The sequence below is a fragment of the Raphanus sativus genome, chromosome 5 (assembly GCF_000801105.2).
Source record: "Raphanus sativus cultivar WK10039 chromosome 5, ASM80110v3, whole genome shotgun sequence".
Taxonomy (NCBI): domain Eukaryota; kingdom Viridiplantae; phylum Streptophyta; class Magnoliopsida; order Brassicales; family Brassicaceae; genus Raphanus; species Raphanus sativus.
Window position 1 is genome coordinate 15354417 of NC_079515.1, and position 71734 is coordinate 15426150.

The window sequence follows — 71734 nt, forward strand, 5'->3', positions numbered from 1 at the left end:
GAGTACACCTCCAAGATCACGAATGGAGAGCTCCAGGTTCTCTACACGGGACTTGAGGACGAGATGCGCAGAGAGAACATCACCCCGATCCAGGAAGTCAAGACCAACCCAGGGTTCCATCTCATCTCCATGTTCGCTGACCGCAGAGACACCCTGATTCGGACTGACGATAAGAAGGATCGATGCGGCAGTCTGCTCACACCATTGTTCCAGCACTTCAACATCAACCTCGGCTCCTACAAGGTTGTCTCTGAGATGGAGTACATCGATACTCCTTACCTGATCGCATGTCACATCTTGCGCGACGAGACCACCTACAAATTCCAGGATAAAGAAGGGAACCCTCTGTACTGCAAGCTCCCTATGCCAGGGTTCACAGACTTCTTATCCCTGGAGAACATTGTGTTCTCACTCGATGAAGAGCACCTCTGCGATGATCCGAAGGCGCCGGTTCAGCACGATGATGAAGACATGGATGATGTGGAGCATGTGACTCCACCGGCTGATGGTGAGGTATGACTTGGAGGACTTCACCGATGTGACTGATGATCACGCCTACAGACTCTGGATGGTTGATTCCCAGAAGAAGAACAACAGCCTCATGAAGAGGATACTCAAGGCGATCACAGGCGGCTGCATTGGAGCGCATGAAGAGCGTACGCCGCAGAGAACAAGGCGCCCAGGCAAGGAACACGCGGGAACATCGACTGAGCAGAGAGACTGCCGAGGAACAGGAGGACAGCTGGTCACTCCGGTAGCGTCGATTCTGACTGAGTTCGAAAGGACTATTTCTATCCCTTGTCTTATCCATCTGAACTATTTATTTTTTATGTTATTTGCTACTGTTTGGTGTGTTTCAGCTTCCTCTGATTTATTTTCACAACCAGGGATGGTGTGAACAAGAATGAGGGCGCACCCATCGACCTCAATGATCCGATGCTCCTTGACTTCAACGTTGAGGGATGGGACAAGGAGTCGGCAGCGATATACAACAGGCTCCTCCTGGCAGAGATCCTCCCCACGCGGTTCGTGCACCAGCCAACACTAGGCGCTTTAGGCCTTGACACTGAGGTGTTCGACACGATGCAAGCTATGGGATTCATGCCTCTCTGCTACCAGGCCCAGGTTCTCTACCCAGACTTGGTCAGGCAAGTGCTCGCGACGTGCAGGATCACTTACCAGAACCCCACTGCGCCTACGTACGAGAACTGCTCCTTCTCCTTCATGGCTGATGGAAAGTTCTGCACCATCTCTCTCAACGACCTGAACGCGCTATTCGAGATTGCAGACACGCCAAAGGGGGTTTCAGTGGAAAAGAAGTTCAAGCGGCAGACACCTTTTGGGATCTCATCGCAGCCGGCAAGTTCACCTCTCGCAAGGCCTATCAGTCGCAGATCCGGAACCCTGCTATCCGGATCATTGCCAAGATCGTGTCCAATGTCCTGTTCGCGAAGGAGTACACCTCCAAGATCACGAATGGAGAGCTCCAGGTTCTCTACACGGGACTTGAGGACGAGATGCGCAGAGAGAACATCACCCCGATCCAGGAAGTCAAGACCAACCCAGGGTTCCATCTCATCTCCATGTTCGCTGACCGCAGAGACACCCTGATTCGGACTGACGATAAGAAGGATCGATGCGGCAGTCTGCTCACACCATTGTTCCAGCACTTCAACATCAACCTCGGCTCCTACAAGGTTGTCTCTGAGATGGAGTACATCGATACTCCTTACCTGATCGCATGTCACATCTTGCGCGACGAGACCACCTACAAATTCCAGGATAAAGAAGGGAACCCTCTGTACTGCAAGCTCCCTATGCCAGGGTTCACAGACTTCTTATCCCTGGAGAACATTGTGTTCTCACTCGATGAAGAGCACCTCTGCGATGATCCGAAGGCGCCGGTTCAGCACGATGATGAAGACATGGATGATGTGGAGCATGTGACTCCACCGGCTGATGGTGAGGTATGACTTGGAGGACTTCACCGATGTGACTGATGATCACGCCTACAGACTCTGGATGGTTGATTCCCAGAAGAAGAACAACAGCCTCATGAAGAGGATACTCAAGGCGATCACAGGCGGCTGCATTGGAGCGCAGGAAGAGCGTACGCCGCAGAGAACAAGGCGCCCAGGCAAGGAACACGCGGGAACATCGACTGGAGCAGAGAGACTGCCGAGGAACAGGAGGACAGCTGGTCACTCCGGTAGCGGCGATTCAGACTGAGTCCGAAAGGACTATTTCTATCCCTTGTCTTATCCATCTGAACTATTTATTTTTATGTTATTTGCTACTGTTTGGTGTGTTTCAGCTTCCTCTGATTTATTTTCACAACCAGGGATGGTGTGAACTAAGTCTGGGGGAGCGATTGTACTATATTCGCTTGTGTGCTTTTTGAGTCAGTCCTTGTGTCATTTTTATGTTTTTATCGAGTCAGTCTTTAGGATCGAGTCAGTCAAAACTATTGTGGGAATCAGGACCTTATTTTGTGATGCTCTTTAATCACCTCGTGCTTTAACCTTCTTATTCAGTGACCTTAGCAGTGATGAAAGACCCACACATGGACCTGGAACACCCTGACTTATCTCATTTGACACTCCAGAAGTTCTATACCGATCAGGTTACACTGGGCAGACTTAACTCCACTTTATCTGAACCTAATATGGACTTTAATTCTTCTTGTCATGGGCACTAGATCAGGGTAGAATGAGAACTACACTCAGGACTTCTTATCCGATTTTTATCCCTCTTGATGTTCCTGAGTGGCTAGCTCATCTTTAGCTAGTTCCCACCTTGAACCCTGACCTTTTATTCCACCCTCATGCATTTGCTTCTCTAGTACTTTATGTGCAGATATGTGCAAAAAGGTCGGAGAGGAAAGGATCGACGCAGTTCTTACTCATCAATGCTCACACAGTGGAAGCAGGCAGAACAACCGGAGTGCTTGTTCCGGTACGAAAGAGAACAACCGGAGTGCTTGTTCCGATACCATAGAGAACAACGAAGAAGTAAGTGGCTAGAACAGACCAGAATGAATCACCAGTGGCATCATGTACATCACTTGTTACCTCCTTGCTCGTCACCCCAGCATTTTGTATTTCAGTATATATATAAAAAAAAATATTATGTTTTTGCTTTGATTTACTGGTGACGAGAAGGGGAAGAATCTATGATGCATGCCACTGGGGAAGTTGAGAAGGTAATGGTGGTTTCAGTGAAGTGTTCTGAAGGGGAAGTTGAATCGTGCGGAGCAGTCCTATGATCAATCAATCGGAGAGCAGTCCGATTAGCAGAGATGAGTAAGGACTGTGGACCTCAATGGAGCCGTCCTCTCACGACCATTTTGTGCGATATCCTGCACCCGCTCTTGGTAAACCCTAAACACTCTTGAACTCCACCATAAAAGTTAGCATGTTCTATACCTAGCCCGTTCTCTCTGAGTAGAGCCTGTGACAAGAAGCTCACGCTGATCTTAATTGAACATAAGGAGTTTTGTCTCGAAAGTGTTGCCTTTTCAGGTTGAGATGTAGAGTAAGTAGCTGATCTTCGAACAGCGATCAGGGGGTTCTCAGTAAGTGTGTGTGGTCCTAATCTACAGCTTGTATGGTTCAGAGATTTGTGGTAAGAGTATGGTTGCTGAGAATAAGCGAGTTCCCACGCTTTCAAACCTTTCTCCCTGTTCTTGGTACTTGCCTTGTTCGAGGAAAAACAAGGATCTAAGTCTGGGGGAATTGATATATGGTGTTTTCACATCATTGTATATATGTTTTCATTTGTTTCAAGTCACTAATTCGTGTCAGTCTAGTCCTTTTTGACCTTTTACAGGTCTGGAGTTAGTAGAAGGAAGAAGAGAAGGTGTCTGATGAAAAGAAGTCCTTTTGGAGCATTCCCGCGGAGAACACTCAAGAGAACAGTCCCGAGACTGTTCTCTCGCAAGCGGAACAAGCAGACATAGTGATCCGGAGATTGTTCCAGACGAATATGGAAACTCCTATTTCAGGAATTAAAGCCCTGTTGCCCTAATCTCTTTTCTTCTGATTGGCGCCTCCATATAAAAACGCCATCTATCTATTTTCTATTTTTCTTACGCTAGTTTTACAAGAGAACACTGAGTATTTTGCGATCTGCAACTTGTAAGGGAGAAGAATCCATCCTCTCATAGAGAAGATCATCTGAACCCTATTGTTTCATACTCTGTTCCTATGCAATTTTATTCAGGATTTATGTCTTTGTTTATGTGCATCATGATCGAGTAGTGACCTTGCTCGCCTAGGTTTTTAGGGTGTTGAGACATGAGCTAAACATAGATAAGCGATCCATAACTGTTCTTCATTCATACTGTTCTTACTGCTTTCATTAAACTGATCACTTGATGTTAGATCACTAGTTCATCACCTAGTTAACCGCTTAGGATGATTACTTGACATGTATTGAATGAGCTTAGTATCCCTAATCAGCGAAAGTAGATATTAGGGTGGTAAGTGAACTGATCGGACCTGTTCTCTAAAGCTTGCAATCGATCCTCATCCCAACGACAGTTAGGTGGTGAGATCGATCTGCAAAGCGATCACTACAACGACAGTGGAGTGTTCCAGCTGAGTGATCCGAGTTCTAGAAAGCACTTCATCGCGCTTGAATAATTGTTTGGCTCCAATTCAACACCCAATGAAATACCCTAGGCTAGCTCTTGTTTAATTGAATCAATCTCGTGTTTATTTTGCTTGTTTACTATCGCCTATTTCAACCAAATTATATCTTCTTCTTAGCTTGATTCTGGAACTTATAGAACTAGAGTGTAGACTGGTCCTCTGGATTTGAATCTCAAGTACTACAATTGCAACTGTTAACTTGGCAGTAGCAAGGATTCATTTTTAGTGTATCATCCATCGAATGGTTAAATATCGATCGACACTCTTCCATCACTGTCGATCGATAGTAAGTGACTCTAATCGCCCGACCTCGCATGATTCCTATCGGTCGATTCTTCATTCGTGAAAATACTCCAAAAATGCCTTAAAAGTATTGCTTTCTTCAATTAAGTACATGTGCCTGAAAATACTCTAAAATACTTTGAAAACGAAGTAAATATGATTGAAAACTCTTATATACCATGATTAAAAACGGGTGAAATTCATGGCATATCAACTCCCCCAGACTTACTCCTTTGCTTGTCCTCAAGCAAAGTAATCAGTAGTCTCTCCGAAGGAGGTTTAAAAACAACATGACTCTTATTTTTGAAAACTTAAAAATTCTCACTTCCTTGTCATGAGAATCTAAACGGTCTCAACCACAAATGCACATTTATACCTTATCCTAGTCTATCAACCAAATTCATCTATCCAACAACTTAGCAGATCTTGTCTAAAATTCTCCTCTACTAACCTCATTTCTTAGCATAAAATAAAAGTGCGTGCTTTACCTTGGGGATATCGATCAAAGGACACATGGATTTAACTCAAACAAGTTTCCTGAGCAGGTAGTCTTCTCTGATCCCTTTCTCCCCTCATCTCTCTTCTCTGGATCTCTTATTAGTTTCAATTTCAATAGGTTTCGATGCCACAAAGGTCATCTAGTCTATCTCATTGACATTTGTGTTGTAACTCATACATTTTTGACAAAGTGTAGCGAATAATGGGGTCACAGGAGACACTCCTACCCCTCGTTTCCACAATGTGTGATCATCCTTTAGATTTAGAATACTGGGGTCGCAGGAGACACTCCTACCCCTCTGCCTCTCAAGAAATCATTTCAATCTTTTCTTTATAAACTTAGATCTTTGAGATGCCGAAGAGAGCGAAGGAAGGGAGCCAGAATTTCACAGACTTGTACCTTTTCAGTCTTGTAGGAGGGTTCCGATCCGATGTATACCATGCCCCAAGACAAGCTAAACTAGTCAGTATTAGGTTAGAGGCTAGCTTCGGTTCCTTTAAACAATCTGGGCAAGTGTGGTTAACTGACAGGTTGGTCCACTTTGGTATCTCTAGTGCAATCTGTGGTAAATAAGTCTAGAGTGTGGGAACCGAAATTCGCACTGTCGATTTTAGTTAAATAAATCGAAGGAAAACCAAGTAAACCTAGTTTTCCCTGAAGGCTCGGATTCTATGCGATAACCAAATGAAATTGATAGAACAAAGCAACGTAGCGGAAAAATTGCACTAAGGCGTTTTATTGGATAGATAATAAAATGGATACAATATTCTTCCGAAAAGGGAAGTGGAGAACGCTGAAGCGAAAAACGACGGAAATACAGGAGGCAAAACGTTCTAAGTCTTGCTTCGCTAGTCTAAACTCCTACGTCCTAAGCTAGCAGGAATTCTCTAAGTCCCTAGGTTTCGGATTTGCTCTCTCTCTAGGATTTTCTTGCTCTGCCCTTCTTCCTCTCCCAAAGCTCCTTTATATACTCCTTCTTATGACGGTCTATTCTTCTTCTGGGCCGCAGGGCGGGCTTTTTTCCATTTTCGTCGAAACTTGACATTTATCTTCGGGAAACTTGACATTTATCCTTCCGGAAATTTAGCATTTATCTTGTTACGTAAAGATAAACGCAAATCGTCGTATCTATCTCAGATAATGGTAAACAGACTGTCCGATCGCGTTTGGTCCCTTTCGGGCCGTCTCTAGGACTTCCGTTGTTTTCCACGATTTCTTCGGAAGTTCTTCATTCGTTCGTAGAGTTGAGATGAGTGGTGTTTTAAGATAACCATCGCTGTTTCGTACGAAGAATTTAAGATCTTCCTTCCCGTTGATATCATACGAGTTTCCGAAGTGTTTCCGACGATCTTAGTTTGGAGTAAGAACCGGAGTTTCGTACACGGAATCTCAATGATTTGTCCTGCGAGGACTTGGGAAAGACTCGAAGTACAGACTTCCGACGGACGGAGCCTGGAACTTATGTACCGGAGATTGTTATCCGAAGATCCGAGCCAGCACGGGGCTAGCCGCCCGGCGGCCACGGCCAGCACGGGCGCTAGCCGCCGGCGGCTACGGCCAGCACGGGGCTAGGCGCCCGGCGGCCACGGCCAGCACGGGCGCTAGCCGCCGGCGGCTACGGCCAGCACGGGGCTAGCCGCCCGGCGGCCCCGGCCAGCACGGGCGCTAGCCGCCGGCGGCTACGGCCAGCACGGGGGCTAGCCGCCCGGCGGCCACGGTCAGCACGGGGCTAGCAGCCCGGCGGCCACGGCCAGCACGGGCGCTAGCCGCCGGCGGCCACGGCCAGCACTGGGGCTAGCCGCCCGGCGGCTACGGCCAAGGTCGGGGTCGGCTGCTCGGTTCCTTCGGTTTACGGGTGTTCGTGTTCATTTTTCGGAGGGTTTTTCGTATGACAAATAGACTTAGCCGTTGATTTCAAGATAACCGTTTTTGACCTCAACATAGAGTAACGCCAAAGAACAGTTTAGAAAATCATAAATATATATATATTTTCCTTTTTGACTCGGAAAACGATTTTAACTTTGGAAAATATAATGCAAAATAGGTTGGTTTATATGATAAAAATAGATGATAATTGATAATTGTTAGTGACATTCTCCCCCAAACTTAAATTACACCGTCTCGGTGTAATAATAAGAGGGAAGGACAAGGATATGAAAAGTTAGAAATGGAGATAATGAGGCAAAGTGTCGTACCTTTCTGTCTTTCCTGTCGATCGATGTACCATAGACGGTATCGATCGACAGTATCAGACAGAATGTGTGATAATGTGTTAGCACGGGACTCACTCACTCATCTAGCTTGACTCTCAAGTTAGCTCTGTTGTCAGTCCAAACACAAAGAAAATTAAACAAACGAAATAGTTCAAAAGCATAAAACATAGATAAGTTTAAAAACATAAATCCTGCAAATCCGAAACATAAATATAAAAATAAAAAGTCTGAAAGATAAAGAGAGAAGGTAAGAAGGCTAGTCGGTGGCCTCCTCGTCCTCCTCCTGCTGGTACTAGTGAGATGGTCCTGGGTCTGATGCTCTGACACTCCTCCTGCTCGCACATGGTGGTCGCGTGACTCGAGCCCAGATGGCTCGTAGGGCACTCATGACCGTCCTCTGAAAGTCTGCCTCAGGCATCGGGACGTCTGGTATGTCCGGGAAGTCAGGAAGGGGAGCTGCGGAAGCTGCCTGCGATCCTCCAACACCACGCTCTATCGGTTCCTGGCGAGACTCGGTGGTGAGCTCCTGTAAGAACTCATCGTCAGGCCTGAACTTGATCCTCTCGACCTGCTGGTCAAAATCAGTGAGTGATCTGTGCGGGAGCTGAAGCAGACGGAAGCGGCGGTCCATCCTGAAAAACCAGATAAGGCTCTCCTTGAGCCAGACGCAGTGCATCAGGTGCTGCTCGTCCATGAAGAGATGGCGGCGGTCTGCGGTACTCCTGTCCAGACGGACACCACAGAACTCAAAGATCGGTGTGAGAAGACTACCCACACTCTCCTTCTTCCTGCCCGAACCCGTGAAGGGTTTCTTCTTCAGTGAGATCAGATGCTCGGCGAAGAGAGCTCCAAGGTTGGGGACCACTAGTCCTGCAGTGTCGAGGTGAGAGAGATCGACCAGTCCGTTCACTGCTGGGAAGAGCAGTGAGAGATCATGTAGGTGCACCTTGTTGGGCTCCATCTTGCACAACAGAGTGTTGGCAATAGCCCGTAGGAAGTAGCGTAGGGTCGGGTGACGAACGTCAGACTGAGTCGCTGAACCGCTCCAACTGCCAGTGCCTATGATCTTCCAGAAGTCGCTCGCACCAGGGAGAGGTGAGAACCTGCAAGATGTCGCATCCTCCTCGAAACCGTAAATGCTGCAGAGCTGGGGGATGGTGATCGAGTATCTCTTCCCTCGAGCAAAGAAAGAGAGAACGCCGTCGCCTGCTACTTTAGGACCGTCATGGCGGTAGGTGAGGCGGACAGAGGCCATGAACTGGCGGACCAACGGAACGTGGAGGTCGTAGGCGTGTGTGGCTATGGTGCCCAACCCGAGCTGGCAATCATCGCGTACAGATCATCCTGGATCCGCATCTTGTGTGTGACCTCCGGGTCAATGAAACGTGTAGGCTCGATGTCGACATCGATCCAGGCATTGTAGTGCAGGCTGTCGAAGTCGTCCCACTGCTCTATGAGTGGTCTATCGGTACACTCTCTGCTGGAGACGACTGCCCTCGGGTCCGAGAAGTCGCGACCCTCCCTGTAAGCGATGGGGGTCTTGTCCCGATGTGGCCATGGAGGCCTTTCGTCGTATCTCGGACTGCGAGGTTGCTGGCGGTTTGATGGGCCAGCGAGATCACTCCTCCTCTTCGTCCTCCTCTCTCTCTCAGTGTCTGAATCTGTACTCATCTGAAAAGAAAAGTGAAACACGGAAGTTAGCATTGATTCGGGAAAGAGAGTAATATCGACCGATGCACACTCGTGTGTGTCGATCGATAGATCAAATCGGTGTTCATCCTAGAATCGGAAATCGATCGATAGGACAAAGTTTGTGTCGATCGATGGCGACTCGCGAAACCTGCAATTTCAACAGTCCATGCGAAAACGAATTGAAAGAGAGGATTGGAGCATAACAAACTATCCTAGCAACTAGATAATCGATTCAAACATCTAAAACGCCCTAGAATTGCACCAAATCGACCCGATTTTCCCCAATTCAAAACCCAAACCCTAGGGTTCCAATCCAAAGAGAAATTCGGATTAATACCTTAGATAATGAGAGAAATGCGAAAGAAAACAGATGGAGGGCTTGAAATCGAGTGGTTTTGGGCAAAGATTGAATGGAAATCGTCAAGAATCGAGAGAGAAAAGGGAATTTTTAGAATTCGGCTAGGGTTTGCGAAATAAGGAAAGAGGAGGCGGATGTCGAGTTAAATGAGAAGTTGCCTCGACATCCCCGTGTCGATCGATACAAAATTCGTGCCATCGATCGATTTAATGCATATGTGAAAATGAATGCGATAGAGATAATCTAAATGTGACTAGCTAATAATAAAAATTTCTAACTAGATGAAATAAATGAAAATGAAATGAAGATTGAAAATAAAAGTTAAAATAGGGATAAAAATATTAAATGAAAAATAGAAAAGTCAAAAGAAAAATGGGTTGCCTCCCATTCAGCGCTTCGTTTAAAGTCTTTAGCTCTGCTTAGGGTAACTGTTTTTAGTTATCACCGAGTAGTAGCAGCGAAAGGGGCTTTATATCTGGTGGTTTTGCCCAATAATGCTTTACTCGCTGCCCGTTTACTGTAAACTCGTCGCCTTCTTCACTAACGATCGTTAGTGCTCCGGAAGGTTTTACTTCCTTAATTGTAAAAGGTCCTGACCAACGAGATTTTAGTTTTCCAGGGAAAAGGTTTAATCTGGAGTTATATAAGAGAACTTGATCATTCCGTTCAAAGTGTCTAGATAGGATCTTCTTATCGTGATAAGCTTTTGTTCGTTCCTTATATAACTTCGAATTTTCATATGCCAAATCTCGAATTTCATTGAGCTCGTTGAGCTGAATTAGTCATCTCTCGGCAGCTGGCTTAATATCAAAATTTAACAATTTGGTTGCCCAGGCTGCTTTGTGTTCCAGTTCAACTGGTAAATGGCATGATTTTCCGTACAGCAAGTGAAAGGGTGTCGTACCCAGTGGTGTTTTATAGGCGGTCCGATATGCCCATAAGGCATTGTCCAATTTGCGAGACCAATCTTTCCTATCTATTCGGACAGTCTTTTCCAAGATTTCCTTGATTTGTCGGTTCGACACTTCCACTTGTCCGCTTGTTTGTGGGTGATAGGGTGTAGCTACTCGATGGTGGACACCATGTTTCTCAAGCAATCTGTCGAAAACTTTGTTTATGAAATGTGATCCACCGTCACTAATGACTATTCTTGGAACTCCAAATCTTTGGAAAATGATGTTCTTGAAAAGTTTGATAACTACGGACGCATCATTTGTAGGAGAGGCTACTGCCTCAACCCATTTTGAGACGTAGTCTACAGCGACTAGGATATATTTGTTGCCATAAGAAGATGGGAAATGACCCATAAAATCTATTCCCCAACAGTCGAAGACCTCGACTTCCAAGATAAATTTTTGTTCCATCTCATGTCTCTTGCTTATTTTTCCTCTCCGCTGACATCTGTCACATCGTGCTATATGAGCATGAACATCGCGAAATGTTGTTGGCCACCAAAATTCTGCTTGGAGAATTTTGGAAACTGTTTTAAAAGTGGCGAAGTGTCCTGCGTAATCAGAGCTATGGCATTGGTAGATAATGTTTGGAATTTCAATTTCAGAGATGCATCTTCTATATATGCCGTCAGAACAGTGTTTGTAGAGATAGGGCTCATCCCAGTGGTATCTCTGAACTTCACGAAAAAATTTCTTACGTTCATAACCTTTTAAGTTTTCTGGTTCAAAATCAGCGGCTAAATAGTTGACTATATCAGCATACCAAGGTCGATCTGTGATTTTCCGTCCAATCGCGTTTGCTTCTTGTGGAGAGACATCCGATATATTATGATTCAAAGCATTACAAGCGACCTTAACTGGTATGTCAATAAGTTCTGTTGATGTTCTGTCGCTGATGGATATGATTGATCTCTCATCAGTAGTGTCGGTTGTCGATTCGCCATTTGATTCGTCCAGCAATCCGTCAGATATGACCGATATGTGACCAATGAATGACGTGTCCAAAAGAGCTATATTTTCTGTAGGAAAGAAATCATCTATATGAACTTTATCCTCAACTCGAATCCTGGAAAGGTGATCAGCGACACCGTTGTCTACTCCTCTTTTATCCTTAATCTCTATATCGAACTCTTGGAGTAACAAGATCCATCTTATTAGTCTTGGTTTAGCATCTTTTTCTGCATTAAGTATTTGATGGCAGCATGATCAGTGTGGACTATAACATGTGCTCCAACTAAGTATTGGCGGAATTTTTCTAAGGCATAAACCACTGCTAGCAACTCTTTTTCCGTGGTAGAGTAATTCCGTTGCGCTTCGTCGAGTGTGCGACTCGCATAGTATATAGCGTGTAGCTTCTTATCTTTTTGTTGTCCTAAAACTGCTCCAACTGCGAAATCACTCGCATCGCACATAATCTTGAAAGGGAGATTCCAATCAGGTGGTTGTACGACTGGGGCAGTTATAAGAGACTTCTTCAGCGCTTCGAAGGCTTCCTTACATTCTGGCGTAAAATCGAATTTAACTTCTTTGCACAAAAGATTGTTCAGGGGTCTAGCAATTTTACTGAAATCTTGTATGAATCGTCTGTAAAATCCAGCATGTCCAAGGAAACTTCGTATGTCTCTAACGTTTGTGGGTGCTGGTAGACCAGTCATTACTTCAATTTTGGCTCTATCTACTTCTATTCCTGCTGCGGAGACTTTGTGTCCCAGGACTATACCATCGTTCACCATGAAATGGCATTTTTCCCAATTTAGGACAAGATTCTTTTCTTCACATCTTTCCAATACCTTGCACAGGTTGTCTAAGCAATCCTTAAAACTCGATCCGTAAACTGAAAAATCATCCATGAAAACTTCCATGAAGTCTTCGATCATATCCGTGAATATTGACATTATGCATCGTTGGAAAGTGGCTGGTGCATTACATAGTCCAAATGGCATTCTGCGGTATGCAAATGTTCCGTAAGGACAAGTAAAAGTTGTATTTTCTTGATCTTCAGGATGTATCGGTATTTGGAAAAATCCCGAATATCCGTCAAGAAAACAAAAATATTTATGGTTAGCCAGTCTTTCGAGCATTTGATCGATGAAAGGTAAAGGAAAATGGTATTTTCTTGTAGCAGCATTCAGTTTCCTGTAATCAATACACATTCGATGTCCAGTGACAGTGCGTGTGGGGATGAGTTCATCTTTATCGGTTTTAACCACCGTGATCCCTCCTTTCTTTGGCACAACATGCACAGGGCTTACCCATTTAATATCTGAGATAGGATATATAACTCCTGCATCCAGAAGTTTAATTATCTCCTTTTTCACTACCTCTTTTAGGTTTGGGTTGAGTCTTCTTTTCTGTTCTATAGACGTTTTTGCATCTTCTTCGAGGTGGATGCGGTGCATGCAAAGATCAGGGGCTATTCCGGGAATATCATCAAGAGAATACCCGATCGCTCTCCGATATTTGCGCGGCTTGTTTAAAAGCAGTGCAAGCTCTCCGTTCGTGAGATTAGCGTTAACAATGACAGGGTATGATTTATCGCAAACGAGTGCATACTTCAGGCCAGCTGGAAGTGGTTTCAGTTCCACTTTGGGTGCTTTTTCTTTAGTCCACTTGGCCTTTGAAGAAAATGAACGATCAATAGTTTCCCTAAGGAATTTATCCGTAATGATTTCAGAATCATCATCTTCTTCAATTGTATCTCCGATACTTGCGTCCATAAGATTCGAATAATCTTCTGTTCTGCTATCTACATTCAGAATTTCTTGTTCATCAGGAGTGAATGTATCTTCTGACGAATTTGTAGCACATATATCCGTAAGGTATTCTTTTTCCAGCTCAGAATCTTCTTCTGTGTAAAAGGCATGATCGTCTATCAGAGGACGTTTTAATAGTTTTTCCATGTCGAAGTTCATTGATATATCTGCGACATTTAAATCAATTTTCCTCCTCGACAATCTATTATTGCTCCTGATGTAGCTAAAAAGGGTCGTCCTAATATAAGGGGGTCTTTCGGCACTTGCTTATACTTTAGTACGACAAAATCTGCTGGTATAGAGCAACCATCAATTTCTACTGGCATATCCACTAGGATTCCCTCAGGTACCCTAATAGAGCGATCAGCTAGAACTAATGTGATAGGCGTTGGAACAAATACATCATAACCTAGTGAAACTGCTACAGAGTGTGGCATGAGGTTTACACTAGAGCCAAGATCACAGAGAGAACGAGGGAAACGTGCGTTTTGTATCTTACAATCTAGGACGAAACTCCCAGGGTCAGACCTTTTAATGGAAGTCCCTCCTTGTATTATCGCACTTACTTCCTCTGATACTAGCATGACGCTTTGTTCTCCACTTGAGGATATCATATCTTTCATGTACTTTTTCACCGAAGGGGCTATCTTAAGAGCGTCACTGAGGGACGCCTCGAAATTGATTTTATCGAAAGCTTTTTTGCAGATTGCATGCTCTAACGCTTTCTTAGTTTGCGGTTTGTTTGGAGGAAAAGGGGGAGGAGCTCTATAGACTCTTTCAGTCCCGATAGATTGTGTATTGCTACTGCTGGTGCCAGACGGTCGATCGTTTTCCTTCCCAGAGGATCGATCGATATGCGGTTCGTCTAGATGGTCGATTTTGTCTTCGGCATCGGGATTCTCTTTGTCCAGATCCATAGTTTTCCCCTTATTCTTTTCATTTGAAGAATTTTTCCTTTGTTCTGATGTTTCTGAGTCGGAGTCGTTATCAAGCAGTTCTATGGGGTTGGAATTGCTTTTTTCCGCGTTATCGATGAGTTTTTTATTTCTGACGTCTTCTCTGGAATTCGTTTCAAGGTGTTTTCCACTTCGTAGCATCACAGCATATGCCTGGCGTTTTGCTCCAGGATTAGCATCGGTCCTTCCAGGAAGACGACCCGTCTCTCTTTTCAGAGTTGTTGCAAGGTTAGCAATTTTGTCTTCCATTCCCCGTAGATGTTCAATTAGAGAATCCATTTTCTGATTTAGCTCTCCGTAAACACTGTTTACTTTCCCGTTGAATTCGAATTTCATTTTACGGTTTCCTGTAAGAGCTTGCTTAAGATTGTATTTTTCTCTTCCGATACGAGACTGTATACAGATTTCATAGTCTCGTGTAAAGCTGTCGACGTTAAACACAGAATGAGGATCAGTATCATCTAATCCTTCTATAAAATCGAACTCATCATCTGATATAGGAAGAGTTTTATGGAAGTATGGGTACAGATTAGGTGGATTTTGATATGTCAGAAGAGAATGAAGCGGATTTATGGAATTTTTTATTTCAGCTAACTCAGTATTTTCTATTGAGACTATGTTTTTTTCTTTCTCCTTTTCTTCATCCATCTCTTCATAGGACCTTCCTCTCGCCATGTTTTCGATTAGACGTCTTGCTTCCATAGGATTTCTAGTAACGAAATTCCCTTCGCTTGTTGTATCAAGCGTTGTCTTATAGCTCAGAATAACACCTTTGTAAAAGATCTTAAGAAATTGTGGTTCTGGATAACCATGGTGGAGACATTCGAGTTCGTAACTCTTGAATCTTCCCCATGCATTTTTGAATGATTCCTGAGGATCTTGACGGAAAGTAGAGATTCGCCTCCTTACTTCCCAATAACGAGTATCGTCGAAGAATTGCTTAAGGAAAGCATTTCTAATCTCCTTCCAGCTAGTCAGGGATCCTCTTGGTAGACAGTTTAGCCATCTCAAGGCTCCCCCTTCTAATGAAAATGGGAAAAGTCTGCAACGAATATACTCATCTGGAATCAATTCCTCTAGACCCTCGATGTGGTCTTGTGGATGTTCTAGAGAAGATCCTTTAAAAGGGTTTCGACGCATCATATTATAATAGTCAGCATTAAACTTGGTTTTCGAGATGACGTTGTCAGGTATTCTGATAGCGGACCTATTGGAATAGGTCCTATTAGGGTTTAAGTAGTCTTGCAAGGGCAATTTAATTTCTTTACCTATGTCTAAAGTAGAGTTTGACTTAACAGGGATTTCAGTCCCCTGTTTTTCAGTAGTTTGGCTAGAAATGTTGCTTGATTGACCTATTGGTTCAGTTTGGACTACCTTCTTATTATTAGCATCGGGAAGAGGGTACTTACCTGCTTCCGGCTGGGTGGTGTCGATCGATAATGTTCCTGATGAAACGATCGATACTTCAGTATCTGCGTCGCTCGATTGACAACGTTCTGTGTCGATCGATGCTTGGCTGATATCTCTATTCTCCATCCTTTTTGTCGTAAAACAAAAGAATAGAAAAATTAGCTAAAGTAACAAAGTCTATGCTAAATCCTAAATTAAATCTAAAAGTAATAAGAAAGAGTCCCCGGCAACGGCGCTAAATTTGATATCACTCAAATTACCCTAAAAAGTGAATTACTCTCTCAAATAAGAGGTTCAAATGCAGTACTTAGGGATCGAATCCACAAGGACTCTAGGATTACTTCAAGGCTTAACTAAATAGAATTAAGAATAGACTTAAGGTTCAATATGTTTTAAAGCAGTAAATATTAAGGTGAACAAGGGAATTGTTCAGCAAATGAAGTGAAGGTTGTTTCTAGATGAGGAAGATAGCTAGATTCAGGTATTTCTCAGGTATGAATTTATGTAGTTTGAAAGTGACAATAGGGCTTTAGTCCATGAACTCAATCAATTGGTACGACCAGTAGGGTCTCCTTTACTAGATCCCGGATCTCAACTGTCGTTTGTTGATCTCGGAAAAGAGTCGATCGATACGACTATGTCTTAATCGATCGATACACCTTTCATACAATCGATCGCTACAACGATGGTTGTGTCGATCGATGGTAATTCTAGCAAGCATTATCGATTTGGTTGAACACGTTCTCTAATGATCTAGACCACCTTTCGCATGAGTCTAGTCAGTTAGATCACTATAGTTTATTTCAGGGTATTGAGAGTATACAGTTGGTTATCTCTTCAATCCTAAGATCTAGATTTAAGGGTGATCAATCCTAAATCTAGTATTAAGAACAACTAAGTGAAAGAACTAATTTAACAACCCTAATAGACATCACAATCTCATCACATGATTCACCCTTATGAGAAACCTAAATCTAACAATTAGGTTTACTCAGACATATTCATGAGAGACAAGATCATGATGGTTTGAATAAAACTTAATATGAAATAAGGAACACAAAGAGTAGTGAGTAAGATAAAAAGGGAGTTCAAGATCTTCTCTGTTTTGTAGTCTCAGATCTATCTCTCCAACTCTAACTCTTCTCCTAAGGTAGCCAAATTGCTTCTCTTCTCCAATAGGTCTCTAGGCAAGTCTGCCTCTAAAATGATACAAAACCCTAGTATATAAAGCCTAACAGGCGGCCAGGGACTAAATGTGTAAATAGCACACTTTGTGATACACGAAAATCTTCTAAGTCGTAGTCTATCGAATGGTTAAATATCGATCGACACTCTTCCATCACTGTCGATCGATAGTAAGTGACTCTAATCGCCCGACCTCGCATGATTCCTATCGGTCGATTCTTCATTCCTGAAAATACTCCAAAATGCCTTAAAATTATTGCTTTCTTCAATTAAGTACCTGTGCCTGAAAATACTCTAAAATACTTTGAAAACGAAGTAAATATGATTGAAAACTCTTATATACCATGATTAAAAATGGGTGAAATTCATGGTATATCAAGTATAAACAAATAGAAGTTATCATAAAATGTTTAATATGATAAACATTTTTTATAAGATTAAGTGAGCTTATCTTTTTTTAATAAAGATTAAATGGTATGAGTCTACTGCTACGACCACAAATAATTGGTACTGAAATTGTTAACGGTTACTAGGAAAAACTTGTGTTAATAGCTACGTGTTGGATTAAACCGTAACATTAAGTATTATAGCCCGTTTATAAATGGTATGGTGAAGGACAACCCCCATTGTATTGATAAAAGCCACGATAGCTGATATTAAATTATGTAACCGTCGTTGACAAAAAAAAAGATTATGTAACCGTTATCTATACAAATATCTATCATTCAAATATTTATATTTACAGCTATGTCTCATATTAACAACTATAAGTTTATGTTATAGTAGCCATGCAGAGTAAGTTTACGGCTGTTACCGTTAAAGTACCACTCACATAAAAAGGTTTCATATATATATTCTCTATTCTAGTTACAATTATCGTCAAAATCTCATTCAACTGCCACAGTTAAAGCCACAAATAATTGGAACAACTAAATTGTAACTGCTACTTGAGGCATCATCAGTTCAGAAAAACATATCTTATACAAACTTTCTTAATTATGCTACAAAAAAAATATAAACATATATTTGCATTAACTAACAAAATATGTATCATGTAACAAATCATTTAGCAGATAACAAAATATTTATCAGTTTTTTGCACATCATCTAACAAAATATGCATCTGATAATAAATCATTTACCAAATAGCAAACCATTTTATCAAGTAATGTATTAATTCACAAACCATATATCAAATCATTTATAAGCTAATAAACATGTGTCAAACCATGTATCAAAACATTTATCAACTAATAAAATATGTATCGATTAATGCTAAATATTTTATACATCTTACTAAACATTTATCAATTTATCAGCTAACAAAAAATGTATCAATTAACGGTAATTTCTTTTAACAGCTTACCATTCATTTATCAATTAGTAGCATCATTATTGTAACTGCTAACAAAACATGTATCTTGTATGGAATATAAAATTAAGGTTCCGCTAAATTAAATAATATCGGGTAATTGAGAAAATAGCAAATATAGTAAATGTTATCTAAAGCGAACAACAAAACTTTGTGAACATACTCATCTCTCACAGACAGTAATTATGGTGGTATATGTAAATTTTTGATGATAGAAGAGACGGTAAAGATTCAGGATAAATTGATGGAAAATTAGTAGAACTGAAATCAATGTTTTTGTGATATATAAGGATGAACAATAACAATGTGTAATAGGTAGTAAAGAGATATTTTAAAAAAGAATTAATTTGATGAAGACCATAATCACTGAAAGTAGAAAAGAAATTAAAAGAAAAACACGATAAGAAATGAGAAACAAAAGAAGAGAAGAAGAGAAAAAATAAAATTGTAAAAACAATATAAAAAGAAGAGTAATTGCACCCAGTATACATGTTAGAAAGATTATTTAGGAGATTGGTAAAGTGCTATTCGAGTACTGTTTAGCCTCGAGATATACCCATAATTACCCCTATAAGCTATATCTACAAACCTATACGACTGAACTATCTTACTATGTAGGTATTACTAGAAGCAATAATACATTTACTAGCGCGTCACTTTCACAGCTGAGGAATTGTACTTTTCGATCAACCGGTTTGCTTTAACTATACTAGTGAATTTTTGTTTACTTTTTGACCACATAAGTATTAAAAATATATTTCAAACAAATGGATCACAAATGGTCACGTGTTTGTTACGAGAAACTTCCTTTTCAACATTAAAAAATCAACACTTTACTCTTTATATTTTGCATCTCCTTATTCTTCGGAGCAAACAACAATGGCGTTAAGTGAATTTTCGTCATAGTCTATTAGTTCTATTCCCACCTCCGATGGTCCTCCGTATCACTGTTCACTACCAACTGCACTCACAATATCATGGAGAGATGACAATCCTAGAAGGAGATATTACAAGTGCGAAGAACATGGCTTTGTGGTTTGGCATGACAGGGAGATCCTGCCGTTGGGAGAAGAAAAGTTTATTGGAGGCGAGGGAGAAGATCCTAACTCAAACCGAAGAAATCAAGGTTTTGTATGCTTATTTACGTCAAGCAAACGTCCAGATTGCTGCTTTAGAGGTTTCTCGTTCCTCTTCAATTAATGAAATTTTGAGGTCCATTGATGAACATGTTACCCAACATATCACTGAGACACAGAGGATGTTACGTAAAGTTATTGGGTATTCTAGTGGAGGGTTTGCTTTAGCTACTGCTTTAATTGTCTATTTCATGAAAAAGTAGATGTGTTTGCGAAGTCTTGTGTTAACTTATGTTTGTTAAGTGTTGGTCTCAATAATAACTATGAAGTCTACTTCTTTAGATTAATAAATGTTCTAATGTATCAGCTTTGTTCGTTTCGAATATATAAATGGTGTTGATCAAAATAAATTGTTTTAACTGTACCTTATGAACAAGATATCAAGGTTTATCTTTATCAAAAAAAAAAAAGATATCAAAGTTTAAGAAGAAGTGATTAACAGTAACCGAGAAGTATAAAAACAGATGAGTACAATCATTTAACTCTACATTTTAAATAAAAAAAACTAGTTTAAGACATGACTCAAAGCAACTGAAATACAAGAGATCAGACGAGTTTAACAAAAATGGTTAACGCAGAAACCAACTGAAAATCAGCATCATCTTGTACATATTGCTATTAGTTCTTTTTTTGTCGAAGTTATTAGTTCTTTCTTATGTAACAAAAAATATGTTATAAACTTCCGTTGAACCAATTACGTAATATTGTGGATAACATTTTAAGGTAGTCAATGTTATGATAAGTAAACTGACATTTCGTCATTATTGTATTGACCGTGTTACACATGCTGTTTCAACGTTTCTTTCTTTTCATACGTAAAGAACAATAGGTGTAAATAAGAGGATAATGTTTTATTTTATTTAAATATATCACTACTACTCGAAACACTGAAGCACACGCGCCCTTCTATCGCCTTTTCTCTATCACAACAAGTGGGAGCATTTGGAGACAAAACGTCTCTTTCGTCTGACATATTTGACACATTATGTTCTGATGGATAATCTACGAAAGGGCCAAAGTGGTAAGTTCACGCACATAGCTTTATCACCATACCTAATTAAAAAAATTTGTGCATTGATACCTAAATAACTTTTTTTTCTTGTATATTCAGCGAAATAGCTTTAAAAAGAAAGAAGAATGTGTGAGTCATCTGATGCAACCAAAGACTATAAATGTAAGTTGGACAGTTACGGTAGGGGCAAAACGGGAATCAAAAAAATGTTGATCACTTCATGTTTAGTCTCCTAGTTAAGGAGTGATTTATGTGCATAGAAGCCAATTATTCCTTAAATCTACCCTTAAAACTTTCTCCTCTCACATTACAACTCTCTTTCTCTCTCTCTCTCCACTTTCCATATTTATTTATATAATATATATAAATCTATATATCAATCACACCTAGGGTCTGACTGTATGGTATCATCAGAGCAAAAGAAAGTAAGTGGAAATTTATTTCAGCCAATTTTCTCTGATTTAATCCAGTCAAGTGAAAAACTTTTCAGTTCATTTACTCTGATAAAATAAGAAAAGTAGAGGTAAATGTTCATTCAACTTTTGTTAGATGAAAATGTTACGCTCGATTTGACACTTCTCTTCCCTCCCATTTTCACCTTTTCATTTCCATTATTTTACTTCATTATTTACCAGTCACAACCCTAATATACAACACATTATCAGCACGAGCTCTATTATACCAGTCGTTTTTAAACCAAGCAAGATTATACCGGTGAGGTAAGATTTAATTTATGTATTTCAATAATTTTAATTATTTTAATTTTATTATTGTACCGGAGTGAAAGGCTAGGTTTTCTCCATTTATTTTTGGGATGATAGACGTTGCCTTTCCCGACTGATCGTTATGATAGGCTATGCATTCAGGATCAGAGAAACACGTGGTAGGTTTTGCCTCCGTGAATAAAAAGAAAATGTCAACATGGAAGACTTTATCTCCTCAGACCTTGAAATAAGAAAATATTAACATGGTAGACACTGTCTCCTCCGATCTTGAAAAATAAGAAAAAGTCAACATGGTAGGCTAGGCCTCCTCTAACTTTGAAAAGTGATCGCTATGGTAATCTATGACTCCTCGGATCATGTGGTAGGCTGAGCCTCCAATTATTTTTATGTTCTTTAAGTTTCTGCAATTTAAGTTTACGCAATTTAATTTTTTCCTTTGTTTTATGCCTTTAATTTCTACATTTAAATTATTCATTTAATTTTCCATCTATATTTATATTATTATTTTATGAATACAGCAATTATGTCAAATCTGACAAAGCTCAAATTTAATACTCTGGATATTACGAGAAATAGTTATACGACCTGGGCAGTGGGTGCAAAAATGCACCTGAGAGGAAACATGCTTTTGGAAACCATCGATGGTTCAAAAATGGTGTCAGATGATAAAAAAAGCTAAAGCCATGATATTTTTACGACACCACATACATGATGGGTTAAAAGATGAATATATTATGAAAGAGGATCATGGGGACCTCTAGCAATCTCTAAAAGAGATATTTGATCACCAAAAGTATGTGATCTTACCGAAAGCTAAACATGAGTGGATCCATCTCCAGTTCCAGGACTACAAAGTGTTAGTGAATTTAATTCCGCAATGTTCGGAATTACATATAGGATGATGTTATATGGAGAGAAAATCAGTGATTATGACATGATCGAAAAAACATCTCCACATTCCATCCTGGAAATGTAATCCTGCAGCAGCAGTACCGAACGAATGAATATACCGTTACTCGGAGTTGATGCAAGTCCTCCTTGTAGTGGAGCAGAATAACCAACATGTGACGTTAAACCATCAGGCTCGTCCCACTGGATCTGCTCAATTCCAGGAAGTGAATGTCGCATCATCCAGTTATGATAATTGGAGAGGACGAGGACGTGAACGTGATTGAGATCATGGTCATGGAAGAGGACGAGGAAGAAGATTCCGTCTGTATGATAAAAGAAATAATAAGAACTTCCACGAGAATGAAAGGGGTCGGGATGATAAAAGGCAAACAGAAAAGGTTTGCTACAGATGCAGTGTGAAAGGTCATTGGATACGTAGTTATCGTACTCCAAAACATTTAGCCGATCTGTGTAGAGAATCCCGAAAGGAAAAAGAGAAAGGAGGTGAAACAAACTTCATCTCTGATGAACCCGGACCATTCTTTCATGGTTTAAATGATGATACTCATCTCCACGTATCAGATTTTCTGGTTGAGCCAGAAAATATTGATGAGTGATATAGATCGATGTGATATAATTTTATTGTATTATATTATCTATATCTTTTATATATGTTTTTATTTCATGTTTGATAATACATGTTTTATAAATATTTTAAGTTCAGAAAAAATGCCAGACTTTGAGATTTTGGATGGAGATATGTGCTTGGCAGATAGTGCGTTAACGCACACGATAATTAAAAATAATAAATATTTCACCAGTCTCAAAATAAAAGATTACGCTGGAAGTGTAAGTATAATATCTGGTAATGCAAAGATTATTATGGGCCCTGGAAGAGCAAAATTTTCAATGCGAGGGGGAACGATATTTGAAATAAGTGATGCATTGTATTCCTCTGAGTCTCATAGAAACTTATTAAGTTTTAAGGATATCCAGAGAAATGCATACCATATTGAGACTATGAGAAAAGATGGCATTGAATTTATTTGCGTTAAGTCCGAGAGGAAACATATATTGGAAGAGTTAAGAATGATATCTTCTGGACTATATTGTACGAAAATAAACATGACTGAGTCATATGCCGTGGTAAACATGAAGTTTACTGATACATTTAAAATCTGGCATGAGAGGCTAGGACATCCTGGTTCAGTCATGATGAGAAAAATAGTGCAAAATTCGAATGGCCATCCGTTGAGAAACAGTTTTTTTTTTTTGCAAATGGGAGAGTTTACATGTAATGCATGTTCTCAAGGAAAACTTATCGGCCATCACCAGCAAAAGTTGGCACTGAATCACCAATGTTTTTTAGAGAGAATGCATGATGATATATGTGGGCCAATCCAACCACGATGCGGGCCGTTTAAATACTTCATGGTAATGATTGACGCATCTAGTAGATGGTCAAATGTGTGTCTTTTGATAATACGAAACGGCTTTCGCAAAGTTCATTTGCCAGATAAGAAAGCTGGGAACACAGTTCTCAGAGTATGCCATTAAGAAAGTAAGACTTGATAATGCTGGTGAATTTACATCGCAAGCATTTGATGATTATTGTATGTCAATGGGGACTGATGTGGAGCATCCAGTTCCCCATGACCATACACAAAATGGCATGACCGAGTCATTGATAAAACGGTTGCAGTTGATTGTAAGACCGTAAGTATTGAGAACAAAGCTCCCAATTTCTGTATGGGGTCATGCTATATTGCATGCTGATGCACTGATTTGGTTAAGACTGAGTGCATATCATAAGTACTTCCAGTTACAATTGGCATCTGGAGTCAGATATATCCCATCTCTGTGTCTTTGGGTGTGTGGTCTATGTTCCAATAGCACCGCCACAAAGAACAAAAATAGACCCACAAAGGAGATTAAGAATATATGTGGGTTATGTGTCACCAAGTATAATAAGATATCTGGAACCGGTAACTAGCGAAATGTTTACGGCACGGTTTGCCGATTTCCATTTTAATGAGGATGAATTTCCAGCGTTAGGGGGAAGAATTAACGAAATTCCTAAAGAGATTACATGGTGTACACCGTCGTTGTTACACCTTGATCCCCATACAAATCAAAGAGAGATGGAAGTTCAGAAAATTGTGCATTTGCATAATTTGGCAAACCAGTTACCAGATGCGTTCACAGATACAAGAAGGGCGACACAATCATATATACCTGCTGAGAATGTTCCATCAAGAGTTGTTGTTCCTGGGGAACAAACTGATGTAAACAAAACGAATGAACCTAGGGTTCAGTTAAAGAGGGGAATACCAGCAGGTTCTATAGATAAAAATCTTCGAAAGAAAAAGAAACTGGTTGAACAAAGTGGAAAAGTTTCAGAAGAACCTGATATTGAAAGATGTCTGAAAGAAAGAATATATGAATAGGTTCAAAAAGAACCAAATAAAGATGATCCAGATGATGAAAAGAGAGCAGAAAAGTATGAGATTTCCAACAACAATGCCCATGATGAAAAATTATGGATCAGAAATAAGGTAAAAATGTTGATGGAAAGTTCTCATTTTCTATGTCCAAAGAGATCGATCATGAAGATGATGATCTCGATCCAAGGTCCATTTTAGAATGTCAAAAAGACATGATTGGGAGGAGTGGAAGAAGACCATTCAAACTGAATTATTTTCTCTGAATAAAAGGAATGTTTTTGGACCGATAGTCATAATGCCTGAGAATATAAATCCTGTTGGGTATAAGTGGGTATTTGTGAGAAAAAAAATGAAAATGAAGTAACATGATATAAAGTCTGATTAGTTGCCCAAGGTTTTTCTCAGAGACCGGGAGTTGATTTTGAGGAAACGTATTCCCCGGTAATGGATGCAATTACGTTTAGATTTTTGATGAGCCTAGCAGCGTCGAAAAATCTTGAAATGCATCTCATGGACGTTGTGACAACATATACTCCTTGAAGGATTGTGAATGCCTGAAGCATTGAAAGAAAAATCCAGGGAGGTATGTTCGGTCAAGTTAGTGGGATCACTATACGGATTAAAGTAATCCAGATGCATGTGGTACAATCGCTTAAGTAAATATCTTTTGAGTAAAGGATATGTGAATAATACGATATGTCCATCGTTTTTATAAAGAAATTGTCATTTGGCTTTGTGATCATCGCTGTATATGTGGATGACCTGAACATGATTGGAACTTAAAAGGAGGTTGATGATGCTCGAACTCATGTGAAAAAAGAGTTCAAAATGAAAAATCTCGGAAAGACAAAATTTTATCTTAAACTCCAAATAGAGCACCTCCGAGAAAGAATATTTGTGCATCAATCCAACTGTACGAAAAGATAATTGAAACGCTTTGCTATAGACAAAACGACTTCTTTGAGTACTCCAATGGTTGGTAGATATCTCAATGTTGAGAGTGATCCTTTTAAGCCCTATGAAGATAACGAGAAGATATTAGGTCCAGAAATACCTTATATGAAAGCTAATTGTGGGCTTTTATACCTAGCAAACTGTACCAACCCTGATATTGTTTTTGCAAAATCTGAATCCACAAACAATATCATAATTTGTTTTATAAAATTTTTAAACTAACTATTCATTAGAATTTTTTTAAAAATAATATTCATACATATATAAAGATATACACATATATAAAACGAAACAAAATATTCTTTTAAAATTTTTAATATAAATCTTCCAAAAATATTAAAAATATAACTTTTAACTAATTAAAAAAATTAAATAAATAAACATAATATTATTATTAATCATATTATTTTAATAATTATTATATTTTACCACAATGGTATGTTTTTATATTTTTATAATGTTATAATATGTTTATATTAGTAATTTATTATTAAAGAGTTGAAATATCTCATAATCAACCCGTCACAAATATATCGTAAATGAAATAATTTCTTAATTGTTACGCCACTCATACAAAAATAACTCTTGAAACCGTAATTATCCACATCCGCAAACTTCCGAAGTTGTGCCAAGTCATACAAAGCCCTAAATAACGCCTTTGAAACACTGAGACCCCAAGTCAAAACTTCACTCTCTGACGTGAGCGAAGTTCTAGATTATACTGAAGCTGTAGATGGGGACTCATGTCGTGGGGGCTTTAGATTGGATTCTCTTCGTTCTGCCGTGTCGTGTGGCGGTCAGATTTATTCTCAATTTTATGATCAAATAACTCCTATTTGTTTTATCTTTAGTGGATGGGACTGCAAATGAATAATGACAACAGAACTTAAAAGGTGTGGAAAAAATCATGCGAGTCAGACTCATCAACTGAAAATCGTTTTGGTGAGCAAACATATATGCACCTTTCTCTACTGGCGCGCCCATGCTAACTATCACCTTGTATATGTGCTTATATATATAGTGATGTGTGTGTGGCTTTGTATTCAGTCACAAGTCCTTTCTTTCTCCGACTTTACCAAAACAATTGTCTCACTAAGTAGCCATCATGGGCAGAATGATGTTGTGTTTTCTTGTTTCCTTGTATTTATGCCTCATTGGCCATATGACTGGTGAGGCTGCAAGAGAAGGGGCGTTCATGAGAGGTGAAGCAGGATCCAATGAGATAAGAAAGAGTAACCGACACGTAACCGGATTTAAGGGTCAACTCACTGCTGGTGGCTATGGCGGAGGTGGCCCGGGATATGGTGGATACGGGCCAGGTGGTGGTGGTGGTGTTGTGATCGGTGGTGGAGGTGGGTTTGGGTCCGGTGGTGGTTTGGGTTGGGATGGAGGCAACAGAGGCGGTGGACCAGGATATGGGTCAGGTGGTATTGGTGGTGGAGTCATCATTGGCGGTGGTGGTGGGTGTGGCGGTTCATGTGTTGGTGGTGGGTGTGGCAGTTCATGCGGTGGTGGTGGTGGAAGATATGGACATGATGGAGTTAGCATGAAGGAATCAGGCAAAAACTAGAAAAAAACAAGCAGCTTTCTTTAGATCATAAACTCAAGAAAAGAGAGGAATAAGGATGTACTTTAGCATCTTGATCATGCTTAGGAGTTTGTAATGGTATCACTTTCAATGGAATAAGAAGAAACATAAGTGTTAGAAAGACTTGTCTTTGATATTAATAGTTTCTATGTCATATCTTGGGTTGGAACATCCGAGCAGATCCTATTGTATAAGCGATACAGTAGCGTCGATCTGGACACCTGAGGCTCTTTTTCCACCACAGCAATCACATCCTTCACAGAGATGGATCGGACCACTTTTGGTGAACCATAGTTCTTCTTCCCTAACCTTCTACCACCTAACATAAAAAAAATACTCGAATCATCAACCTGAACACTAAACATAAGTCGCATATATTACAAAAAAAAAATCATGAAACAGTCAAAGAGTTTAACCAGAAATTTTTTTGGAGTTTCTTTCTAGCACTGAAGAAGGTTTCTGACGTGCTTCTGCCATAAGTTTCCATTTTAGAAACGCATTATCTCCTCCAACGGATGCAAGGGCAGCATCATTTGCAGCCTTAGCTCTCTTCTCGGCTTGCTCCTTATTTGCCTGACATTATTATAGAACCTCTGTCAGTGTCCAAAGGTTTGTCTAGGTGGCTCAGTTTCTAAATACCTTCACTTGCTCTGAACGTTTATCTTCTTTTGCAGTATCATTCTGCATCAAGGAAAACAGAGAAACAAAGACGTTATTATTTTACTTGGTAACTAAGAAACTAGATATTAAGCTCAGGACAAACCTTAAGCTTTTGTTCTCCACCATGTTTCCTTTCCTGTTCCTCTTTTTCCTTCTGATTCATTTCGTTGATTTGTTTCCTGATATCAGATGTGATACAAATCCGATCTCTACACTTCTCGGGATCAGTCCGCTGCAAAAGTTCTGTTAATCTTCACAACAAGATTTAAGAAAGCTAGAGAAGAAAGTAAACTAACCTGCTTTGACATCCGGATTATATTGCACAAGAGTTCACGCATCCTTTCCTCCACACACTGAATACGCAAAGCCATGAGGAGAAAACAAAAAAGAAAGGGACAAATTGTAGGCTAACAATTCACAAAAAAAACAATGACATCTCACCAGAGACAAGCACCGCTCAACATCATTCTTGATATGCTTTATACCACTTTTTGCCACTGTCATATACGGAAGTATAAATAAACTTCTTCTCCAAGTAAAATCTAAGAAGCATCTAAGAGATGGGTTAAACCCAACTAATTTCTGCCAGCTTCCTCTGTAGTGGACCTTTCTGCAAAATCGTTCTTCCTTCCTCTTCATGAGCAACTCTTCGAGATGATTTGAAAACACGACTGTTCTTTTTAGGTAGAGAAGATAATAGTTCTCTCTCCTCTTCCTGGAACATATTCAGAGAACAAATTTTGGTTTATACGTTTTTCTGTATCCTGGTTTCAAATCGACAAGTGTAGCTATCAGAGAACATACCATAAGATTGATGCCACTGAGTTCCGTAACATCATTTAACTTTTTATCACTTCCAGCTAAAGAAGTTTCATATAGTTTTTGCCTCTTACTGTAAGTTAACCCATACTATAAGACTTCCATAATAATTGCAAAGAAATGAGAAGTAGGTTATCAGAAAAAATATATTTCATAAGGAAGAATCACTTCTGGACATTGTAAATAGTTTCTCTTTCACAGACCAACCAGCTCTATTACCTCAATGGTGGTAGCGAAGAACCTTGTGCCTCCAGAGTTTTTTTCTGACCTTGTATCGTTCTTACTATAGTTCCTGGGGGAATGGTCGCAGTTGGAGCAGAGAAATTAACCTGATGAGTACACATAACAGATTTCACAAAACAAATCAACTCTTCACAAGCAAAGTTCAAATCCATAAAACAAGGACAAATAAAAGCCAAGGTGGTGGCAATATAATCAAAACGAAAACCAAATGCAATATCTCTTGAAGAGGAATGGCCAATCTGTGAGCTTAAGGAAATATCAACCAAATAGCATTTTAGTATGCCTTTGGGAGTATAGTTACCATTGTGCTAGAGTCCAGCTGTGTTTTCAATGAAGCAGAGGCAAAGTTTGCATGGGTGGTGGATGCTGATAAAATCATTTCAGAAGACTGCTTCACTAAGTCATCATTTGACCTCCTTGGGTTATTATTGCTCAGTTCCATTGGAACATTAGACACGTCTTTCCGCACCAAAGAACAAGGCTTCCGTACCTGATCAAAGCTTTGACCAGTCAATTTCTGCTTCACGTGGGCCACTGTCTGTTCATTGCTCATTGACTGATCCTTGGTGACTGGTCCTTGGCAAGGAACAGAGTAAAGAGGCAAGGAAGTTGGTCTCTCAGAATTGTTGAACTCGTGCACAGTAGCTGAACTGCTTAAGATGCCCAAACTTGCTGAAGGAAGTTGATTAACATGAACTCCAGGAGTGTCAGATTTTTTAGCACTGACGTCTTCAGTTAAAGACTGTATCAGGGATTGGTCTTGTGGGCAACATGGGAATCATAAGATACAATCTACTTGAGAAAGTTCTATGATAATCGCAAACGTAAAGGCATCAGCTGAATAATCTATACCAGCAGAAGTAAAGGACTCTCTGTAATGGTTTGGGCCATCAGGTAATTTGACTCCCTTATCTCCCTGGTACATATTACATGATATAATGAGCCACAATTACAAACAAAAAAGTATCTAACTTCTACTATTCCACTCAATAGATACCATTGGAAAACGACACAGCAATGCAGTAACTTTCAAGTTTCAAGTGAGATACCAAACACAATAGAAATCATATTTATGGGGTCCTTGCACTAATGGCACTCAGCCAGTGTTAACTATAATGCTGAGAAAGTTATTGTCCTTATGGATGTAATGAGGGACAAACGGTAGCTAAGATCAGGAAAACCATGACTGATCCAGCCTAGTTGAAAGTCTGGTGAACTATACTAATAGAGAATTCCGCTAGCACATGACTTTTAGTTGTGACCATAATCAGCTTTCTTCTAGATTTTGTGAGGGTTTTTCCCTGGCTCAGCATGTTATTCAGCCAAACAGGCCACACAAAGTTTTCAATAGAATTTCATAACATCCATTGAACTCAAAGATTGAGGTGAATCAGATTTAGCCATAATGGTCAAGGATCCTATCCTGAGAATTGAATTTTCCACATATAACTCTATGAGACACCATTTATATGAAAATAATGACCCACGTAACAAAACATTTCCTTATCTAGTAAAAGAAAATCTTTCAAGAAAAGTATATGCTCAGCAGGTCTCTTAACTGCAATTACCAGTTATCCATCTTAAGACCATAGTGTGTGCTTAAAAACTCATTATATATGAAAAAAAACTAAACTTTACTTGCAAGCAGCTAAACGAAAATCATTGAAGTACCTATAAACGCTAAGAAAACTGCAAGGTTTTATCATCACCAATGAGATCATGGATACACTACCAACATGAAATTGACTACTCTAATATAAGGTATTAATAACTGAGCGGCACAAAAACGAAATACCAAAGGATGATGATACCTGTTGTTGCAGTTTCCTAACTGCCCATAAGGTCATTCTATCACCCACAATATTCCTCACTTTTCGTAAGAACCTGTATTTTGTAATTTCTTTACTCTGCAAGAAGTGTGAAAAGAAAATTAGTATACTGGAAGTTTCGATGAGAGAGCCGAGTCATTCCATGGATGTAAAACCCCACCTTGAATTTATAATAGAGGCTAGGGAGCTGATTCCCTCTATCTTTGTCAACTTGGGGTATCAATATACGAATCAATTCACAGACTTGTAGGTGCGTGGGGCCAAGATTTACAGAGCCAACAGGCTGTTCCACCCCATGAGTGCGTTGAACACTCATATTATGATTCTCACAGAGTGGATTTGGTTGAAGAAGTTCCTGAGGTTGGTTGTGGTGTGAAAGAGATACATCTTCTGGATTTAATTCTCGGTCTTGATTAGCTAAAACAGATTGTTGTTGCGCTTTCATCTGCTGACTCCACGAATGGTTTCCTCCTTCAGAAACAATGGAATGTCTGTCACAATTAAAGTAATCCCATAATACCCCAAGTGAACAGAAGGCGAAAATCATGAAGTAGATATTAGTGATGGGCCTAACTCACACCCAAAAGCTAGCTCAAGAGTGGAGGATTGCCCATACACATATATATATTGCCCAAAGATCATGTGAATACACAATGTGGGACACATCTAATAGTAGCATTTCGTTGTGAGAGATTTTAACTGTTGCTATAAAACAAAAGTAGAGAGTGAACATGACCAAAGCGAGAGAATCAATTGTTAACCATCATCAAGATCATCTATGCCTGACTAACAAAACTAAATGCATCTCTCTATTAACAAAACTAACCAATGCACTTAATCTGTCACTAAACCATCATCAGGATCATTACTCGTTCATCAAAATTCAAAATCATCCAAGAAACCTAAACAATTTGTTCTTAGTAGAGAGTATCAAACGACAGTTAGGTTTCAGACGGACCTTCGATTTCTCGAATCAGAGAGGCCTGGAACGCGTCGACTTCTTCCTTCGAGTGCATAGATTCATCCTACCACACAATCAGCGTGAATCGAGATCAAGACGATACGGAACTGAAAACGAGAGTTTGAAACTCGAAGCCTTACCTCGTCATCTTCTTCGAGGAGCTTGAAAATGGAGGGATCCATAGAGGAAGCTCGTTGTGCCAGCAGCTACAGGCTACAGCACAAGGAGGGATTTAAAAGAGCGGAGTTTGATTTGTGTGGCTCCATCCCAAATTGCGGATATGTTTATTATATAGACGATGAGAACAATCGTGTCGTTTTTTGTCTTTTGGTTGGACACTTCCTGACGTTTTTCATTTAATTAAAGTCATCCTAGTTTTCAGTTTGATTTTTCGTTTTATCCGCTATTTCGCGGAAAATAATATTATACGAAGAAATATATATTATATTTACAATATTATAATAATTAAAATATTAAAATGTAAATTTGAACTTCTAAATAATTTGATAATTCAAAAACATAAATCTTAGTCCCTAAGTTTTTTTTACATAAAAGCAATATTATAATTAATCCACGCAATAACATAAATACTCTACACTTCACAAAAAGTGTTTTTTGTGTGTAACTCCAAAAATTATACCTCCGACATCACGTTTATTGATTTGTTTAGTTATTTTTTACTCTTTTTTATTATTTTAAGTTTAATTTAAATTTAACAAAATAATAATTGTTTTTACATGTTTTTCTAAATATTTGTCAAAAAACAAAAGTTTTGGATATTATTAAAATAATAACATTTTAGTTTTAGATATGATTATTTCAAATCTAAAAACTGCAAATAATTGATTGTAGAATTACTTTTCATTTTAGCACTGATAAAAATATATAAAATATAAAATTATTAACTGATGAAACTGTAACAAATTTTAATATTTCACTTATAAACGTACATGTAACAAAAATTCCTTAAATTACTTCTTTTTAGGTTTTAATATATAATAAAAGTGTGATATAATTTTATATGATTTATAAATCTTTTTAAATATACATTTCTATAATATAAATATGTTTAATTCCATTTATAATTTTTTCTGGTTTATCTTGTTTACAACTCTTTGCTTACATGACATAATAATATGATCCATCATTTGTTTTGATCAAATGTGATCCATCATTAAAAAGATTTTTTTCACTTCAATCTACAAAAGTTGAAGATAGTTTTTTTAGAATTAATTTCTGTTAGAATTGATAAAAATAATTCAAATCTAAACTTTCATCAAAATTATAACAATATTTCATATTTTACATACCAAAAATCAACTAAATGGCTTATTTTTAATATATAGTAAAAAGTGTGAAATATTTTTATGATTTATATAAATCATTATAAATATACATATCTACAATTATAAATAGATTTAGAAGTATTTAAAATGAATTTATAAAACTTAGTATTTAAAAATGAATTTATAAAACTTAGTATTTAAAAATTAATTTATAAAACTTTATAAGTTTTATAAATGAATTTATAAACCTTTACAAACGATTTAGTAAAGTCTTATAAGTGATATATGAATTCTAATCAAATGAATATCTAAGCAAGATAAAAAATGTTCTTAAATAATTTAAAATTTCAAAAACTTTATAAATGATTTATAAATCATGTGTGTGCTTTTTAAAACATGAAAATTTCTAATAATGAATTACATTAAAATATAATTATTTATGTAAGAACATTCAACCATTATATTTATTTCTATACGTAAATATTAAATTATTTTATATATTATAAATTTATAATTTATATTATAAAAATTTGATAAAACATTATATATTATTTCTATAATACTACAATTAGTTACCATAAATCATTATTCGTAATATCACTTGTATTATTTGGTAAATTGTATTAATGGTTTCTAAAGTTACCTTTTATTTTTAGATCTGATTAAAATATATAATTAATAAAAGTCATCAACAGTCAAATTATAACTATTTTTGAAACTTCATATAAAAACGACACATATGCAAAAGCCAATAAAGTGACTTCTCAATTAATATATACTAGGATTAAGCTTGCATCAACATGAGGAGTCAGACTGAAGAAGAAAATAAATAATTACATTCAAGGTTAGTTTTCAAGTTTCTATTACACTATATAGCAATTTATGCTATTAGAGTAGTTTTTACCGGTTCTCAAGGAACAAATTTCAATTTTTTAAAAATGGAGAATTTAGGAGGAAGAATTGTTTTCAAGTATCTATTACATTATATAGCTATTTATGTTATTATAGTAGTTTTTACCAGTTCTCAAGAAACAGATTTCAATTTTTTAAAAATGGAGAATTTAGGAGGAAGAAGGCGAAGAGAAAGATAGAATAACCCATTTGTAGATCCTAATTAAAATCTACACTAAGAGTTTGATAGTGTTTTATATGTGAAACTGGGAAGAAAGAGGATGTATGTAACAATATCCTTAGAACACAACAATTTAAACAGATTCCGGTTGACGAAAATTGACTTTTATTGATTTGTGGAGGTTGAATACAATAAAGAAAATGAGATCGAGAACTACAATTAAGATCGAACTAAAAGGAGATCTAAGGTGAACTTGACGAGGTCGAAATGTATTGCGAGTTCTCTCTTTAGGATTTTTCACGTGTCCTTCTCTCTTGACTTGGCCTTTTACATATAGCAGCTTGGTTATGCAATCTCTTCACTCCCTTCTTCGATCTTCGGAACTTCTTCCTCCATAATCAATCTCATCAGGTGCGAATTATGGGTCCTTTACGTACTGGGCTTCATTAAGTTTGTAACCTTTGTGGTCTATCCTTTGACTCGACATAAATTTTTTTAGGTCACCTAATATAATTTTTTCTTTTATATTAATATTCCATTGCAATCTAAAACTATTCATCATTGCAAAAAAAAAAATTCTTTTTCAAAATTAAATACCGGTTCATATGTCTATGTACTTGATAGCTGAACAAAAAAGCATAAGTTCATATATATTTACACTGCTAAACCATAAAATACTTGCATAGTTTAATTTAAAGATTTACATAGCTAATGAGATTTAATATATTGATTTTCTATAAACATACATCATACGTGTAGGCTATACTGTATATAATACTAATATTATCTATCTTTTTTTAGATATAAAATGTATGGTTTATATACGGGTCCAAAACCGACGTGAACCCAATATAATTCGAACAGATTTGATCCGAAAAATGTATCGTTCATAAACAGGTCCAAAACACCTAATTAACTAACTTGAAAACTGAATAACTCGAACTGACACGAACTCAAAACCTGAATACCCATTGATATAAGACGTCAAAATAAATTACTCTCAGTTATAAATGTTAAAATTTAAATATTAAAATTTAAACCAAAAAAAAACATAATAACTTTCAAATTGAAAAATTTAAACCAAATAGGTATCCCACGCTTTCAAAGCGCGGGTCAGAATCTAGTTTGTTTTTATTTGTTGAAGCTAATATCATATTTAACATGATAAATAAAATTTCATCCGGCTACACATAAATCTTGGTCTTGTTGTTGATTCGCTCATTTGTATGGCTTCTATTCCTCGAGAGAACGATAATCATATAACGATGAGTCAGGATCATAATCAAAACAACTGAAATCTTTGTGTGACCAAAGTCATGTCCCAGTGATCTCCACCCAAAAGGGAATGACCCAAGGATATTCATCATGTACAATAGGCTCCTAGCGAACCAACACAAACATGCAATAATTATAGTGAAAAGTCCCCTGTTTGAGAACTGATTGAATATCCTCCTTGGATGTAAAGTTAAACATGAACTTTCCATTGCCTAAGTCGTTTGTGGTGATTCGATCTTGCATATCCCACTGATTTATCATATGGTTGATTAGCTTTTCCACATTCTGTTTCTTAGGGTTTAAGATTTTGCCAATCAAAGCCATACGGTATTCTCGAATGGTATGTGATGTAGCGGAAGCTTCTAGGGATATAACTAAATCCGTTTATTCCAAGAATAAACGAATCTAGGGTTTGTGAATACTCTTCACAGTGCTTAATTAAAAGCTCTTAGGGGTTGTGAATACTCTTCACAGTGGTTTATAAAAACCCCTTTAGGGTTTGAGAATACTCTTCTCAGTGGTTTATCAAAACCTCTTCTGAAAAACTCATTTTATTAAATCATCAAAAAACTGAATACAACCATAGAGTCTAAAAAACTATATATAATAAAGCCATAAAACCCTAAAACATTAAAGATAAAATGATCTAAAACTTAATTAAATAAATATTAATATATTTGGAAATATTCCAAATATATATCTGCATCATTCTCTCCAGGTTGGAGAAGATTCGTCCTCGAATCTTGATCGTAGTCTTCGAATCCAAAACGTTTTCCAAGAAAAACTCTTCCTCAAATCTTCAGTAGTCTGTTTTGCACGATATTTGCACGAATCTGTTTGTAACTTGAATCTTCACAAATTCGTTTTTGCACAAAGCTTACACGCATCAGATTATTAAGATTCTGCCCAAAATCTTCATCAATTCGATTTCGCCCTATTTTTGCACAACTCCGATTTTCAAATGATCCATCTTTAAAGAAAAAATCAACAATACTGACATTATCTTCGATAAGACTCTCCTCATCTTCATCATCATCCAATTGCATATCTCGAACTCGTGCTTCCTCGATTTTCTCCAAAGCCTGATCGAACTTCTTCACAGCCTGATCGAACTTCTTCATAGCCTTGTTGATTTTTTGATTATACTCCTCCATGATCTGAGCTATTTGTTGTTGTAGACTCATCTGCGAACCAAGATAGTAGAACCTGGCTCTAATACCAACTGATGTAGCGGAAGCTTCTAGGGATATAACTAGATCGTTTATTCCAAGAATACACGAATCTAGGGTTTGTGAATACTCTTCACAGTGCTTAATTAAAAGCTCTTAGGGGTTGTGAATACTCTTCACAGTGGTTTATAAAAACCTCTTTAGGGTTTGAGAATACTTTTCTTAGTGGTTTATCAAAACCTCTTCTGAAAAACTTTTTTTATTAAATCATCAAAAAACTGAATACAACCATAGAGTCTAAAAGACTATATATAATAAAGCCATAAAACCCTAAAACATTAAAGATAATTATCTAAAAACTTAATTAAATAAATATTAATATATTGGGAAATATTCCAAATATTTATCTGCATCAGTATCGGAATCATCTTGATCATCCAACTGTATTGAACCATCATCATCCTCCAAGAGTATACCCTTCCCTTTAGTGTCCACCATCCGGGATGAACCAAAACGATTAGACGATCCCATAGAGACTTTGTTTTTGATGGAAAAAACAGAGATAGTGGTGAGACAGAGCAGGTCTGGTTTTAGTAGCAGCAGACCAACCAATGAGTCCGTGAAACTAGAGACAGATATACGATCAGATCTCCAATCAAGGGTACCATAGTCGTATCAAAGAGAAACAGAAGAACATGCCACTGGTTTTTGATTGCTTGTCGGATAAGATTTTGCGGTAGACTTCGTTATGGATGCAGAGAACAAAAGCCTCGAGCGTTATGTGGATGATGCTAGGCTGATCTAACGCCAAAGAACGATTAGATCAGTTGAAGATCGATATCTCATTGGAGATTTCAATCTAGGAAGCCGCCATCGCCTTCTATGTCGCCACTGCGGCTAGTGTTCTTTTCAGTAAAATCCGTGGATTCACGTTAGCAATGTAACTTTAAAGTTAGCCGATATGCAAATGTATTATATTAATCATGAAATCCGAAACACTATAATATGCAGCTAACCAAGAAAATAACTGTATGTTTTTTTATATTGCACCAAACCTCAAATCAATACAATTCAGATAAAAGCTCGATCCCTATGATGTAGAAACGAAGACGAATCTAATGAAAACCTTCAAGAACAGAACCTAGAAACAACATAGAGACAGAGACCAACAACATTTGATGAGAGAAAGAAAAAAGAAAGACTTAGATTGGTTCATACGAATTCGAGTTCTTTACTGTTGTGGATCACATTCTGAAATTTGAGGATTAAATTCTGAAACTTGAAAGAAGCACTAAGAAAATAGAAAAAGTTTAATTTTTTTTATTATCTATCACTTTTGATTTGTGTGAAATGCAAAAGACAAGCATGCAAAAGACAAGCACGCATTGTTCTTCGACAGCTTCTTTTTTCTCTCTTTCCCCCTCACTATTTTAGTTTTCTCTTTGTTTTTCTCCTTTTTAGAAATATAATAAAATATAATAATTAGTATGAGATTAGGTCTCATATTTGTGCACCTAAAAGCACATATACATACATGTAAATGCAATACCGTATCATTTATCAAGGAGCAAAAGAATAATCTTGTTTGTCCAACACAAATATCGATACCCATATTTTTACTGTTTCTGGTATTCTCCTAAATTCCTAATTTCCACATTGTTTTTGTTTTTCCATGAAAGAACTAGGAACACAGAAACACAGAAACAATGAACAAGATTCTCCAAATAAGGTTATCTTTTATTAGAAATCGTTTAAACAAATTATACTCTTTGTTTAATCAGGTTTACTCGACTTCACACCTGTGAATCGACACTGGCCAATTTCTAATCTACCCAACATTACTCTAACAGCCAAGTCGCCCGACTTGTTCAACACCCAAAACCTTGTTCAATTTCGACACAACACTGTTTTCTCTCTGCACTCCCAAAACTGTAGAAAACAAACTTGCAAAGTTTGATCCCTTTTATCCTTCAAACCAGTCTCGTTTTAATCTTGATAAGTCTAAATCTTCTGATTCATTATTATCTCTAAGCTTCAATCATTATCTTTTGTCAAATCGTAATTAATATTTCCAACCAATAAGATGACGCCACGTCATAACACCTTGTGACTTGTGCAACCATGAAGAAACGTTGAACACATTTGTTTGCAGACTCCTGGTCTCAACAATCTCCCCCTTTTTCACTGAGTTTTACAACTCAAGCTTACTAGCGAACACTTGCAAGAAACTCCCCCTCAACTAAGTACCATCAAGCTGAAACAACTCTTCAATCTCCCCCTGCTTGAGTGACAAAACTCTTTGAAAATCTTCATAACAAATCATGCCTTTGTTACATCTCTTGGAGCCCCATCCTGCTTATGCCTGGCATAAAGCATTGGCTTCATTAACATGTCTGAGTATACCTCGAACAACCTTAGTGTTAACCCATCTCCTATTGACATTCAGACATCTCAATTTCTCTGAACATGCTACATTGCACGCAAGCCCTTGAACAGTCTCCTTGCATTTGGAATACAAATCTGATTTTGCAATCCATACCTTACCATAGCTTTTTGACTCAACATAACATTTGCTTTCACTCCAAGCCTTCTTGATATTGTTGATTCTCTCATAGCAAAATCGATGAGTATGCCCAAGTTTCCCACAAGAATAACATCCATAGTTGAGACTACATTCTCCAGCCTTCCTTGTCTTCATCTTGCTTTCCAAAGCATAACAGTATCTCTGTATGTGTCCAGGTTTTCCACAGAAGTAACAACCTTGTTTGAACTTCTGATTTGTCTGTTCAACGAGTACTTCTTTGCTTGAACATGTTTGATGCGATTCAATCTCCTTTGATTTAATATCAGAAACTGGTTTAGCACGAACGAAATTGGTGAGACATGCTTGATCTGTTCCACTACTAGAGCTTGACACACGATTTCCTATGTATCCAAGACCCCAATTCTGTTTTGCAGGCTGTCCCATGGCAAGAAGAGTATCCAAATCCTTTGTTCCTTTGCTTAACATCCTGATCTTCTTGTTGTTTTCGTTCAGATTATGCTCAAGATTTCTGCTTTTCTCCTTTTCTTCTGACAAAAGGTCTGATAACCTATTTATCTTTGATTCCAGTACACATATATTTTCGTGTCCAGCTTCTGTCTGCTTGGTCAACCCGTTATCCTTCGTTGAACATGTTGGCGTCTCTAGCTTCAATGCCGTAGGCTTTTCCATCTCTATTATATTAATCTGAGCTTCTAGTAACGCCTTGTTCTTCAGCAGGTTCAGATTCTCGTTACTCAATTCAACCCAACTATCATAGAGCTTACGATATTCAGCTTTCACATCTATCTCTCCATCACTATCTGAATCAGAATCTACCTTAAGTTCTTCATCATTTTCTTTTCCAATAAGAGCTACAAGACTAAGTTTTTCATCACTTCTCTTCTGATGACATGGACGTTCAACCTCAGATTGTCTCTTGCACACATCATGGCTGTGACAATCACATATCTGACAACCTTTACTAGCACAAACCTCACGTGAGTTAGAGTTCTTTCTCTGCTCTTTCTCAAATTGCTTTAAAGCCTCCTTGAAGTTTTGTGTCAGTAACTCAACACATTCGTCCAATTTTTTATTTAGACTTTCATGAAGTGACTGAAATCTATCAGTTTCCTTCTCAGCAGCAAAAACTGTTTCTTTTCCTATCTTGGTTGGACATGTAGGTGCTTCCATCTCTTCAGCTTTAAGAATACCGACCAACTGTGAAAACTTCATCTCATCAGTATTCATCCCAACCTTGAATAATGCCTTATAGGAGGCAAACTTCTCTGGAAGACATCGTATCAGCTTCTTGACCAGCTTCTTATCCTTGAAGTTCTTACCAAGGACAATTGCCTCGTTTGCAATAGAACTCAGCTTTGAGCTAAAACTCGTGATAGATTCTTCATCCGCCACCCTCAAATTCTCAAACTGAGAGGCCAAATAGTCTAGTCTTGCTCTTTTAACAGTGGACGTTCCCTCATAGTATTCCACAAGTGTGTCCCATGCATCCTTGGTTGAACAACATCCCTGCACAAGTTTAAACTGATCTGAACTGATTGCATTGAAGATTTCTGATAGCGCCTTTGCGTTGAGTCTCGATGCAGTCTTTTCTGCTTTTGTCCACTTATTTTTGGGTTTAGCTATCTCTTCATCATCTTCAGTACAGATCGTTGGATCTGTCCATCCTGTTTCAACTGCAGTCCAAACATCTTCCTTAATCCCTTTGAGTTGTTGTTTCATGCGCACCTTCCAGTGTCCAAAGTTGTTTTCATCCAACATGAGTGATTTGTGAGCCGCTACAAACTCTGTTGTTTCCATATTCTTCGCAGGACCTCAACCTGTTATAGATATCTAGATCTAGGTAGGTGACCTGCTCTGATACCAAATGAAAGAACTAGGAACACAGAAACACAGAAACAATGAACAAGATTCTCCAAATAAGGTTATATTTTATTAGAAATCGTTTAAACAAATTACACTCTTTGTTTAATCAGGTTTACTCGACTTCACACCTGTGAATCGACACTGACCAATTTCTAATCTACCCAACCTTACTCTAACAGCCAAGTCGCCCGACTTGTTCAACACCCAAAACCTTGTTCAACTTCAACACAACACTGTTTTCTCTCTGCACTCCTAAAACTGTAGAAAACAAACTTGCAAAGTTTGATCCCTTTTATCCTTCAAACCAGTCTCGTTTTAATCTTGATAAGTCTAAATCTTCTGATTCATTATTATCTCTAAGCTTCAATCATTATCTCTTGTCAAATCGTAATTAATATTTCCAACCAATAAGATGACGCCACGTCATAACACCTTGTAACTTGTGCAACCATGAAGAAACGTTGAACACATTTGTTTGCAGACTCCTGGTCTCAACATTTCACCCAATTCACTCTATTATTTATACCCTCTTCTTAACTTATAGGGGATATGGTCACTTCAATCTTGGAAGAAGCATGCTGAAAGTGAAGCTGGCTTCTGAGAAACAGCTATTCGGTCGGGCTCTCACCTAAACCGGAAAACTATAATTTAAAATTTCGGATTCATGAACCAGAAAAATGAAAAAGCGGCATGAACCATAAAAATGGCGGGAAAATGAGGAAGAGTGATATCGACCTAAAAACCCCCCACAAAATACTCAAATTTCTCAAAATTGATTGCAAAAATTAAATATCGGATGGACTCAGATTCAGACTCCGACGGATCTCATATCTCCGCCACTCCTCCCCGAGACCCCTTCCCTCCGCCGCCGCCGCCAAAACAGGTTCCTCGGCAGGTACCTCCGTCATCTTCCTCTGGCACGAAGCCCAAAGCACATACACAGCGGCAGCCTGGGGATCACTCAGAAGAAGCTCCAGTACCATCATCTTCCCATCCTCCTCCTCCTCCACCTTCATTATTCACCGAAAATCTCCCTTTCCGGATCTGCGAAACCTCAAATCGATCCAAACCCGCTTCCTTTTCGTCCTTCAATAGACTCACAAGAGCTTCTGAAGAAATCGAATCAAAATCGGATTCCCAGTTGAGTGAAGTCAATCATGTCCTCCCACAGCTCCCTCCTCCAAAGCTTGTTAGAAGAAAGCCTCCCAACCTCATCACGGACTCCATAACTTCTCAGCCGGTGAAAGCTCCGGTTGTGTTTCGTAGCGGCGGCGAGGGTAATTTCGTCAAATTAAACTTGAATGGCAAGAGGGGGAAGAAGTTCCCCAGCAAATACAAGAAGAGCGCATCAAAATACAGAGGAAAAAGATACAAAAAATCAGAAGCTGGAGGCGAAGGTGAAACTTGGTTGGAGGAAGAGTCTGATTTGCAGAGAGAAGAAGACGAAGCTTCTGATGATGGATTTATCAGCTCAGTAGATGACGCGGTTCTTGCAGTGAAGACTGATGCTTCTGATGAGAATCTTACGAAGCTGTTGAGTTTAGTGTTTGGTTACGATTCTTTTCGAGATGGCCAGTTGCAGGCTATCAAGATGGTTCTTGCTGGTAGTTCAACCATGCTTGTGTTGCCTACTGGTGCTGGTAAGTCTCTCTGCTACCAGATTCCTGCAGTGGTTCTTCCCGGTATCACGCTTGTTGTGAGCCCTTTGGTTTCGCTGATGATTGATCAGTTGAAGCATTTGCCTTCCGTTGTTAAGGGTGGTCTCTTAAGCTCTAGCCAGGTGTGTGTGTGTGTGCCTATGTTTATTATTCTTTTTTTTCTCATAGTCTCTGAAGATTTCTAATGGAGTCTGCCTTTGGGAATTTTTATTAAATTAGAGACCTGAGGAAGCAACAGAAACATTGAGGAAACTTAAAGAAGGCATAATAAAGGTACCTTCTTAGTAAAGGAAGTGTTGGAGGGCTTACTTCTAATAAGACTACTTCATATTCATTTGTGTTTTTTTTAATTTCAGGTTCTCTTTGTGTCTCCCGAGAGACTTCTGAACGTAGAATTTTTGTCAATGTTCCGCATGTCTTTATCTGTGTCTCTTGTCGTTGTGGATGAGGCACATTGCGTATCAGAATGGTGTGTGCTTCTTGGCATATTATACATTAGCCTTTCTCTGTTGACCGTAGTATCTACTGCTGTTTTTCTTTGGTTCTTGAAAAGCTATTCTGAACAGGTCTCATAACTTCCGCCCTTCATACATGAGACTCAAGGCATCAATGCTGTACTCTGCCCTCAACGCAGACTGCATTCTTGCAATGACTGCAACTGCTACTACTATGACTCTTCAGGCTGTCATGTCTGCACTAGAGATTCCGTCAACCAATCTTATTCAAAAGTCGCAACTGAGAGACAATTTTGAGCTGTCTGTCTCTTTGAGCGGAGCTAATAGGTATGTGCTTTTTTATATATTTTTCACCTTTTTGTGTTCCTCTTTGTAACTAGTTGAAATCTGAAATTTAACAGACTGAAAGATCTATTGATTTTGATGGAGTCTCATCCATATAAGAAGATTCGGAGCATCATTGTGTACTGCAAATTTCAGGTAAGAGCATTTAATTATCTACGGCTTTTTCACACTTATCAAAATTCATGATGCGAACTTGAGAAACTTTGGGATATGTTTTGTGCAGTATGAGACTGACATGATAAGCAAGTATTTACGCGATAACAACATCACTGCAAAGGTTGTTTCCATTTTGAAGTCTTCAATAGACGTTTTCATTCTAATCAAGCTGACCTCGACCGATTATCCAGGGTTATCACAGTGGTCTTCCAGCGAAAGATCGTGTTCGCATACAAGAGTCATTTTGTTCCAATAAGATTAGAGTGGTGAGAAAATAAGTTCAGTGATTTCCATACACTCTGTTTATACGTGCAAACTCTCACTGAAAGCTGAGTAGTGACAGAACTCAAATGTTTTGGTATGTTTTAAAGGTTGTTGCAACTGTGGCATTCGGCATGGGACTTGACAAAGGAGATGTTGGAGCTGTAAGTATAAGGCAAACCCGTAGAATACTTGGAACATATGTTCACCTATTCCCATCTCGTGTAACAATAAACATGCTTCTAAAATTTCTAATTCTACTTTAGGTAATCCACTTCAGCGTGCCAGGCAGTTTGGAAGAATACGTTCAGGTTCGAACTTTTTTTCGTTCCTTTTTAAGCTAAGTGATTAGTTTGCATGTCGAAAAACTAAATGTATTTATTACAGGAAATTGGACGAGCTGGTCGTGACGGGCGGTTGTCTTATTGTCATCTCTTTTATGATGAGGACACATATCTAAAGCTTCGGAGTCTTTCACACAGGTTATTTGTGTGGTTACTAACTATCATCTGTCATGGCTTTGCATTGAAAGGCTTTGCAGTTACTTACCTTTTGTTTTCCCCCTTTCTTGTTCAGTGATGGTGTCGATGAATATGCAGTTGGAAAGTTTCTCACCCATGTGTTCTCATCTGACACGAAGCAACATGAAAAGATATGCTCCATAGTCATTGAATCTGCCTCTCATAAATTTGACATGAAGGAAGAGGTATTCTTCTGAAACTTGATGACATTTCTTGAACCCAATGTCCTCTGCCTCGTATATCGTTAAGTGTCTGCTCTTGTGAGATAGTGTGGGTAGGAAAATTCGTTTTTGTAAAAATTTCTCCAACTTCTCACTGCGGATCTGGCAGGTTATGCAAACGATTTTGACACATTTGGAATTGGGGGAAGTGCAATACTTACGTATGCTTCCACAGGTTAACGTATGTTGCACTTTGAATTTCCACAAGGTACGGAAGCTGTTAGCTGAATAAGTTTCCGTTCAGCGACAAGTTCGTATTCTTTTTTCTTGTGGTGGTATATGCGCTAAGATTCAGATGCTGAGAACATTGTCATGCTACATGTGCAGTCTTCTCCAAATATTCTGGCTGCACGAAACATCATAGTTGCAACAATACTGAAGAAGTAAGTATCTATCCATTGTAATCAGCTTTACAATTCAAGTGATTCTGAAGAAGTGTTATGGTTGCAGCAATGCTTGAGACTTCTGTGTGGTTTTCAGGTCTCACTTGAAGCAAGGGTTATATGTCTTCGATATACCAACCGTGGCCTCTAGCACAGGTGTTGCAACAACAGATGTCTTGGCTGAGATTCAAACTCTGAAGGTTGGTAACATTTTTCTGGCCTATACGAATCAGTGGCTTTGTAATATATTAAGTTTCATTTCCTCTTCATAAGAATGTTTAACTAAACAAGGGAACCATGATTGAATTGCACGCATTAATTAATGAAGAAGAAGCTTAAATCCATAGAACAGAAGGATATATGAGTGAAAATAACTGATAGACACATGAATGATCTTCACGAATAGGAGTTTAGTATGATATAGAAGAGATACGTAGTCAGTATCATTGGGTGATAAACTTTGATTTTATCCAAATGGAATCATTGATGTAGAAGCTTTCCTGAGGAAATTGAACACAAGGAAATGGATATAAGGATTGACCATGTTTCATTTGTTTGTCAAATGGTTGTGTGTTGTTAAGAACTCTTTAGGCGTGAGTTCCGCTTGAACTCATATAGTTAATTTATCTTTCTGTCCTCTAATTCACGATTGCTGAGTTTAAAATTTGATATTGAGGTTTCTTTTAACAGTTTCAAGACTTCCCTTTTACTACGTTACTTAGATTGTATACTTCTGAATAACTTGTCTGTTGATATGTCCATAAAATCATTGTAGATGAAGGGGGAAGTAACATACGAGACGAAAGACCCAGCCTTTTGTTACACAATCTTAGAGTCTCCAAAGGAAATATCTTCTTTGTCCAGCCAACTTACCAAGTGGCTCGCAGAGGTTGAATCTTGCAAAGTAAGTTCATCACTTGCAGCTAACAGTTCCTCACCCTTTCATGGTTCCAGTTACAATGCTTGTTGTGCTTACTATATGTAGCCATAATTATGCATTTTGAATCAGGTAAGGAAACTAGATATCATGTCTAGTGCAGCCGTGGCTGCTATAAATGTCTCCAACACTTCAGAAACTAGTTCAGGTGCCAAGCAAACTCTGAGCCTGCAAAGCAGAATCTTGGATTACTTCAATGGAGACGAAAGTTGTGACATTCCTAGCAAGACGACTCAAAATTGGTACACTAACAAAATGTTTCATTAGGGCTGTCTGTTACATTTACTCCCTTGACTCTTCTTTCCATTATAACTGATCAACGCTTATATTGTGGATGCAGCTCCTTCCTACGAGCAGACATAAAGGTGAGGAAGATCCAAAAACCTGTTTTAACACTTCTTTATTTTGCTATGCATCCAAAAAAAAAACTATATTAATCTGATGTTGGGAGTGAAAAAACAGGTGTTCTTGCAGAGTAATCGCCAGGCCAAGTTCACGCCAAGAGCCATAGCGAGGATAATGAACGGAGTTGGAAGTCCAGCTTTTCCGAATTCAATCTGGTCCAAGACTCATTTCTGGTATATGATCATCATCGTTTTATCTAAAACCAAGCCATGCACATATGTTCGTTTCAGTTAATCTTCTAATCTTGATGATATGATAACATTTGATTTTTTACTGGTAACATGGTGTTGCAGGGGAAGGTATATGAGCGTAGACTTCCGAGTGATAATGGAAGCGGCACAAACAGAGCTAATGAATTTTGTTGATAGAAATGCGGCTTTAGCTACATAGAGTGATACTTGAATATTTACACACTTACGTCGATAGAGCGTTCTAAGTTGTGCATTGTCTTATTATTTACATTTTACAGTGTTTAGGTTCACACACCTTAAAATGTTCTAAGTTGTGCATTGTCTTATTGTTTACAGTGTTTAGGTTTACACACCTTGAAAGATTTAATCTTCCTAAAGAATTATTGGTAAATTCAATGACTATACGGTGTAAATAAATATATGTCGCATCTTCTTTCTTTTTTTGATCAAAGAAAAGATATGTCACATTTAAAGCCAAGATGGCAACAAATACAGTTGTTTAATTTAAAGATGAGGTAAGAGGTCTTCTTACAAATGTCCCACATCGAGAAACAAGAAACTTTACATATGAGTTACTTTTCGGCCTTTTTGCTAGGATCAAGTATTTATATGTGGTCCATCAGCCAACACGATATTAATTTTTTTTTCAAGGAAATGATCTACTTAGACACTTAGATAGCTTGCTATTGTATTCTTGCACGGATCTAGCTCAGCCCATCAAATGGAGTTAAGAAAATTGAAATTGTGGAACTTTAATTATAAAAAGAATGCTATATTTTAACTGGTTTAAGATTTGAGTTCTGAAAATATTCTGTTTGGGCTTCTATACCGAGCTTGGTAACATCTAAACTAGTCTCACATCGTTAATGATGTTGTTCTTTGGGCAATACATAAGTACATGAGCAATTCTCCACTCATGAGTTAGATTTTGGATGTGATTTAGGCCCATCATTTATATGGTATCAGAGTCTATAGATGTTTAGGTTCATCAGATGATTTCCCATATAAATATTTGTCTAACTATATAGCCTATAAAAATTGTTCATCTTGCTGTGGTATTTTCAAGATATTGGGTTTAGACTGTTTTCATTGGACCATTTCCCATCCACATCTTGAAGGGATCTATTAGAATCACATATCGTTAATGATGTTATTCCTTTGGTAATATATAAATATATGGGCAATCATCTACTCATGAGTTAGTTTTTGGATGTTAGTTAAGTCCATCACTAATAACTAAATAAAATACATTTTTTTCTACTATGTTTCTTTGTAGAAGGGCCTTCACGAACACTGGTGGGAACACTAGTGGGCCGAGAAGCTATTGCTGTTTCCATAGAAAACTGAATGGTCTTCCCATTTTCTTTCAACCTATGATGTGAGATGTGTTTGGTCCTTCTGCCTCAATTCTCTGAACAGTGTCAGCAGCTTATGTGCCCTCTCTCTTCCCGGTTAAGTACGTTTAGGGAAATAAATACCAAAGTAGATATCACCCCTTGTAAATCCATGATCCGTTTAACTATAGATTTCACTGTGGTTGCAAAAGATCAGAAGCAAAGAGAAACTGCATGTGTCTAATACAATAACTTTTCTAAGAATGCGTAAGCATTGCACAAACTAGCAATCAAATTACATTTAGAAAAATACTAACTCTGCTATTGACTATGCTAATTATTCTTGTCTCCTTATCACTAATATTTACATCATATGACATTTTAATTTGAAATATGTTAATAAAAATCACATTACGAAATCTTCTTAGTATTAAAATGGAAGCAAAAATAGAGAGTAACCTTTAAAGAGTACTATATTTTCGAGTTTGCCATTTTGACGACGTGTCGGCACGAGGTTCCTTCTCAGACCTTTTATGAAAGAAGGCTTAATCACCTTAGGATATTACGGCTATTGCCATTGGACAGACATGCATATTCGTATGTCTCTTATACATAGTTTCATGTCCGCATATGTATAAAAGGGAAGAAGTTAATTTCGGGACCATATTTATTTCGAAATCAAATTTTGATTATTCTCTTCCTTTCCACTTTCAATATTTCTAATCGATCTTTACGAAGATTTTCCAAATTTGTTTCTCATATGGAAATTGAATTTTGGCAAATATTAAATAGTGAGTGAGTTAGGAACTAATTAGATTCATTTTTCCATGATTTGTATACGAAATTTACTGCATTATTTTCACTTTCTATATATTTTGTTATGAGATCAGTCATTAGGGATTACGAGTATATATTTTTTCAAATAGTTGTCCAAATATCTTAAACATTTATTATGATGTTCACTTTTTTTATCATGATCAGGTGGGCTCAACCAAGTAAGAACGATTGATGGATTTTCGAGAATTTTATTCGAGCCTGGCGATGTTCGAGAGATCCAGTCTTTCAGAAAGAGATAATACCATTTGATAGTGAGATAGACATTACATAATATACTAACTTAAATTAGTATTCCCTTCTATAACTACTAAGGAATTTGGTATGGATGTGCTGCTTACGATCTTGGATTTTATTCTATGGTTTAAATTTGTTTTGTTGTTTTCTATTATGAGTTCAGACTTTCTTATTTTGGTGTTTTTCATTCTGTTATCTTTTAATTTTAAACTTTAATTTATAATATCTTTTTCCCATAATTACTTTTTAATTCAAATAAACCTGAAATTATATATATATATATATATATATATATATAAATAAATAACATTTATAATTGACTGAACAAGTATTAACATTAAACATAAAAACAGTGGAAGTATATATATATATTAGAGGCCATTATCCAATTAAGTGTAACATGATTTTTTTTTACATTTAAAAAAATATTTATTCATAATTTTATACAATTGTGAATTAAGACACAACAAAACATAATTATTATTTAGACCAAATTCTTCAAGAATGATAATAATGGCAATAATGCCAAGTATATCATGTATATAGAGTATATTTCATTTTATAAAAATATGTATTTCTAAATTCTAGATAATTCCCTATAATCTATTCAGAATAGGAAAACAACATTTCATATTTCCAAAAAAAAAAATTCAATATCTTATGTACTGCCCGATTTTATTACATTTATTAGAATTTAATACTTCTACATTGTATTCTTTTAATTTTATAAATACATAATGTTGGAAAATAACATTTCAAACTTTATTTTTTTTTAAAAGGTTTATCTCATCCCGTGCAGGGCGCGGGTCTCACCCTAGTAAAAATTAATACGGAAACTAATTTAGGTACTCGTCTGATGTGATGAAAACCAGCTTATACATTATTGTACAGTTCATGAAATTAGTCTAGCTACGATAATTATACAGTTCCTATCCGTTACCACGGCCACGATGTTTATTCAAACACCAAACGCTTCATAGCATCAAAAAAAAATATTAGAGGATATATACGAATATGTCAATATATGTTCGGATATATTCAAATATGTTAATATACTTGTAATCTAGATATGCATATATTCGAGTATTAGGAAACATTGTATGTATATATACTTAGGTCTTTTGACCTTGATCAATACAAGAAATTCTTTATACGATACTAAGTTTTTTGACATGGTATCAGAACTCTAAAAGCACAAATTTTTTTTAGCTCCTTATCTCTTTCAATTTCTTTCGGATTTTTGACATTCATCTATCTCTTTTTCCTCTTGAGCTATGGGAAGTAACGATGGCAAAGACGATTCTCAGGGTTCCTCCGAGAAGACTACGGCGTCGCAGTCACATGTGGAGACTAAGAGGCGTACGATCTCACCGTATGACCTCTCCTCCAGTGACAATCCCGGCTCTGTCATCTCTCAGCCTTTGCTTAAAGGACCTAACTACACCGAGTGGTCCACTAACATACGCATGGCTCTTAAGGTAAGGAAAAAGTTTGGTTTTGTTGATGGTTCAATCCCTCAACCAGGTTCCGACTCCCCCGACTTGGATGACTGGTGGACCAACAACGCTTTGGTTTTGTCTTGGATTAAGCTTACTATAGCAGAATCTGTTCGCTCCAACCTCTCTCATCTTGAAATCGCTAGCGACTACTGGGAGCACATCCGAAAGAGGTACTCGGTTAACAACGGACAGAGGGTTCAGCGGATCAAAGCAGAACTCGCTACTTGCAGACAGCATGGGCTGTCTATTGAAGCTTATTACGGAAAGATGATGCAACTCTGGACTTCATTATCTGAGCATCGCGTTACCAAAACTTGTGGCTGTTCTGTTGGCCAAGATCTTGAGAAAGAACGAGAGGAGGATCAACTTCATGAGTTTCTCAAAGGTCTCGATGAGTCTCTCTACGGTGCGGTCAAGTCGACTCTTCTCTCACGAGATCCCTTACCTTCCCTCGACGAGGCGTATAGCGTTCTTCTTCAAAATGAAGATTCAAAACACACAACTCGTGTGCTAGACGAACGAATTGAGACGATGGCGCACTCTGTTCGCACATCCTCTGGTGTGAACTCTGCATCTTCACGTGGTCCGTACGCCTCTCGTGAAGAAAGAATGAAATTGGTATGTTCTAGCTGCGCTCGCAAAGGTCATCTGGCTGAGAATTGTTTTCGCAGCATAGGCTATCCAGATTGGTGGGGAGATAGACCTCGTGGTCGTTTACAGACAAGTAATGGACAAGGCACCTCGTCGTCTTCTTCTCGACAGTCCTCTGCTGCACCTGCTCGCGCTCATGTGTTAACCACTTCGTCACACCAACAATCTGCCAACACACTTACTGCTGCTGATCGTGTTGGACTTACCGGACTCAGTGACGAGCAGTGGAAGACTTTGGTGACACTTTTAAACGACCATAAGCCAGCATCGAACACTTTGAGCGGTATGTCTTCTATTTCTTCTTGGATTGTGGATTCTGGAGCTACGAATCACATGACAGGAACACTTGGTTTTCTTACTGATATACAAGATACTGCTCCTTTACCTGTGAAATTGCCTGATGGAAGGCTTACACTTGCGACACAACGAGGAACTGTTGTTTTAAGTTCTCGTCTTACCTTTCATGACGTTTTATATGTTGATGGTCTCCAATGCCATTTGATATCAGTTTCTCAGTTAGCTCGACAGAAAACTTGTATTTTTCAGATTTCTGATAAACTTGGATTGATTCAGGACCGCATTACCAGGACGCTGATTGGAGTGGCTGAGCAGATAAATGGACTCTACTTTCTGCGAGGGATGGAGTTTGCTGGGGCGATTCATCAGGAGAAACCAGTTACTTCGGATTTATGGCATCATCGCTTAGGACATCCCTCCACTGGTGTTTTAGATTTACTACATATTTCTATTTCTAATAATAGTGGTTTTAAAAATAAGGTCTGCGACACTTGTATTCGCGCCAAGCAAACTCGATGTTCTTTTCCAAACAGTTCTAATATAACAAAGTCTTTATTTGATTTGGTGCACTTTGACTTGTGGGGACCTTATCGTACTCCATCCCGCTGTGGCTCTCGCTATTTTTTGACAGTAGTAGATGATTATTCTCACAGTACTTGGCTTTATCTCTTACCCACAAAGCAAGAAGTTTCTACTACAATCCGCAATTTCTTACACATGGTCAAGCGCCAATTCGACACACATGTGAAAAAGATTCGTAGTGATAATGGCACTGAGTTCATGTGTATGACTTCTTACTTCAGAGAACATGGAATTATACATGAGAATTCTTGCAACGGTACGCCACAACAGAACGGCAGAGTTGAGAGAAAGCACCGTCACATTTTGAACGTTGCTCGCGCTCTGCGATTTCAGTCATCTCTACCTATCGAGTTTTGGGGAGAATGTATTTTAACCGCAGCTTATCTTATTAACCGTACACCCTCTTAGTTGCTTAATGGACAGACACCTTTTGAGCGACTCTATCTACGACCTCCTCCCTTGACACACTTACGAGTTTTTGGCTGTCTTTGCTACGCACACAACCAAAACCACAGAGGAGACAAGTTTGAATCACGAAGTGTGCAAGGTGTGTTCATTGGTTACCCAGCCGGTAAAAAGGGGTGGCGTGTTCTTAATCGATCAACAGGCAAGATATTCATCAGTCGTGACGTTGTGTTTTGTGAAACAGAGTTTCCTTATGCTATGGTTACTTTACCTCCTATCATCGCGCCTACTACTGAAACTACTGTCCCACTATCATCTCCGATAACAGAACCTTCGACTCCGGTCTCTGTTTCTCTGCAAAATGAAGAACCAAGTCCCACTTTTGCATCTGACGACACAGTCGTTCCTGCAGCTACACCATCTACAGAAATTAATGACACTTCTTCTGCTTCAGACTCAGCTACTGAGACTACTGCGACACCATTACCGGTCCCTGAGTCTACTTCTGGTTCGAATAACTCACCTTCTTCGTCTGAGTTTACTTCATTACCCGCGGTTCCTTTATTATCTTCTCCTACTGCGGTCCAAGACACTTCAGCATTACCCAACTTACAACCCAAACCATCTACAACTACAGTTGCAGAACCACCTGTTCTGATTCAAGAGTTGGGTCGCGGTCTCCGAAATAAATCCTTACCTACTAAGCTCAATGACTATGTGCTTCAGACGATTTCGCCACTTGTTACTTGTAAAACGACTTCGCCTTATTCACTAGAGTTTTATGTTGATTGCTCCAACTTCTCTGAGAATCACAACGCCTTTCTTGCTGCCATTTCGTCGCTTGTGGAGCCTCGTTCCTACAAACAGGCCATTCTTGATGAAAATTGGCGAAATGCGATTACAGTCGAGTATGTTGCACTCGAGGATAGTGGCACTTGGACAGTGGAAGATCTCCCTCCTGGTAAACACGCTCTCAGTTGTAAATGGGTTTTTAAACTCAAATTTCGCGCCGACGGTACCTTAGAACGATGTAAGGCGCGTCTTGTTGTCTTGGGAAATAACCAGGTCGAAGGTGATGACTACGACGAGACCTTCGCTCCTGTTGCCAAAATGACAACAGTACGCACCTTCTTACAAATTGCTTCTTCTCGGAATTGGGAGATCCATCAGATGGACGTTCATAATGCTTTCTTACACGGAGATTTAAAAGAGGAAGTTTATATAAGACCTCCTCCAGGGTTTAGTGGTTCTGACAAGAACAAGGTTCTACGCTTACGCAAGTCGCTCTATGGTCTTCGTCAGGCACCACGTTGCTGATTCGAGAAGCTATCTACATCCTTACGGAATTACGGGTTCTCTCACGGGCCTCCTGACTACTCCTTGTTTTGTTTTGGATCGTGGTTCAGAGTACATTATGATGCTCGTTTATGTGGATGATCTTATTGTTTCTGCAAGTAACCCGAGTCTTCTAGCTTCGTTTAAAACTTACATGAACAAATGTTTTCATATGGACTTGGGAGTCTCCAAATACTTTCTCGGACTTGAACTCGCACGGAGCCCTACTGGTATTTATCTATGTCAGAGAAAGTATGCTCTTGGGATTATGGAAGAAACAGGTCTTCTCGCGGCTAAACCTGCTCTGTTTCTGGTGGAGCAGAATCATCGTCTAGCCTTGGACAAAGGCCCCGATTTTAAAAACATAGCCTCCTATCGCAGACTCATTGGAAGGCTCATATACTTGTCTGTGACTCGTCCTGATCTATCTTACTCGGTTCACATCTTATTCCACTTTATGCAAAAACCGAAACATGCTCACTGGGACGCAGCTTCATGTGGTTCGTTATCTTAAGGGTACACCAGGGCAGGGTATTTTGTTTCGCGCCCACACTGATTTAAACCTTGCTGCTTGGTGTGACTCGGACTGGAATGGTTGTCCGATTACTCGTCGGTCTCTTACTGGTTGATACATTACTCTTGGTGGTTCTCTGATTTCTTGGAAGACACAAAAACAACATAACGTTTCTTGCTCGAGTTGTGAGGCTGAATATCGGGCGATGTCGTTCACGGTTCAAGAAATCATGGGAATCAACAACTTATTGCGCGCTTTTGGTATCCCACTTACTCGACCTACTCCTCTTCATTGTGATAGTAAGTCTGCTATTTACCTTGTTGCTAACCCGGTCTTTCACGAACGTACGAAACATGTGGAGAATGATTGTTATTTTATATGCGACGAGATCGTCAAAGGCACCATTGCAACAAAGCATGTTTCTACTCATACGCAGCTAGCAGATATCTTCACTAAGGCCTTTGGAAGGAAGGAGTTTCGTGAGTTTTTATCCAAGTTGGGAGTTCTTGATCTTCACTCTCCAACTTGAGGGGGGGGGGGTATTAGAGGATATATACGAATATGTCAATATATGTTCGGATATATTCAAATATGTTAATATACTTGTAATCTAGATATGCATATATTCGAGTATTAGGAAACATTGTATGTATATATACTTAGGTCTTTTGACCTTGATCAATACAAGAAATCCCTTATACGATACCATGTTTCTTGACAAAAACAAATCAGGTTTATTAGCCAAAGTGTGACAACTCGTCCCGTGGAACCACCTGCCCATAGACCAAGCTCACAGCGCTGCAGCGCACCGATCCCAACTCCTCCATTATGAGTTCTCACTAACTCCATAAGTAGGTTATTGGTAAGGTTCGAACCCCCGACCTCATCCTTTAACAACTCTCCCAATAAAAGTCGACTTTTATGTAACAACCCGTCCCGTGGAACCACCAACCCCATGTACCCAAGCTCACAGCGCTGCAGCGCACCGACCCCAACCCCTCCATTATGAGATCTCACTATCTCCATAATTAGGTTATTGGTGAAACTCGAACCCAGATCCTCACCCTTTAACAGCATTCCCACAGGACAAACTGTCACCAATTGATCTGCAGTTCAATTGGTGACAGCTTGTCATGTAGGAGAGTTATTAAAGGGTGAGGTCGGGGGTTCGAACCTCACCAACAACCTAATTATGGAGTTAGTGAGAACTCATAATGGAGGGGTTGGGGTCGGTGCGCTGCAGTGCTGTGAGCTTGGATCTACGGACGGGTAGTTTTGCAAGACCGGTTGTCACACAAAGTGTTTCTAGTGCCCAAGATGTCCAAACTTTTTTCCCCTGCACTATTTTTAAATCAAATGATTTCTTTTGCTATCTGTCTGATATCAGAATAGGCACGATCGAAGGTGGCCGTTTGGCCTATACATAAAAGTTAAAAAGTTATGGAGTATTTTAAGTAACATCTAGGAGACACCTCTTGTTGGTTTTCGTTCCTACGTATTTCCTACACATCGCAACTTCTACATTTCTTAATTTACTTTTCAACACACAATTTAACGAGAGATTCTTGTCGTCATATTTTTTTTTTTCCTTTTCATTACTTTTCTAAAGGTAAATTCCAAAACACTCGTTGGAAATAAATAATAATGCAAAACCAACCTTTCGTCAGAAAGAAAAGTCTACCCTTTACGGTTTTAATTGGACTTGTAAACATAAAACGTCTTAACGAGTGAGACTTTTTAGGCTAATGAAATCTCGTAATAGAGTTGCCAGATTTGCTATTATAATTATACTTTTACGTTCTTTACCAACAAAATATTATTTAGCTTCCACTTAAGATTTTTTTTTATTTTTTTTTTGGCATGGAGCTTCTACTTAAGATATAAGTGTCAGATTATCATAAATGACGTAAGTATTCCGTAAAAATGACCTATGCAAGATAAGGAAAGTCCACGAAACTAAAACAACACCGAGATGTAGTAGATCCGAAACACGAGATGAGATCCAAAACTGTCGGCATTAAATCAGATAATAAGTGAACCCTATGTAATAAGATCCGAAAAGTGAAAAGGGGCAAAAGTGGAAATGACAAAAGCTGTGTGACGTGTCACAATCTTTAACAAAACCTGTAATCGCCACCGTCGATTGTAGCGTTTGCAGCCACCGGAGGAATCGCGAAATGCCATAACCTCCCGGCGGCATGAACTCTGTATTTTGCGCATAGAAACTCCTCCGCGAAAGTCTTCTCAACCCTCCGGTTAACGTCGTGCAAGAACACGTGAGTGACTCCAGGTTTCTTCCGGCTCCTAGCCATAACCGCCGCCGAGTAAATCGCCGCCATTCTTCCCGGAGCTTCGGCGAAGTAACCTTTAGGAGCATCGAGCATGATCAGATCCCACTCCGTGTCGTAGAACTCGTCCGGAAGCCCCGTGAGAGCGAGCTTACAACGTTCGTTTCCTCTGAGATACGCCTTCGCAGGGAAACAGCTAGGTTCGGTTTTGTAAGAACGCAGAAGCTTGTCGGCTTCTTGTAGCTGCGTTCTGTAGCGCACGTGATGGGCGTGGAGGAAAGGAGAGTCTTTGGTTACTTTCTGAAACCACTCGAGATCTTCTTCGAGGAACATGGTTTTGCCACGTGGGTTAAGAGAAGCCCACATGAGCGAGTCGAGGCCCAGACCGAAGACGAGGAAGTTGGCCGGAGCTAGCTCTTTCAAGACGTTGAAAGAGATTGAGATCTCGTGGATGTTTTGTTGTGGGGTTATGGTGGAGGTCGCGTAGTGGACGATGGCTTGGAGCTGGATCGGTGTCGCTGAGTAATCTGCCGCTGCGGCCACCGCTCGGCTTTTGGCGCTTGCGGTGGAGCAGAGGAAGAAAGCGTCGTCGGCTGATCGTATGAAGGCTGTGAAGAGTAGAGCGCTGCCGATAAGACCGGCAAGTAAAACGAAGGTGACGATCGATCGTTTCTCCGATGGGATTATGTTGCTCATCCTGTTTGTTTCTTTATTTCAGATCTGACTGTTTCTTTTTGTGTGTTTTGTCAAGTTTCAGACACCATGAAATGAGGAGATAGAAATGTGAATGCGTTGAAAAATAGTAGGTTACTATTTCTTGGAGAATGGCCTCTGATATTATGACACGTGTTCGTTTCCGACCATTCAAGTAGCTTTGGCTAAAGTGGATAATATGAGCTAGACACGTAACTGTGGATTATACAAATTTGAAAAAAAATGCCAGTGTGGACGTATGTTATTTTATTGGGAATATGGCTTTCGTGCCCACGTTGGTTTGCGAGAGAACAATTAACAAGATCGTCCATTGCCAGATCAAATGAGATAGAACAAGATTGCCTATAGTGATTAGGCCTACTAGTGATATACTGTCTGAATTTGTTTTCATGTCACACCATATAGAAGTTCTCAATCTTATGAGTTTATGGTGGAGGTCGCGTAGTAGATTACAGTTGGTTTAGTCTGTATCTTCTAAGTTAATAGTAAGTGTTGAAAAGAATGTGAGTGTTGTTTTCATACGAAAATGAAGAAATTGATTATGAAATAACAAAACACTAGGTAATAAGCCGTGCTTTTGCACGGGATGAGATTATTGATTTTATTATCTTTTTAATAGGCATCAGTATTCAGGTATCCGTCGGTTCTTTTGGATATCGGGTTTCTCAGGTTTGAAAATTAAGTCTCGTTTGGGTATTACAAAATTCTGAGTCGGGTTCGAGTTGAGTCCTTCTGGGTTCGAATGGGTTCGGTTTTGATGTAAAAAAAAATAACTAATATATCTGAAACTGTTTCGTACTCAAAATAACCATATTACCCGATTTGGTTCGGATATTTTGTATCCAAACTACCCAAATGTACCAAAAAATAACTAAAATTACTCATTAGACACAGGGTTTTAAGTATTTTTATACAAACTATCATATTTTATCTGAAAATACACAAAATAATTAATATATTTAATTTATAATTCTGATTTTAATTTTTAAAATAATTATACATATAATTATAAATAGTATTTTTAAATATATATATTTACATTTCAGAAATCTTCGGATACTCATTCGGTTCTCGGTTCGGATCGGGTTGAGTACCGGTTCTTCGGATACATCAGTTTAAGAACCATTCGGTTATTTACCCCGTGTCTGATTGAGTTCGAGACCCTGATTTTCTGTTCGGTTTTGGGTTGGTTCTTCAGTTCCAGATATTTTGTCTAGTCCTACTTTTAAAGATAAAAAGACATTATATATGTTTAATCTGGATATTCGTTCGGTATTACGTTATTTTTTAACCTCCTAAAATATAAATATCATTCTAAATCCATATTTATTTTGTTTTTTCGGTTGAAGTGGTCGAGGTTTTTCATTTTTTGGTGATAAACCTAAAACTATTATATTTGTTTGCCTTCATGTTATATGAATTTTCGACAGTTTTTATGTCGAACCAATGGTTTCATTTTTAAGTTTCTAAATGCTTGCAAAATCAAATAAAATCTAAATAATAGTTTGAGAAAAAGGACATCCAATATTATTTGTATTGTTTGTAGAAACAATGTTGGTGACATTTTAAGATTTTGTATTTTATATAAGATAATCTAATATTATTTTTGTTGTTTTAACATAGAAATTGGTTTTTATTAAGCTTAATAATGTAATTTTTGATTAATGTTATTGTGAATACCCGCATAGCATGTTTCTCATGTCTTCTCGATCTGATCTTGCATCAAGTCCTTCATGTGATTTTATGATCATCTAAAAACGGTAAAGAAAGACATTAAATTTAAATAATCACATACGAAAACATCATTAGAAGTTAACCACTTACTTTTAACTTGGATTGTATTAGAAAAATCTCGGTGCAATCGGCTCTCTAAAGAAAGCCCTTGTAGTTATTCTCGCTCAGACCATCAGCTATCCATGAACACGACCATAAAACATGGTTTAGAGTTATATTCCCATCATCATCATCATCATCATCATCATCATCATAGTTCTCACCAACATGTATCCTCCTTTCAATCTTGTCAAGTTCCTCTAAAGAACCCAACAGTAAAGTGTTATCTTCATGGATCCGAAAAGAGCTTTGAAAAAACCTTCATGAGTTGTGTAGACACTATCTGACATCACAGTTGCCAAACGTAACATATTGAAACAATCTATACACTTGGAGTATAGTATTGAACCCTACTCATCACAGTATATATCTGTCACATGTCTTTTAAAAAAAAATCAAGTTAGATATGAAACTTTCAATTTCTAAAATATTCTCACTCTAGCATTTTAGTTGATGCGAATCTTAATGAACTCTCTTTAAATGATATTATTCAGTAGTTGTAGAAAGAGAATTTTAAATAATTTCAATTCACTATTATAAATGTTAAAAATGTATGAATCAAAAGAGCTTATTGAAAAAAAAATAGAATGCGAACACATTAAATTGTCTCGAGTGTAATTAAAAAACTTAGTGCGTGAAACGCATTAAATGTTAAACGATTGCGAAGACGACACGTCAGCATATTAAAAAAATATAGTGTGAACGCATTAATTACAAATACTTCTCTTTTAATATATAGAGGATACATATTCTTAAGATATCTTTTCAAGCAAACCAATTCAAAAGATCCTTAAATTACATCTTCTGATTTTTTTCTTGATGATTACAAAAGATTGTGGGTCGAAATATTAATTGATTCAATCGTATAAGTATATAATGAATCATAATGTGTGTCTATTAGGGCCGAGCACAGATCAAATAGTACCATATTTTCAGTATTTGTGATTTGTAGGCCTGGAATTTTTACCCGGATCTGACTACCCGAACTGGAACCGACCCGAAATTGAATCGGTTCGGATCGGATTGGGTAGGCCAAATATACCCAATGGATCAAATTATATTTAACCATGGATATCGGGTCAGTTTGGGTATTTACCCGGAACCGAATGGATACCCAATTTAAACCGAATTCTATGTAAAAACAAATATATATGTACCTCTTAAGCGTCGAACACGGGTGTGGAAGGCGATTTAGCTAGTGCAATACCACTAGGCTACTGACTCTTTGTTGTATTTATTTACATTTTACTAATATATATATCTGATTTTAATTTATTTTTCTTTGAAAAAATTTAAAATAAAATAGAAAATAGAAATAAAATATAATATTCGGGTTTAAATGGTTTAACCGAAAACCGATCCGGAACCGGCTGGAACCGAACCGAATCCGAACCAAAAATTAATCGGGTACTATTTGGATACACTTTCTAAATAACCGAAACATCCGGAACCGAATGGGTCCTATCCAAAACCAAACCGATTACCCGAAGTCCCGGGCCTAGTGATTTGCTTTATATTTCATAGATATCTGATTTTTTATTTACTTTGATTCACAAAAAAATATGGATATCTGGTTTTTCGAATATCCGATAGTTTGTGGATATTTGTAAGTATTTACTGATTTTTTGGATATTTCATCCACTTTGTTCAATACAACTAAATCTACAAAAAATAATACCAGCTTATTTTTTAAAATATATATTTTACATGATAGAAATATAAAATAAAAAAATAATGAGACTGATGATTGTTTACATGGTTTTTGGATTTTATTTAGATTTTTAGTTTTTAGGTTTTGCTTTTTAGATTTTAGTTTTTAGTTTTTAAAATTTGGTTTTTGATTAAAGTGAAACTGATAAAATTAAAAGATTACAATTAAATATTACTATAGGATAATAAATACAAACTATCACCATATAAATAATTATTTTATTTAAACTATCAATATAAATATTTTAAAAGCTATGATAAGTGTGTGAATTTATGTAATTCAGAAATATAAGATAAAATTTAATAGCTACAAGTTTAAAATAAAAAATTAAAATGTAGTTTAAAGAATATAATACTTATAACTTTATAAGGTTTATGGTAAAATAAATTGTTTAAAAATTATAAAATTAATTTACCTCAACAAAAATCCAATTTTGATTTGTAGTGAATATTATTGGTGAGATATTTGTATATGTGTGTATATAGATGCTATATATAATTTTTATATATGAAAATAATTATTTTTTGGAAAACATAAAAGTAGTTGTACAAATTAATTATTATAATATTAAATGATGCAAATATATCATTAAAATATGAAACATTTTTACATAAAGTTAAATTTTAAGAAATTAAGTTAATTTTATTGAAGATTTTGAAGAAAAAGTATTGGAAGTATCATTCTAGCTACTTTTTGACGCCTTGAACAACAAAGCCGAGTACGAAGCACTTGTTGCTGAGTTACGATTGGCTCACGAGCTCAAGATATTCAACATCAATGCGTAATGCGATTCTTAATTTGTCCCAAAAAATATTCAGCGGCGAATACAAGGCCATAGACGAAAGGATGGACTTGTACTTAAAACTCGTCCAAGATTTCGATCAATTATCTCTCACGAAAATCCCCGAGCAGAAAATGTGCAAGCAGGACGCTTTGGCGGCCCTGGCATCAAGCTAAGACCCAGACCTTAAACGAGTAATTCCAATGGAGTTCATAGAACACCCAAGTATCGGTTCCAATTGTCGTAAACCTAATCTAGTCGCAATACAACGACATTGACAAAATCGATTTCCATCCTTAAGAAAACTTGGGACAGTCCGAGTACGGCTGCGATAAGCCATGGTTGGGAACGATTTAAGCATAAATTGCCAACGGACCATGAGCTTCCCTGCCCCTATTTTCTTAGAATCAATCTCTTATGGGCTCATTTGATCTCCTATGGTCCTTTCTCATAATTCTTTTTTTGATCAAAACCTAAATTCCTAAATCAAATCCTCCCTTCTCTTCAAAATTAAACCCTAACCCCCTCCTATGGATTAGTGAACCCATGGACAAATATTTAAGTTCTATACTTTTCAAATTTGGAAAAAATATTTTCAAATCTTTTTAATCATATTTTGATGATTTTCGCGAAAATATGAAAAAACAGTTTTTTCGATTTTTGAAATATTTTTATCAATTCTATAAATCAAATAAAAAATATTCACGTTTCCAGTTTAATTTTATGATATTTTGTTTGACATATAAAACTAAAAGAAAAATTGTGTCCTAGAGAGATTAAGGAATGAGATATAGGGGTAAGGGAGCAATTGGTTCCATTGCCAACTGAACATTCCCTGCAGAAAAATGGACGGCTCGGAAAATCAAAACTAGGCTGCAAGATATGTTTTGGTAGACGGAGAAATCTATAAACGAGAATTTTGCGGACCACTTATGGCATGTGTGGAGGGAGACAAAGCACGGAAAGTCATGGAAGAGGTCCACTCCGGATCTTGCGGAAATGACTCCAGCGAAAATTTCCTACGATCAAAATAAGACACCACGTCTACTCAGGGGCGAAGCTAGAAATTTTATGTAGTAGGTGCACTATTAATAATAAAAGAAAAAAGACATAAGAAGGATTTGAACCTGAATCAATGGGGGTGCACAACTTAAGTTTTACCAACTGATCTACCAAACTCTTAATGATTTAATTAACAAAAACCGAAACATAATATTATTAGGGGTGCACCTACACCCATAGGACAAAGGGTGGCTTCGCCACTGTGTCTACTATTGGTCAGGGACTGCGGGAAATTTGCACAAAAACGCAAAAAGGGCCAGAGACACGTACCAACAATCCGCCAACCCGCAGAGGTTCTATCGTCCATGTCATCACCATATCCATCTGTACAAAGGTCAATGGATGTTGACGATCCCCTACATAACTCTAAACATAAACAATTTCTCTTAGTCTTAACGGACTTCATTTCAAAATGATTTAAAGCAGATTCATACGCAAGCATTAAAGATACCCAAGTCGAAAGCTTCATATGGAAGAATATTATCTTTAGACATGGGTTCCATACGAGATTGCTACTGACATGGATCTAAGTTTCTCTCAACTAGGTTCAAAGCGTTTTGCGAAAAATGGAAGATACAATTGACCAATGCATCTCAGTTTCAGGGAAACGGCCAAGCGGAAACTATTAATAAAACTGTACTAAACGCTTAGACGCTAAAAAAGATCGATGGGCAGAAGAACTAGAATTTGTCCTTTGGTCCCACTGAAAGACTCCAAGACGATCAACAAGAAAAAAATCCCTTCGCCATTTTGTATGGGACATAATGCATTATCCCGGAAAAAGTTTAATTTCCTGGAATACGAAGGAGACTACTTCTTGAACGAGAAAACTTGAACAACTTTATGCTACTAGACAATATCGACCTCATCAACGAGTGTCGAGATCAAGCATTCATACTAATTTAAAACCACCAACAAGCTGACGCAAGATACTACAACTCGAATGTTCAAAATTGCAGGTCCAAAGAAGGTGATCTAATTCTACGCATAGTTTTCCAAAACACCATTGAACGAAACGTGGGAAAACTCAGAGCAAACTGGGAAGGACCATAAAAAGTCATAAAGGTGGTCTGTTTAGGAGCGTATGAAATCGTCAACATGCTAGAAGTCAAGATTTTGAGAATATGTAACGCAATGCACCTAAAAACACTATAACTAAGCAATCACATCGCAATGAACTGAACTACGAGACGGCTTGATCCTCGGAAAAGGTACGTAGGCAACTCGTCGCAAGAATATTCCAGTTGTCTCCCTCTCAAAAAAGAGGAGGGGGAGTGAGTACGTATACGTAGACTCGTATACTCGCACATTTTAAAATATTTGTGCTCTTGTACTCTATATTCAAAAGAAAATTAGCAATACAGAAAACGAGTCAACTTTAAAGTTTCTCGCTAATATTTATCTCACAAACGCACTCGATATCATGCAATACTTTAAGGTTTCAAACAGAAATCTACGAGTCACTTAAAACTGCCCGAGTAACAACTGATCATCGTATAATCCTAAAAACGGATATCATACGAATAACATTCATAATAACTCTAACAAACGATTAACAAACTCTTCAAGCCCGCATAATTTTCAAACACAAAATGCGATATACGAAAGAAAAACCCGATTCTCAATATCGCGAGACGTCACAAACGCCTGAAGGATCATTTTTCAAACAAAAAGTATTCTCCTCGATGAAATGTCCCTCTCGGAAGATCAAACATTCATACGAACTAAAATCTTTTCAAACATGTATCCTCCGCGGAGATTCAAATTTAAAACTGTAACACCTACCATTCTGTTTGTTGCTGATCACAACAAACAAAATCTAACGTCCTAAAAAGACTTAGCCATATCTCCCATAGATATATGCTCTCAGACATCTAACACAAGGATAATAGCGCGCTATAAAAGAAATCCAAAATTTTGGTCAACATTTCTAGACGACTTCGAAATTCTCTTTGTAGAGATGCTAGGTTCTTGATCAATGCAAGTCCCATAAGCCGAGAACTTTTCACAGACTTCAATACTGAGACGGAACCATGTCGAAATCGCAGCACACTGGTCTCAAACATCTCAAGCATAGTATCACTAAACCGATATGAGATTCCAAAACATGTCTCTTCGCTTATATTTGTATGTTCATGTGACTCCGCAAACTAAAATCGTCAAGTATTCTCATTGTAGACAAACAACGAATGTAATGATCCACTAAGAGTTAGAAATGAGATGATAACTCAGATTATTTCTCTCTACATTCGCATAAAAGTTAAATTTTGATTTTTAAGAAAAAAATTATAATCACTATTATATAGGTTTTTTAAATTTAAATATTTAAAATTAGATAAGTATTTGAAAACCATTTTAAAATTAGATTGAATAATTTATAAATATCATTTTTGTCTTATTAGTACTGTAAGAGTTTAAAAAACTTGAAATATATAAATTATTGATGAAATTATAATTTTTACTAAATAAAAATTATAAACAAGAATTTTTTTTTTAGAATATACAAATTAAAATATAGATCTTTTAAAACTAATAAGCGAACAATTGAAATATTGTATTATAGTGGTTAGTAATAGTGTATTATATCCGTAGTACTAGGGTTTGATTCCCAGCAAACGTAACTTTTTAAAAATATCTTTTAATATAAAACACTGTCGTTTTGTACAACATAATGGTTGACTAACGCGGTATTAGTCAAGAGGAGTTTTCATGTTATGGATTGAAGTTTAGGTTAAAATTTTAAATAATTTTTTAGTCCACGTATGATTTTGCACTTATAATCTGTTTGGGTATAAAAGGCACGAAGAAAAATGTTAGGATCAAAGCCCTTATAATGTTTGTTACTTTACTCTAGCGTTAATTTCCGAAAAGCAAATTCACTTTTTTTTTCTTTTTGACATATTAAACATTTTCCATTGGTATTCGATGTGTTTGTTACTCGACTCTAGCGTCAACAATACCTCACGCAAAGTCGCAAACAAAAGAAAGGCCAATAAGTCAACAAACTATATCAGCGTCGTTAATGTTCATGTGTATAGGTGTCGATTTAAGCTCCCAACTACACACACCACGTCCACAGTGGCATTTACTACACAACACACACCTCAAAGTCATTTTTGCTTTTAAATACAAACAAAATCTCAATGAAACCAAAGAAAGCAAAAACCAGACAAATAAATTTAAAAGAAAACTGATGATGAAGGGTCTTCATTTCAATCTCTTCCTGGTCACCATGACGATTGTTGCATCCATCTCCGCGGCTACACCAGCAGCTCCGGCGGCAGGGGGAGCTTTGGCAGACGAGTGCAGCCAAGATTTTCAAAAGGTGACATTATGTTTGGATTTCGCGACCGGGAAGGCACCAAATCCGTCCAAGAAGTGTTGTGACGCTATCGAAGATACAAAAGAGAGGGATCCAAAGTGTTTGTGTTACGTGATACAGCAAGCGAAGACAGGAGGACAAGCTTTGAAGGATCTTGGTGTCCAAGAAGATAAACTTATTCAGCTTCCAACTTCTTGTCAGCTCCACAACGCTAGCATCTCCGACTGTCCAAGTACGTTTTGGCTCCTTTTCATACTATTACTTTTAATTATTTTTAGTTCATATATATTTGTATGCTTTACGTTTAAATCCAAGAAATGCATGTTGTTGATTAGTGGATTTGGTATCTCAGCATTGCATTTTTGAGGAAATATTATTATCGAAAACTACAGATTATTAGTTATATTTTCATATTGATAATGAAGTCATTCTTGAGCTATATCTATTTGAAGCCATGAGCGTGCGGAGTTTTTAATGTTCAAGGTGATTGATATTTTTTTTGTAAAGGAGTTTCTTTTTCTTTTGTAACGAAATTGTAAAGGAGTTTCATATACTCTTTTTAACTGATTGCTTCAGTAGTTTGATTTTCCTTTTCTCACATCTACATAAAAATTATTTTCGCATGCTTCTACTATAATATTTTAATGCGATAGCTAGGTGTCTTGAGTTGCAACTATATATACTGCATGCGAATCGTATTTAATATGTGGCACATTTAAAAGTATAACCTACTTTTTATACACCTATTCTCTTACTATCAAAATACAGCCAACTTGTATATCTAATAATAGTTGCATTTAAATAAGAAATTCTTGTTTTCTTCTTTTTTCACTCCTACACTAACCATTGTATTCTTTTCACATTGTAGTTTTGTTTAAACCATACAGATCTAGTTAACAATAATAGTGCCATGTTATATTGGGAAATGACGATGGTACATATACATTGTTAAATGATTATATGTTAATATATGCATGAATGAACAGAGCTTCTCGGGATTTCACCGAGCTCACCAGACGCAGCCGTATTCACAAGCAATGCCACATCAACAACAACACCAGCGGCTCCAGTAGGGAAGTCTCCTGCAACTCCAACGACGTCTACGGGTACAGGAGGATCACCTTCCATAAGAGATGGTCACGCCACCGTGGCTTTAGCTCTCGCTTTGATGGCCTTCTCCTTTGTCTCGATCTTGCCTAGGATGGGTTTGGCCTAGATGGTAGGCACGTAACATTAGGGATGTAACCTTTCTTTATTATGTGGTGCTTTTGTTTCAAAAATTTCAAGACTATCGTTTCAACTGTGTTTCTTGGTTCGGACCATTTGTCGTAATGAGGGAACATTCCACTTAATCGAATCTCGCACATAACTAAGATCATCCAACTTTCAAAAGTTATTTTTAGGTTCTAACTTTTAACTTAACTGAGTTTGGTGTTGCAAGACCAAAGTCGTTGTTAAGAGAATTTGTGGGGTGTGTTGGTACAGAGGTGGGAGGAGAGGATGTATGATCAATGGCGACCCTGAGGGGAAGCATAGGAACTTCAGGCTTCCTACCTTTATTTTTATAGATAATATTTTGGCGGCTAAGTTAAAGTTCGCTGATAGTCCAGTGGTTTAAGTATTTTTAGTTGCTTCTGGTCTTATTATTTTGAGGTCCAGCACTGTGTGAGATTGGTCCCCCACTGTGTGAGATTCTCAAGAACATCACAATCTGGCTTTCCTGTCTTTATAGCTCTCTATCTCTCTTCGAACCTGTATGACTTTAGCTAGCGTCTACGAAAGATACATTCAGTCGTTGAATGTATTTAACATCATTATACCTTGTTCCAGTCAGGCTGCAGCTATAAAACAATACTATTTCACTTCTTATACTTTAAAAGTTTGCCAAATGTGGTGAAATTAGGTAAACATACATAGATGTTGAAACATACATAGATGTTGAAACTTATGTTCATTGGTCAGTTCTTGGAGTAAACATACATAGATCTTTGAAGTACTAACTATTTGATGTCGTTAAAAGTTTTGATAAACTAGGTGCAAACGACATTTATGTGAAACCACTTTTTGTCGGTAATATCAACGACGTCTTACACCATAAATATGTCGTTAAATAACGACGACCTAGCGTCATTTATATAAGTCATGTTCGTTTCTTAGGCGCAGACATCAGCGGGAGCGATAAAGAAACAGCGAACAACTGAGAAAAAATTCAAATGATTATGCAATATATTAATTGGTCGTGGATTACTGACGCAACTGTTAATTAATCCACTTTAGTGGTCGCCGTAAAAAACAGCGGCTTCCGCGACTATCACTGGCAACAATTTTTCTGGGTATGAACTGGATAACATATTCAAACTACCAATTTTAACGTGTTGCTGATGTGTCTTTTGATATTAAACGATTGCTTCCCGGGCTAATTTTCTCGTCGTTTTTTTGCTTGGACGACGTTAAATTGTTACTATGACAACGTAAATTAAAGATGTGATAATATGTCGTTAGGATGCTTCTAAGATGACGTTAATTAGCGACATGATTTTGATGTCTTTAATGTATGTCGCTATTGCTTTGTTTTCTTGCAGTGATTGTTTAAGTTTGATTTCTCGAATATCTTACATACAATTTAGTATTTATATTATTATAATCTTGGTTACCTAAATAAAAACCTTAGATCTATCACTTTATTATTATTGTTTACAAACTTCAATCCAATCAACTGAACAACTGTCTTGTTCACCCCTGCTATTTACTTTCTTACTTATTACCTATCTTATCACTGCTAATTATGATCTGTTATGTGTTCTAACTCCCCGTGAATTCGATCCATAAGTAATACAACTGAATCTCTTATTTGAGAGAGTACAAATCACTTCTTTGGGTAATTTGAATGATACCAGAGTATCGATTACTGAATATATGGAATCAACTCAAGCAAGTATTTGGACCAACATGTAGTCTTTTCTGACTCTTTCCTTCTCTCTCTTCTCTCTTCTCTCTTCTCTCTTCTCTCTTCTCTCTTCTCTGAATCCTATTTATTTAAATGACAATGAACAGTGATGCTAATGTATACATCTTGTTCATATTATTAAATTTGTAAATTTCTCTACTTTTGACAAAGTGTAGGCGAATAATGGGGTCACATGTAATTTACATATTCTTCGCTTCCAACGATGTGTGATTATTCCTTTATGAATTAGAATAATGGGATTAGAGGTAATATACCTATCTCTCTGCATATTCTATAAAATCATCTCAATCTTTTATACTAATGGATGTTAAGACTCCAATCCAATGTATACCAAGCCCCAAAACAAACAAGTTAAGTCAATTAAAGTTGGAAGTCAGCTTTGGTTTCTCTAGACATTCTCAGTAGGTGTGGATGCTAGCATTACGTGATAAACTGCAGTGTTTCCATCAAATACATCTTGCAATTAGTAAATCTAAATGGTGCTAGAGAGTGATTAGAGTAGCGACTAAATTACACAATCTCCATCTTGACTAAATAATTTTTTTTTTTAAGAAACATTTTATAAGACTCAAAAAATAAAATAAATATCAATAAACCTCGCCCACAGACTTAAATAACATTGTCCCCAGTGTTTATTAAGTGGAAGTTTGGCGAAACCATAAATCATAAGGACAAAACTGAACAAGGAAAACGATATACCTGATCGCTGATATCGGTCTCGATCGACAAAATTAAGTGGCAATCGACCGTTTCTGATGTCGTATTGTCAATCGATATCAACATGGTCTCATCGGTCGATACTAGGTACAATCGTCTCTTTGGATATTATTTTTGACCTGCAATAAAATAAAACGAAAAATCAATAAAAATTTACAAGAAAACTAAGTAAATCTTACCAATGGGTTGTCTCCCATTAAGCGGTTTGTTATAGTCATTTAGCTTAACTTTTTGGAGGTTTATGGATTGAAAGGAAGTAGTGTATGAGTTGAAAGACAATAGTCAACATCCTCTTTGATCATCTCGAACTAGGTACTGACAAAGTTCTTGATTGCTTTGTCATCTATGGCTCTATATTCCTGCTGCCTCTGAATGATCTATTGATTATATTCCAATTTTTGCTGCAGCTCCTCCATTATATTGCTTATCCAAGAAATGCTGTTCTGGAGGGAAAAGAAAAATATGTCCATGGTGCGATTCATCTGATGGAACATCTTATTCTGATCAGCCATAATTTTCTGCATTATTTTCATGACTTCTTCTCTAGTGTATCTGTCTTCTTCTTGCGAAGGCGTATGATGAACTTCAGGCATCTGAAAACATCCCTCATACTGTGGTAAACTCAGATAATTTTGTCCCGATCTATCAATCGTCCCCAATATTGCTTCTATATCCTCTTTAGATATATTGATGATCCTACTATCCAGTGATTGTGCATTGCCATCTTATCTATGTATGCTCCATACTCATCAGGTTACACATACACGGATCTTCCTTCTTGAAGGTGTAGCAGTGTTGACTTCAAAATTCGGTTGGTAATAGTCATTTTCCCAATCGTTGATTGATTCTCCTGGAAAATCGTCAATTTCATTAGATGTATCACTATGGATAGATGTTTCAAGATGTTTATTGATTGCCTTTTCAATGCGACAATCAAACGATGAGCCGGCATGTGTGTTGATCGATGCTTCTCCATCCCATTCACGTTCAGCTCCAGATTCCGAATAACATATTGCTATGAATCCCGGATCATGTCCAATCTTCATGTAGAACGTATGTGACTTGAAAACTCTCACTGGATCATAGTAGACATTCGAGTCAATGAGTTTCAGGCATGTTGCAAACTACTCCTATGGTAGCCATGAAGGCTCTCCTAAGTAGTAGAGAAGAATTCCAATTCAGCTCAATGTCCAGCACATGAAAGTCTACTTGAACTAGGCATTACCAATCTGCACCTCAAGGTTTCTGATGATTCCCCCTGAATTCCTCCTAGAGCAGTCCACAAAAGTGAACGAGTCTCCTGTAGGCTCTATCTGTAATCTTAGATGATCACCATTATCTTAGAAATATTTTTGATTGAAGAACCTGTGTCGCAGAGTGCACAAGGGTACTCAATGCCTCCTATCAAGCATGACACTACAAATTTTCCAGGAGCACTTTTCTTCTTCAGTGTAATCCTATGCTTCAGCTTCTCTATGACCTCATGGAACATCCTCTCTTAAGATGCTTTGAAACTTTTTCTTTTCTTCTCCCCAAGGTTCTTCTTTTTGTAGTCTAGTAAATTTGCATAGGCTCTGATGCATCTTCAGATTGCTTACTGATGTTGTCTGTTGATGTTTATGAAGGTTTATATAGGTTTCCGAGTGCATTAAGTCTGGCTACATCGACTTTGAGTAGTTGCACTCGATAGGTGATAGGTGGTCTTCGATAGATGCTAGAGCACTCCTGTCGATCGTCTTTTAACTCTCTCTATCGATCGGTGACTGGCTCATGGTGTAGATTGATGGTTTCCATAGATAGATGGTAGAGTTTGGGTGGACGTGGGTGTCTAGCTGCGAACTCCTCATGAGTTAAAATCCCCACTGTCTTGCACAATCGAACTGATTCCATAGAAGATGTCGATCGATGCTGGACATGATATGTCAGTCGGTACTCGTCCGACTCCATCGATCGATGTTCCTCTCTTGGTGTTGATCAAAACTAGTGTGATCTGCCGAAACTCATAGATCTCTTAACTTCGAAATCTCCCTCCTAAAGCTTCTCCTCTTTAACCACTTGCCAGAAATCATCATCTATTATGGCATTCATGTGGTGCTTAAGTGCTTGATTTCTTTTTACCATTGTGAAGGCCACTTGATTATTAACAGCTTCTTCTGTCAGAACCACATGCATCCGAACTTCTTCACATGTGTGTTCAAAAATTTAAACTTTGTGTTAAGGTTGGTGTAGACATCATCTATCTTCCCATTAAAATCCATTGTCAGCTTGTTTAAGAACCAAATCAAGAATTGGTTCAATCTTGTTTTCTTGAGTCTGTGGT

At 37.8% G+C, this 71734-nt stretch overlaps 6 protein-coding genes and 1 non-coding gene across 8 annotated transcripts; 4 read left to right on the forward strand and 3 right to left on the reverse strand.

The window, feature by feature from the left end:
- Positions 1-13578: 13578 nt before the first annotated feature.
- Positions 13579-15894, reverse strand: LOC108858341 (uncharacterized). The gene is made up of 2 exons (XM_056985703.1): positions 15020-15894; positions 13579-14782 (listed from the first exon to the last, which is right to left on the reverse strand). Exons 1-2 carry the CDS (start codon positions 15892-15894, stop codon positions 13579-13581), a joined length of 2079 nt encoding a protein of 692 aa, XP_056841683.1.
- Positions 15164-15270, forward strand: LOC130495329 (small nucleolar RNA R71). The gene has a single exon (XR_008934601.1). It is a non-coding gene; the product is annotated as a small nucleolar RNA R71 (small nucleolar RNA).
- A 10444-nt stretch (positions 15895-26338) lies between the features above and the next one.
- On the forward strand, positions 26339-27196 carry LOC108861128 (uncharacterized). The gene has a single exon (XM_018634954.2). The coding sequence runs from the start codon at positions 26593-26595 to the stop codon at positions 27055-27057; it is 465 nt and encodes a 154-aa protein (XP_018490456.1). The 5' UTR covers positions 26339-26592; the 3' UTR covers positions 27058-27196.
- LOC108861126 (transcription initiation factor TFIID subunit 4) lies at positions 27033-31848 on the reverse strand. Of its 2 annotated transcripts, none has more exons than XM_018634952.2 (15): positions 31728-31848; positions 31585-31651; positions 30787-31097; positions 30609-30704; positions 29650-29713; positions 29099-29556; positions 28774-28883; positions 28540-28627; positions 28312-28450; positions 28177-28232; positions 28032-28088; positions 27839-27967; positions 27715-27756; positions 27492-27648; positions 27033-27394 (listed from the first exon to the last, which is right to left on the reverse strand). In XM_018634952.2, the coding sequence occupies exons 1-15, from the start codon at positions 31767-31769 to the stop codon at positions 27222-27224; spliced, it is 1989 nt and encodes a 662-aa protein (XP_018490454.1). In that variant the 5' UTR covers positions 31770-31848; the 3' UTR covers positions 27033-27221. The 2 variants fall into 2 exon arrangements, with proteins under 2 accessions (XP_018490454.1, XP_018490455.1); XM_018634953.2 differs by having other exon boundaries at positions 30787-31117; positions 31728-31800.
- A 9680-nt stretch (positions 31849-41528) lies between these two features.
- LOC108857092 (ATP-dependent DNA helicase Q-like 5) lies at positions 41529-46747 on the forward strand. Its single transcript, XM_018631021.2, has 19 exons — positions 41529-42577; positions 42675-42728; positions 42812-42924; positions 43022-43237; positions 43312-43390; positions 43479-43532; positions 43603-43677; positions 43783-43836; positions 43939-43983; positions 44060-44154; positions 44249-44378; positions 44524-44622; positions 44742-44797; positions 44895-44997; positions 45573-45701; positions 45807-45976; positions 46075-46099; positions 46197-46312; positions 46433-46747. The coding sequence occupies exons 1-19, from the start codon at positions 41594-41596 to the stop codon at positions 46527-46529; spliced, it is 2694 nt and encodes an 897-aa protein (XP_018486523.1). The 5' UTR covers positions 41529-41593; the 3' UTR covers positions 46530-46747.
- Positions 46748-56014: 9267 nt separating this feature from the next.
- Positions 56015-57136, reverse strand: LOC108805425 (probable methyltransferase At1g27930). Its single transcript, XM_018577470.2, has one exon. It carries the CDS (start codon positions 57000-57002, stop codon positions 56133-56135), a length of 870 nt encoding a protein of 289 aa, XP_018432972.1. The 5' UTR covers positions 57003-57136; the 3' UTR covers positions 56015-56132.
- An 8410-nt stretch (positions 57137-65546) lies between these two features.
- LOC108860099 (non-specific lipid transfer protein GPI-anchored 1) lies at positions 65547-67107 on the forward strand. The gene is made up of 2 exons (XM_018634011.2): positions 65547-65961; positions 66716-67107. The coding sequence occupies exons 1-2, from the start codon at positions 65601-65603 to the stop codon at positions 66943-66945; spliced, it is 591 nt and encodes a 196-aa protein (XP_018489513.1). The 5' UTR covers positions 65547-65600; the 3' UTR covers positions 66946-67107.
- The last annotated feature ends 4627 nt before the right edge of the window (positions 67108-71734 follow it).

Bases quoted from the DNA above. Each gene is read 5' to 3' on its own strand.
- LOC108861128 (XM_018634954.2), top strand. From the start codon at position 26,593: ATGGGCAGAATGATGTTGTGTTTTCTTGTTTCCTTGTATTTATGCCTC.
- LOC108805425 (XM_018577470.2), bottom strand. From the start codon at position 57,002: ATGAGCAACATAATCCCATCGGAGAAACGATCGATCGTCACCTTCGTT.
- LOC108861126 (XM_018634952.2), bottom strand. From the start codon at position 31,769: ATGGATCCCTCCATTTTCAAGCTCCTCGAAGAAGATGACGAG. The intron at 31,098-31,584 runs GTCCGTCTGAAA...TTGTTTCTGAAG, and splicing joins TCTGATTCGAGAAATCGAAG to GAGGAAACCATTCGTGGAGT. The intron at 27,968-28,031 runs GTTAGTTTACTT...GAACTTTTGCAG, and splicing joins TAATCCGGATGTCAAAGCAG to CGGACTGATCCCGAGAAGTG.
- LOC108858341 (XM_056985703.1), bottom strand. From the start codon at position 15,894: ATGGAGAATAGAGATATCAGCCAAGCATCGATCGACACAGAACGTTGT. The intron at 14,783-15,019 runs GTCCTATGAAGA...TAACGTCGACAG, and splicing joins GAAAACATGGCGAGAGGAAG to CTTTACACGAGACTATGAAA.
- LOC108857092 (XM_018631021.2), top strand. From the start codon at position 41,594: ATGGACTCAGATTCAGACTCCGACGGATCTCATATCTCCGCCACTCCT. The intron at 45,702-45,806 runs GTAAGTTCATCA...ATTTTGAATCAG, and splicing joins CAGAGGTTGAATCTTGCAAA to GTAAGGAAACTAGATATCAT. The intron at 46,313-46,432 runs GTATATGATCAT...ATGGTGTTGCAG, and splicing joins TGGTCCAAGACTCATTTCTG to GGGAAGGTATATGAGCGTAG.
- LOC108860099 (XM_018634011.2), top strand. From the start codon at position 65,601: ATGATGAAGGGTCTTCATTTCAATCTCTTCCTGGTCACCATGACGATT. The intron at 65,962-66,715 runs GTACGTTTTGGC...ATGAATGAACAG, and splicing joins TAGCATCTCCGACTGTCCAA to AGCTTCTCGGGATTTCACCG.